The following is a 72,089-nucleotide window of genomic DNA, read 5'->3' on the forward strand; positions in this document are numbered from 1 at the left end:
ACTCTCATCCACAGCTTCTGTAGCAAACAGCCCAGGAAGCTAAATCAAAAGCTCTGTAGCAACTGAATCCAAATGGTCAGGACTTTAATTCTAGCTTCCCTAATTTTTGTCCCCATATCCAACTCCATTTCCCATAACCAGAGAAAGCCAAATATGCTTCCCAAACCAATCACAGAAAATGACCTGCTTCTATTTAACCCGCCTCCAGTTTCCCTATGCCAATAACCTTCAATCAGACCATACCTGAAACCTTCCCAGTTTTCATTATAAAGCTTTGCCATTCTCCACCTGCCTTAGAGTCTTTGCCAAATGCAAGTGATTGTAGCTGACTCACTTGCTATGTGAAGCTTTGAATAAATAGTCTCTGTTTTTTCTCTTGTGTGGGTCTTTGTTTATATTCTCAACATTTTGAAAGGCTGCACAGAGACAAAGCTTGCACTACCCATCACCATGACCGCAGTCTTCAATCAGGTGTGGGACCCACAGATGCCTCTAGTGCCTTGTTACTCATGGCTTGTCCATTACCTGCCAATGTGATAAGTCAACATTGGGTCTGCACTCTGCTCTATTTGCCTTAAGGTCTTCAGCTCTTCATTCTGCTTGGTATCTAAGTTGTTATTTTTCTTAGTCCCCATTGTTTGCCATCTTTGATGGAATTGGAATATTCTCTTTCATCATTCTTTCCTCTCTTTTGTGCTTCCATTTGATATTGTGGTGTCTAAAAGTGTTGTTTGCATAACAAGAAGAATCACAAAGTACAACATAGCTATAGGACCTACCAGCCAATGGTTAAAGCTGGCTTCATAGAGCAATGAGTTGTGATTCTCACCAGACTGGTGTCCATTCAGACACATTTTTTTTGAAGGTCATCAATAAAATTGTATGAGAGCACCTTCTGTCTTGAATTTTTGTCCTGAGCACAGGGCTATGATCCAGAGAGTGTGATCTCTCGCTCTGTTTCTTCCATCTTGTCAAGAAATCTGAGGGTGGAAAAAACACATGGTTAAGTCTGAGTTTAGAGGCTGCCAACTGTCAGTTTGAGGTCCTGAGATGTGAAGAGCAGCAGGGTAATTTTCAGCCAAACAGTGCTATCTCTGTTATGGCCATCTAAGTCTAAATTCTCTCCTCCAGGAAAAACTTATATGTACTCTTATTAAAATAATAATTTTCATGCCTATATCTCTAAATGACATTACTTCATCAAGGATGATTTGGATATTGGGTGGGAGGTCACAGACCATTTTTATTTGAGAAATACCTTAGAAAAGAAAGGGAGTATGATTTCTTAGGCATCATTTTTTTTTTTTTTGGTTGATATACAGAGTTTTCCAAAATTCTAACTCAAATGTTGCTTCCCTAAAAGATTCTTAGGGCAAAGCTAATGAACAGTTTCACAAACTTTACAATCAATAAATTAGTCTTATTTCCTTAATAAATTGTCCCTCTCCTTGTACTACAGATTCTTCTCTAAATCCATCTGTCCCTCTTCACCCTTCTCCTTATCTCTTTCCCCACCTCTATTGACTTTCCCCTCCTCTTCCCCCTGCTTCATATATCCTCCTATTTGCCAATGACTCCTCTAAGACTCCAACATGTCACTTACTTTAAAGCCCCAAACTTCTACAAGGGGAGTATGCAGGCAACTATAGAATTTTAACCTTGGGCCTGAGCTGAAGCTGTAATTAAGGATTCCCCTAAACTCAGACAACATAAACAACTATTCATAGAGTTTAGATTTCCTTCAGTTGCATGCAACCCGTGGTTACTTGACCTATATCAACATGTATATATATTGACAAGAACCTCAGATGCTAAATCCAGGATGACCATAGCTGATTAAACTGATCTGGAAGGGAACTTAGGATACCTCTTTCCACAATACATCTGAAGGTCAAAAGTACAGCAAAGACTAACAAAAACCACATTTAAAACAAACATGTCCAGTAAAAATCAATAGAGGATCATTGTGGGGAGATGATGGAGTAGAAATCACCAGGGCTCAGGCCTTCCACCAGAAAAAAAAAAAAAATTATGCAACATAGAAAGGGTCTGAAACAACTCTTTAGAAATTCCAGAGATCTGAAGTACATGGTGCAGCATCCAGGGAAGTGCAGGAGGAGGAGGCTGATAAATAATGGTAAAGAACAGCAAATTGTTCTCTCCACCGTGGCTACCTGCACCCACCTCCTACTCTGATGGCAGGCCACTGTGGAGTCTAGGCCCTGGATACCTCACTGGTGACAGAAAGGGAAGTAATAATCACCTTCCCCAAGTCCAGGGCTGGGCATTGCTACACATGGCTTTTGATTAGTGACTTCAAATCACTGGAGTCCCAGTTCTGAGGGTGGCCATTGTTTCAACCCACCCCAGACAAAGGGCATGACAGAGACTGAAAACTGCTGTGCTTCCTCAGGGCTGGGGGGGACAGTTATTTGAAGGGCTACATTTTCTGGGCAGGTCAGAAAAGCTCAGCTTTGGGGAGCCAAATAAGAAGCTCTTGGCAACTATCCTGACCCCCTCCACAGGACACATGGAGCTGGTGTGAGACCGGGCATGCATCTCTGGAGATGTTTTTGCTGGGAAAAATGTACTTGGAGAAGTCTTATCCAGTCTGACACACCTCCAACAGTTTGCCCTCCAGGCAAAAACAGCTTAAGACATCAAAAGGAGTTTAAGAAACTGCAAAGGCAGATACTGTTGGGTAAAGGTTTGCCAACTTCAAACACCCAGGAAAGGCAGATCTGTATCCTTGGAAACAGAGAGTACAACCTACCGCTTGTAAACAGGGGGACTCCAAATAACTAACAAGCAAAAGCCCAGGACAAGACACAGGCCCAAAAAAAAAAAAAACAGTGAAAAACCTGCACACTGCAACTCCTTGAGAGACATTCTTGATAGGAAAGCTGAAGTTCAAGAAAATCTCTATCTTAGCAGCAGCTGTTACAAAAATCAAGAAAAAGACATCTCAGGAAATATATCATTGAGTGAACATTTTAAAAAGTTAAAATGCATAGTATGCAACAAAGTATACAAGACAAAAAAGAAAGAAAGAAAGAAAGAAACAAGAAATGATGACCCATCCAAAGGAAGAAAATAAAATCCACAAGACACCAGTGAAGAAGACCAGAATGTGACATACTGAACAGGGGCCTCAGAAAAATGAACTTAAATTTTTTCAAATAGATGAAGAAAATATAGAGATAGAACTAAAGAATATAAGAGAAGCAATGAAACAAGTAATATAAGAATCTTAGCAAAGAGAGAACTTTAAAAGAGCAACCAAATAGAAGAACTGGAATTCAATACAGCAACAGCTGAAATGAAAAAATTCCCAGGAGTGTTTCCAGAGCAGATTGGAGCTGGCAGAGGAAAGAATCAGTGAACTCAAAGACCAGGTACTTATTAATGTTCTGGACTCCTTAAGTATCAATTGCCCAATCTCTGCCCTCTTTTTATCCCCTGATGGCCTATGCCCTCAAATTTAACTCAGAGTTTACTTATTATAGGTAGCTCATATTAGTGAGACCTTACAGCATTTGTCCTTTTGTTTCTGACTTATTTTGCTGAGCATAATGTCCTCAAAGTTCATCCATATTGTTGCATGAATCATGCCTTCATTCCATCTTCCAGCTGCACAATATTCCATCCAATGTATATATCACAGTTTGTTTATCCACGCATTAGTTGTTGAACATTTGGGCTGTTTCCATCTATTGGAAATCATGGACAATGCCACTACAAACATCGATGTGCAAATGTTTATTTGTGTCCCTGTTTTCAGTTCTTCCAAGTAAATACTTTTTAATGTGATCACTGGATCATATAGAAATTCTATATTTAGCTTTCTAAGGAATGACCAAACTACTTTCCAGAGCAGCTGCATGGGTCTATGTTTCCACCAGTAGTGAATAGGTGAACATATTTCTCCATATCCTCTTCAGCACATAGTTTTCTGTTTGTTTTTTTTTAAGAATGGTTATTTTAGTAGTTGTGAAATTTTATCTCATTATGGCTTTGATTTGCATTTTCCTAATAGCTAGTGAGCTTGAGCATCTTTGGTATGCTTCTGAGTCATTTGTACTTCCTCTTTGGAAAAGTATCAATCCATGTTTTTGGCCCACTTTTTAATTGGCTTGCTTGTCTTTTCATTGTTGAGTTGTAGGATCTGCTTACATATCTGAGTGTTAAAGCTTATTGGATATGTAGTTTCCAAATATTTACTCCCTTGAGTAGGCTGCTTTCTTACTTCTTGACAATGACTTTTTTCTTTTCTTCTTCTTCTTTTTTTTTTTTTTTTTTTTTTTTTTTTGCATGTACAGGCACGGGGAATAGAACCCGGGTTTCCAGCATGGCAGGTGAGAACTCCGCCTGCTGAGCCACCGTGGCCTGCCTCTCTTGACAATGCCTTTTGATGCACAAAAGTATTCAGTTTTGAAGAGATGTTATTTATCGATTTCTTCCTTCATTGCTTGTGCTTTGGGTATAAGGTCTAGGAAACCACCTCTTACCTCAAGATCTTTCAGACATTTCCCTACATTTTGTTGTCAGAGTTTTTTTGGTCTTAGCTCTAATGTTTCAGTCTTTGATCCATTTTGAGTAACTTATTCTACAAGTTGTGAGATAGGGGTCCTCTTTTATTCTTTTTGATATAGATATTTAGTTCTTGAACATTATACATTGAAGAGACTGTTCTATCGTACTTAAGTGGACTTGGCCACCTTGTCAGAAATCAATTTTCTGTAGATAAAAAGTTCTACTTCTGAACTCTCAATTTGATGCCACTGGTGGTAGATCTACTTTTATGCCAGTGCCATGCTATTTTGACCACTGTAGCTTTATGTGCTTCAAAGTCAGTGTGAGACCTCCAACCGCATTTTTCTTTCTCAAATTGTTTTTAGCACCCTGCCCTCCCAAATAGATTTGATTATTGGTTTTCCTATTTCTGGAAAGTAACATGTTGGGATCTTGATTGGTATTGACTTGACTCTATAAATCACTTTGTGTAGAATTGACATTTTAACTATACTTAGTCTTCCAATCCATGAAGACAGTAAGCCCTACCATTTATTTTGGTCTTCCTTGATTTCTTTGAGCAATGTTATATAGTTTTCTTTGTATAGGTCCATTGCATCCTTGGTTAAATTTATTCCTAGATATCTGATTGTTTGGGTTGCTATTGTAAATGGAACTTTTTTCTTGAATTCCTCTGTGCATTGCTCATTAATAGTGTACAGAAATCCTAATGATCTTTGCACATTAATATTGCATCCTGCCATTTTCTGAACTTATTAGCACTAGAAGCTTGATTGCAGATTTTTTAGACTTTCTACATATAAGAACATGATATCTGAAGACAGTGAAAGTTTTACTTCTTCCTTTCTTATTTGAATGCTTTTATTTCTTTTTCTCTCCTAATTGCTCTAGCTAGAACTTCCAAATCAATGTTGAATAACAATGGTGACAATGGGTATCGTTGTTTTTGTCCAGCTCTTAGAGGAAAAACATTCTCTATGGAGTATAATGCTAGCTGTAGGCTTTTCGTGTCTTTTATCATATTGAGGACGTTTTCTTCTTTTCTTATCTTTCTAAGTATTTTCATCAAGTACCCTGAATTTTGTCAAATGCCTTTTCTGCATCAATTGAGATAATCATGTGATTGTTTTTTCCCCTTCAATTTGTGGATGAGGTGTATTGCATTAGTTTATTTCCCTGTGTTGAATCACACTTGCGCAGCTGGAATAAAACCCACATCATCATGGTGCATAATTCCATTAACGCTGCTGGATTTGATTTTCAAGTATTTTGTTGAGGATTTTTGCATCTGTATTAATTAGATGATCTGTAATTTTTTTTTTCTTTTATTTTTGTCTGGCTTTGGTGTTAGAGAGATGTTTGCATCATACAATGAATTAGGTAACCTTCCCTCCACTTAAATTTTTTTGAGAATTGAATCAGTGTTGGTTGTTCATCTGTTTCTAGGAAGCTGTCCATTTCATCTAAGTTGTCTAGTTTGTTATCATACCATTGCCTACAATATCCTTATATTATCTCTTTTATTTCTGTAGCGCCAATAGTAATGCCCCCCTTCCATTTCTGATTTTATTTATTTGCACCCTCTCTCTTTTTGTCTTTGCCATTCTACCTAAGGGTCTATCCATTTTATTATGACTTTTTCAAGGAATCAACTTCTGGTTTTGTTGATTCTTTCTACAGTTTCTTTGTTCCCAATTTCGTTTATTTCTGCCTTAATGTTTGTTATTTCTTTCCTTTCATTTTCTTTGGGATTAGTTTGTTGTTCTTTTTCTAGTTCCTCCAGGTATGCAATTAAGGCCTGGACTTTTGCGTTATCATCTTTTTACATATAGGCGTTTAAGCAATAAATTTCCCTCTCAGCACTGCCTTCATAACATCCCATAACTTTGATATGTTCTGTTCTCATTTTCATCTGCTTTGAGATATTTACTGATTTCTCTTGTAATTCCTTCCTTTACCCACTGGTTGGTTAAGAGTGTTTTTATAGCCTTTATATAATTTATGGATTTTCCAGTTCTCTGCCTCTTATTGATTTCCAGCTTTATTCCATTATAATCTGAGAAAGAGTTTTGTATAATTTTAATCTTTTTAAATTTATTGAGACTTGCTTTGTGAACCAAAATACCTATCTTGGAGAGTGATCCATAAGCACTTAAGAAGAATGTGTAATTGCTACTGTGGGGTGGTGGGGTGCAATGTTCTGTAAATGTCTGTTAAGTCTGGTTCAGATATAATATTAAGCATGACTTCTATTTCCTTATTGATCTTCTGTCTAGATGTTCTATCCATCATTGAGAGTAGTGTACTGATGTCTCCAACTATTATTGTAGATGTGTCTTTCTCCTTGTAGCATTGTCAATGTTTGCCTCATGTACATTGGGGCACCCTTGCTACATGGGTAAATATTTATGATTGTTAATTCTTCTTGTTGTTAGATTGTCCCTTTTATTAGTACATAGTGTTCTTCTTTGTCTCTTTTAACAGTTTTACATAAAAGTCTAATTTGCCTGATTTAGTATAGCTACCGTCTGGTTGCTGTTTGCGTAGAACCTTTTACTTTCAACCTATTTGTGTCCTTGGAGCTAAAGGCTTTCTCTTAAAGACAGTATATAGGTAGGCTACATTTTTTCCCCCATTCTTCCAGTCTATGCCTTTTGATTGGGGAGTTTAATCCATTAACATTCAACATTATTACTGTGAAGACAGTACTTTCTTCAACTATTTTGTCATTTGGATTTTACATATTGTCTTATTTTCCTCCTCTTTTTACCCTTTCAGTTACCCTTACTGATAGTCTTCATTTTTTACACTGTCCTCTCAACTTCTCTCTCCTGTCTTTTGCTATCTGCCTGTAATACTCACTTTAGTATTTCTTGTAGAGCAGATTTCTGTTCACAAACTATCACACTTTTTCTTTATCTCTAGATATTTTAAACTCTCCCTCACTTTTGAAGGATAGTTTTGCCAGGCCAAATTCTTAGCTAGCAGTTTTTCTCTTTCAGTTTCTTCAATATATCATACCACTGCCTTGTGACCTCCATGGTTTCTGCTGAGAAATTCACATTTAGTCTTATCGAGCTTCTCTTGTATATGATGGATCAATTTTCTATTGTTGCTTTCAGAATTCTCTGTTTCCTTGGCAGTTGATCCAGGACTCGTGAAGGGAATGAAGGTCAGTATTAAGTTTCCCTGGGGAGGAGAACCACCATGGTGTCAGTCTTTTTTGTCAAGGTTCCTGATTCCGGGTTTTTCCTGCCCTGCCCAGCAGATGGCACTCTTCAGCCTGGTGCTTACAACAGGTCTAAGGTGGGACTGTGCTTTTAATTTTCAGCTGACCCTAGCCCTACTGAGGACCTGGTTGAGAGAGGCTGCAGAGAAAAAATTTGAAACTGTTCGATTCTATGAGCCCTTGAGGCCTGAATTTTCTATATAACACACATTGCCTGTGCTGGGCCTTGCCTGTCACTTTCTCTTGGGGAGGAATCACCCTTCAACCCCCTGGTCCTTACAGGCTGAAAAAGTGACAGTTATGCTCAAGCAGCCCTCCTTCGACACCTACCACTGCATCTTTGAGTCAAAGCCTGGAGGCCAGTTTTTGAAGCCTAAAATTGTTTCTGATAGTTCAGCCCCTGGGATCTAAATTCTCTAAGTGAAAGCTGCCATTTTGACTGGGCCCTTCCCCTTCTTTTCTTGTGAAAAATCAACTTTATTGAAAACGATCTCCACTACCCGAGTGGGTTCTGTGTCTCTCAATCAACCCTGCTTCTTCTCTTGCCTGGGGCAGGGCTGAAAACAAAGACTGCCAGTGGCTCTCTTTTTTTTTTTTTTTAACTTTTTTTTTTAATTGTATAGTATAATATATATATACAAAGCAAAGAAATAAAAAAGCAATAGTTTTCCAAGCACTCTTCAAAAAGTGGTTACAGGACAGATCCCAGAGTTTGTCATGGGCTACCATACGATTCTCATATTTTTCCTCCTAGCTGCTCCAGAATATACGAAACTAGAGAGCTTAAGTACTTTTTTATCATCACCATCGACTTTTTTTCCTTCTTTTTTGTGAACAGTAACAAACATAAAAAAAAAAAAAGGCTGTAAATTTCAAAGTACAGGACCACAATTAGTTGTAGAACATATTTCAAACTTTGACATGGGTTACAATTTCACAATTTTAGGTTTTTACTTCTAGCTGTTCTAAAATACTGGAGACTAAAAGAGATATCAATTTAATGATTCAGAATTCATATTAATTTGTTAAGTCCTATCTTCTATGTATAATTCCACCATCACCTTTGGTCTTTCCATACCTCTCTTTCGGGTTGTTTGGGCTGTGGCAGTTAAAAATTTTTGATATTGGAAGGGTCTGTCACTAATATGGGGTAGGGAGATGGAACTATCTGATGTTCTATAGAGGCTGGGCTAGGTTTCAGGACTTATCTGGACCAGGGACCCATCTGGAGATTATAGGTTTCTGGCAAGTTGCTCTAATGCCTGGAACCCTTGTGGAATCTTATTTATGGGCCTAGGTGTCTTTAGGATTTGCTGGGATGGTCTTGGTTGGGGGTTGGCAGGTTATGATAGGTAACAAGGTCTAACTGAAGCTTGCATAAACAGCTTCCAGAGTAGCCTCTCGTCTACCACCGATAATTTATTAATTACACTTCTTTTCCCCATTTTGGTCAGGATGTAATTGTTGATCCCATGGTGCCAGGTCTGGATTCATCCCTGGGAGTCATCTCCCATGTCGCCAGGGAAACTTTCACCCCTGAATGTCATGTCCCACATGGGGGGAGGGAAATGATTTCACTTGCAGAGTTGGGCTTAGAGAGACTGAGGCCACATCTGAGCAACAACAGAGGTCCTCCAGAAGTAACTCTTAGGCATGCCTATATGTAGGCTAAGCTTCTCTGTTACTTACATAAGTTTCACAAAAATAAGCCTCATGATTGAGGGCATGGCTTATTGATTTGGATGTTGCTAAAGTTTGACACAGTCTCAAGGGATTCTCTGATGGTTAAAGGTTTAATAGTTCCATACCCTTTCTCCCTTCCCTCAGGAAACTTTGCCAATACTTTTTAATTATCTGCTTAATATACTCTAGGATGTTTCCAGGCATTACAATAATCTATACAGGATTAAAGGAACTTTTTCTTATTCTGTGCTTCCTGTGTTTCAATTGTTCAAATGAGCTATACAGATCTGTTGAATTAGATTTTGCATTACAGAAAATTTCAGTTCCAGATCAAATAAACCTTTCTTCCATTGGTCTCAAAGAGTATGTGTGGCTCTAAAATATAGACACTGTCTTCCTTGCCCCTATATTCTGAATTATTTTAACCCCGACCTGATGACTGCACTCTTATCTCTAAATATTAGGTTACATATATAAAACAGCCTCTCAAAATCCAGAAATAATGATCACCAGTCCAGATTTAATGGGTCTGCTCTAACCGTTGGCAATCTAGCCCCTGTTTTCTATAAGCATTTTCTAAAGGTAACTATACCATTGTTGTCTTTTTGTTTCTGACTTTTTTAGTCTCACCAAATATCTCACACGTTCATTCACATCATTGTATGTCTCATGACATTGTTCCTTTGTGTAACAGCACAACATTCGCTCATAAGTATACACTGTCATTCCCCAATCTACCTCTCTGTCAGTGCATCCTTCAGCCACCTGCATTCATCGGACATCATGCAGAGGGTCCAAAGTCCACAGTCCATTAACATTCTCAATTTCAGATAATTTCATTGTTCCCAAGAGACAGAAAACCAAAATGCACACACCCACCAAATAGAAAATATAAATCTCCTCTTAACTCTCGTCTCTCACTCCATTATTTACCTCTGCTGTTGCTGTGGTAGTGCTGATGGTTTCCTTTTGAATGTAGCTCATAGCATGCAATACCATTTTTCCCCCTGTACCCTGTTGGTTACAACTTGCCTGGAAAATCTTTTTCCATCTTTTCACTTTCAATCTATTTGTATCCTTCTGTCTAAGATGAGTCTCTTATAAGTAGCATTTAACTGGATTATGTTTCTTAATCCATTCTGCCAATCTGTATCTTTTAATAGGCAAATTTAGTCCATTAGCATTCAAAGTTATTACTGACAAGGCATTTCTTGATTTCACCATCTTATCTTTTTAATTTTATTTGTCAGATCTATATGTTCTTTTCCCTCTTTCTCTTTGTAGTCTTTAGATTACCCTCAGTGGTACTTTTCAATTCTGTGCCCTCCTCCAGACTTCCCTCTCCCGTCTTTTTTTTTTTTTAGCCGGCAGAACTTTTTTTAGTATTTCTTGTAGGGCCAGTCTCTTGTTGATAAATTCTTTCAGGACTCCTTTGTCTCTGAAAACCTTAATCTCTCCCTCAGTTTTGAAGGATAATTTTGACTGGGTACAGAATTCTTAGCTGGAAGTCTTTCTCTTTCAGGATCTTGAATATATCATATCACTGCCTTCTTGCCTCCAGGGTGCTAGTTGAGTAGTCTGGACTCAGTCTTACTTGGTTTCCCTTCTAGATAGTAAATTGTTTTTCTCTTGCTACTCTCAGGAATTTCTGCTTCTCTTCAACATTTGAAAGACTGATTAATATGTTCCTTGGAGAAAGCCTATGTGTATTTAATCTGTTTGGAGTTCTTTGAGCTTCTTTGACCTGTATATTTATGTCCTTTGTGAGGGTTGGGAAGTTTTCCCTTATTACTCTTCTCTTCTCCTTCTGGGACACCAATGATACTTATATTTGTGCATTTTGCTTTGCCTATCATTTCCCTGAGTTCCCATTGGATTTTTTCCATCTTTTTTTTTTTTTGCCATTTGCTGTTTTGAGTCTTCGAAGTCAATTATCCTGTCCTCTATATCACTTATTCTTTTTTCTGTCTCTTCAAATCTGGTGTTGTGTGCCTCTAGTACATTTTTTATTTGTCAACAGAGTCTTTAATCTCTGTGATTTCCACTATTTTTTTTATTTATTCTTTCTAATACCTCTTTCTGTTCTTCTACTGTCTTCTTGATCTCCTTCATGTCATTTGCTCTCCCACTTATTTTATTAAGTAGAGTTGTATGAACCTCTTTGATTAGTTCTTCCAACATCTGTGTCTCCTCTGGAATTTTAATTTCGTCATTAGGCAGGACTCTATCTGTCTGCATTGTGATATGCTTAGGGATCTTCTGCTGTCTTCATGGCATGTAAATATCTTGATTGATTTACTTTGGGAGTTTATTTACTTTGGGAGTAGTCTAAGGCCTTGTGTTTGTTGATGGTTGTATAGCAGGGAGCAGGGCACAGGGTGGAGCACTCAGAATGGTGATTTGTTTCAGGGCAGATATGGGTGCAAGTTGGAAATGTTACACTGATGCTATGGGCATCCAGCAGCCAGGAAGGATGTAGCTGTGCAGGTTCACTGGTTTGGGGGGGCATTACCCTGATGTACACTAGTCTAGGGCATGGGACCCTTTGTGCACATGCATGGAGGTATGGCAGCAGATTGGCATTATGCCTTCATGGATTGGTGGCAGCTGACCCAACTGTGCAGGTCAGCACTTTTTCAGAGTTGGGAAGAGAGACTGAGGCTTGTGCGCGGTTCTAGGACTGCTGTAAAGTGCAGTTCCCAGAGCTGAATGACATGATTGGGGGTCCGTGCACATACATGGGTTTGGGAGTGCCGTAAATATACGCGCTGGGCTCAAGGAGGGAGCATGAGGCTGTGTGACACTATGGATGGGGGGCCGGGGCAGCCTAGCTACGGAGATTAGTGCACACAACCTTTATGCGCTGGCAACAGCCTGCAGGGAACAGGGAGGGGGAGGCAGGGCTCAGGAGGGTTACAGGAGAGGTAGGTTGGGCTGCATTTGGGGTGGGGGTGTGGGACAGGTACAGTGCACTAAAGGCTGGTGGGGTGGGGGTTCCTGGAGCACAGGGAATGAGAGAAGGTGATGGAGTTCAGGTGCATGGGGTGTGGGGTGAGTCTCCAGTCATGAGATTGCACTAGTGAGGGTAGCGCACCCAAAGTATGTGATCAAGCTTACTTCTTAGTCCTGTGTTCCCTCTGTACACTCCCGTGGGCTCTGCGTCTCCACACCTCCACACCTCCACACCAGGCTCCAGCCATCTGCCTCTCAGTTCCTCAGTCTCTGCAACCAGGGTTGCCACATGTGGTGCAGAAAGAAAGCTCTGCCAGGTCAGCTGCAGTCTTGAACTGACACCTCAGTAACTCTCCTGTCCCTTCTCTAACTTTTCCATGGAGCAGGGCTAAATCTTGAATTACTCTAGTTGACCATCTTTCCAGAAATCCCAGCTGCTTTCTTTAATGTGCTGCTTTTAAAAAGTAGCTGTCCTCAGAGCTGGGCTGTAGGACTCAGCATTCACAAGTCAAAAGCTGAAGTTGAGAGCACAGCTCTGCGTGCCCCTTTTCTAGCTGCAGTGCCATTTTTCAGCAAACTCAGCTCAGCCAACTCCAGAAGACTCTGTCTTTTCATCAGCCCTACTTCCTCCTTGCTGGGAATGGGGCTGAAATAGCAGTCTCAGTTTCATTCGTGGTTTCATTGTAAATGTAACTGTGTTTGGAGCTGGTATCCAACAGTCCAAATTTGTTATCATATCCACAATTGGTTCTTGGCTGAGCTGTCCTTTCCTTACTCCTGGGTGAGAGGGCTGCTTTTTCTCACCAGGGAGTCACTCTCATGTCATCCTGCTGTGCCAGTGGGGAAGGGAACCAGCTTCCATAGAATGGAAGTATTAGCTTACAGCTCTTTGCTGCACTTTAGCAGTCTTTCTCTTTCACTTGTTCCCGGTTGGTGTATGAGTTATATCTTGTCTCTGACATCTCCCAAGAAGTCATTTCAGACAGTTCCTGGCTATTTACTAGCTGCCTTGGAGGATAGACTAAATCCTAGAACTCCTGATGCCACCATCTGCTTCTCAGTTCTCTGTGTCCCATTTTATAATGATCATATTATCAGGTGCAAAGTACAAGGAGAGAGTTCTGAAAGCTGCAAAAGAAAAGCAATGTATTAAGTACAAGGGAGTCCCAGTAATATTGAGTGCTGATTTCTCATAAGAAACCATGGAAGCAAGAAGACAGTAAGTTGAAACATTTAAAAGGTGCTGAAAGAAATAACTGCCATCAAAGAATTATATATCCAGTAAAATTTTCTTTCAAAAATAAAGGAAAAATTAAAATATTCCCAGATAAATAAAAGCACAGGAGTTCATCACTTCTAGATCTAGCCTACAAGTAATGCTAAAGGGAGTCCTTCAGACTGAAATGAAAGGACACTAGACAGTGGTTCAAGGCAGTATAAATAAATAAAAATCTACAGTAAAGGTCAACATTTGGGTAATAAAAAATGCCAACATTATTTACTGCATTGTTTGGTATGTGAACCAGTTTGAAACTGCCAGTACCTGAAAAAAAAAAAAAAAAAAAAAACATGTTCTTTATTACTCAATATTGCTGGGTGGGATCTTTTTAATTGTTTTCATGGAGCTGTAACCCACCCAACTGTGGGTCATAACTTTTGATTAGATGTTTTTCATGAAGATGTGTCTCTACCTATTCAAAGTGGGGGTGCTTACTGGACCCCTTTAAGAGGGAACTATTTTGTAAAATGTTTTAGTACTAATAAAGCCCACATAGCCAGAAATCTTTGGAGATGCAAAAGGAAAATACTCTCAGAGCAGCCTAATGAGATGAGAAGAGAAAGCTAGCAGATATCGCCATGTGCCTTTCTGGCTGACAGAGATATTCTGGACCCTTCAGCCATTCTTGAATCAAGGTATTTTTCCCTGGATGCCTTAGTTTGGATATTTTCATGGCCTTGGAACAACAAACTTTCAATGAAATAAATTCCTCTTTTTAAAAGCCATTCCGTTTCTGGTATATTGCTTTCTGGCAGCTTTTCCAAATTAAAAGAGTATGTAACTGCACTTCTTATTTCCTACAGGTGATAAAGTGCAAATCATCAAAAATAATGATAAATCTATTATTTCAGAGTATAATATACAAATATATGATTGATAACAAGTACACAAAAAGGTGGGGGGGCACAGAAGTATGGGAAATGTATATATGTATGCTGTTTAACTTAAGTTGATATCAAACCAAATATGATTGTAATATATTTAGGATATTAAATTTTAACTCCATAGTAACCAAAAGGATAACGGATGGAAACTACACACAGATAGAAAGCAGAAGACATTCAATATGTTACAACACAAAAAAATCAAATAACTATAAAAGTAGGCATTAATGGAAGAACTGAAAGACAAAAAAAGACATAAGAAATTTAAAGGCTAAATAGAAAATGGCAGAAGAAAGTCTGGCATTATTAGTAGTAACTTTAAATGTGAATGGATTAAGCTTTCCCGTCAAAAAAGCAGAGACTGGCAGAATGGATTTTAAAAAGCAGGTCCCAACAATATGCTGTCTGCAAAAGATTCACCTTAAATTCAAAGATGCAAGTATACTGAGAGCAAAAATATGGGAAAATATACCATGCAAGTAGTAATCAAAATTGGATATTACCAATATCCAATAAAATAGACTTTAAGTCAAAAAATAATTATGTGGAACAAAGATTGTCATTATATACTGATAAATGGCACAATTCAACTAGAAGATGTATCTATTATAAACATGTGTGCATCTAACAGCAGAACCTCAAAATAAATGAAGAAGGCACTGGCAGATTTGAAGGGGTAAATTTATGTTTCTACATTAATATTAAGAAACATTAATACATCACTTTCAATAATGGATAAAATATCAAGTCAGAAGATCAATAAGGAAATACAAGACTTGAAGGATAATCTAATCCCACTAAACCAAATAGACATATATAGAAAATTTCATACTCAAAAAACATAATGCAAATTATTTTCGAGGGCACATGGATCATTCTAGGGTACACCATATGTATGTCATAATACAAGTGACAATAAATTAAAAATATTGAAACCATATAATGTATATTCTCCAACCCCAATAAAATTAAGCTAGAAATCAATAACAGGGAGAAATGGGAAATTTGCCAATATGTGAAAATTAGTCAACATATTCTTAAACAATCAATGGGATAAAGAAGAAGTCACAAGAAAAGTTAGGAAATATTTTGAGGCAAACGAAAATGAAAATACATTATACATATTAATGTCTTAATACATTAACTCATGTGTGTATGAAAATACATACATACTTATGGGATGTATCTAAGGGAGAAATTTATATTTCACATAGGAAAAACACATAGGATGTATCTAGAGGGAAATTTATAATTCTAAGCGTAAACATTAAAAAGGAAGAAAGATCACAAATTTCAGACCTAACTTCAAAACTGGAAGAACTAGAAAAAGAAGAGCAAACTAAACTTAAAGTGTGCACGAGAAACAAAAAGTAACAAATATTGGAGCAGAGATAAATGACCCCCCAAATTAGAAAAAATCAACAAAACCAAAAACTTTGAAAAGATCAATAAAATTGGCAAATCTTTAAACTGACGAAGAAAAAAGAGAGTATAAAAATAATGAAAATCAGAAATGGAAAGAGTCATTATTATCAACCCTGCTAATATAAAAAAAATGTTAAGATGAAACAAATACACATTTACAGTTTCTCTCTTGGCTGGAAGGGCATGTGGCGAGCACAGGGTCTTCTACTAGCTTTCTCTCCTGGCTTTCAGTTTCATGAAGCTCCCCAGGAGGCGTTTTCCTTCCTCATCTCCAAATGTCGCTGGCTGCGGATTCTCTGCTTCGTGGTGCTGCAGCATCCTCTGCTCTCTCTGAATCTCTTTCATTCTCCAAAATGTTTCCTCTTTTATAGGACTCCAGAAACATTTCAAGACCCACCCAAATGGATGGAAACATGTCATCACCTAATCCAGTTTAACAACCACTCTTGATTAAGTCACATCTCCAGGGAGATGATCTGATTACAGTTTCAAACATACAGTATTGAATAGGGATTATTCTACCTTTCTGAAATAGGATTTAGATTAAAACATGGCTTTTCTAGGGGACATACATCTTTTCAAGCCAGCACACCACATAAAGATAAGAAAAGAAAATAAAGCTACAGATCAATATCACTTATGATTACAGAGACTAAATCTTCAACAGAATACTGGCAAAACTATTCCATTAGCATTTGAAAAGAATTATGCACCATGATCAAGTGAGATTTATTCCTGTTATGCAAAAGAAAATCAATTAATGTATTGTACCACATTAAAATAATACAGGATAAAAAACACATGATCATCTCACTTAATGCAGAAAAAACTTTTGACAAAATCCAGCACCCTTTATGACAAAAACATTTAGAACACTAGGAATTATAGAAAACTTCCTCAACATTATAAAAGGAATATATGAATGCCTGCCCCTAAAATTTATACTTAATGGTGAAAGAATGAAAGCTTTTCCTCTAAGATCAACAACAAACCAATGATGCCCATTGTCACCACTTTTATTCAACAGTGTACTGGAAATTCTTGCCAGAGCAAGCAGAAAAGAAAAAGAAATAAAAAGGCATCCAAGTCAGAAAGGAAGAAGTAGGACTTTCCCTGTGTGCAGATGGCATGATCCTAGATGCAAAAAAAAATCAAAAATAAAAACTCCACTAAAGGTTCACAACAGAAGTATGTTTAGAGCTAACAAACAAATTCAGCAAAGTGGTGTGGCACACAATCAAAACCCCAAAATCAGTAGTGTTTCTGTACACAAGCAATGAACAACTGGAACAAGAAATCAAGAAAAAATTCCATGCACAATAGCAGGTAGAAGAATCAAATATCTGGGAATAAATGTAACCAAGATGTAAAGGATTTATGAACAGTGAACAATGAAACATTCCTAAAACAAATCAAAGAAGACATACTTAAATGGAAGGGCATTCCATCTTCATGGATTAGACGACTAAATATCATTAAGATGCCAATTTTACCCAAAGCAATTTATAGATTTAACACAATCCCAACCAAAATTCAGATATGGAAACAACAACAACATTCTTTCCAGAAAGAAAAGCCAATTATAAAATCTATGTGAAAGGTTAAGGGGCCTGAATAGCTAAAGCCATCTTGAAAAAGAAAAATGAAGTTGGAGAACTCACACTTACTGATTTTAAAGTTTTTTAAAAAGCCACAGTAATTTAAATGGCATGGTATAGTGACAAGTACAGAGATATAGATCAATCGAATTGAATTGAGAGCTCAAAAATCAACCCTCACATTTAAGGCCAAATTATTTTTGACAAGGGATTAAGAAGACTAGTCTCTTCACAAATGATGGGTGAAAACTGGAGCTCCATTTATAAAAGAAAAAGGCAGGGCAACCGACTACATGACAATACACAAACCAAATTTAAAATGGATCAAAGATCTGAATCAGAGTCAGAACTATCCAACTCTTAAAAGAAAGAATAGGAAAGCATCTTTAGGACCTTGTGTTAGTTAACAATTTCTTAGACTTTATACACAAAGCATAAGCAACAAAAGAAAAAATAGATAAATGGAACCTCATCGAAATAAAAAACTTTTCTATGTCAAAAGACTTTATCGTGAAAGTAAAAAAACAAGCTACCCAGTGGAAGAAAATATTTGGAAACCGCATATCTGATAAAGGTTTAATATCCTGAATATGCGAAGAAATCCTTCAATTTTTTTTAAACAGATATTTGTACAACTTTATTCACAGTAGCCAAAAGGTAGAAGCAACCAAACTTTCCATCAGTATAAGATTGGATAAACAAAATATTGTTGATACAAGCCATGGATTATTCAACCATAAAAAGGAATGGAGTTCTAATTCTTACTGCAACATGGATGAATCTTGGAGATTTCATGTTGAGTGAAATAAGCCAGACACAAAAAGATAAACATTGTATGACTGTATGATCTCATTTATATGAAATACACATAAGCAAACTTCATAGACAGATTACAGGTTACCAGCAGCCACGGTGGTGGGGAGAGGGTAGTAGGTGCGGCAAAAGGGGAGTTATTGCTTAATAGAGTTTCTGCTTGATATGAAAGAGCTGAGGTATGGATGCTTGTGATGGCAGCACAATACTGTGAATAGAATTAATGCTACTGAGTTGTGCACTTGAAAGTGGTAAAAATGAGAAATTTTGAGTTGTACATTTGGTACTACAAAAGCATAAAAAAAGAAAAAAGGATTAAAGTGACAAAACAGTTCTATCTTCAACTTTCCACGTCTCTTCCCAACTGGTAACTCATGTGAGATGGAGGTGTAACTGAGAAATTAGGATTTAACAAGTGACTGTGACTACTGCCTCATTATATAGATATTTCTTTCTAGTGTCGAGTATTTTAGAATAACCGAAAGGAAATACTTGAAGTCGTTGAACTGTAACCCAGTATCCCTGATCTTTAATAATGATTGTATAACTATACTGAGGAAAAAATTTCAATTGCCCGTGTGGCTACGGATCTACTTCTGGATATTTTGTTCTGTTAATCAGCACTGTCCTAGTTAACTCTATTGAAATAGTAGTGGTCAATAAGAGGGAAGGGTAAGGGGTATGGGATGTTTGGGGTTTCTTTTTTATTTTTATTTCTTTTTCTAGAGTAATGCTAATGTCCCAAAAATGATCAGGTGATGAATGCACAACTATGTGAACCAATGGTTGTATACTTTGGTTGGATTGTATAGTGTATGAATATATCTCAATAAAATCACATTTATGAAAAAAAAAAGAGGGAGATAATCAATGTTACCAGTTTCTTGAACATCTTTGGAGAGAAATTGTAAGCATAATCAGGTCTCTGAATTTGTGTCCATTCCCCACATAAATGGCAGCACATTCTACCTATAGAAGTTAGCTCTTCAGGAGGCTTCCTGAGTTGGCATACTATCTCTCCATCTTTATTGCAATTATTCAATCCGTTGTCAAAAAGTACAGGTCTATTACTGTGTAGGATGTCACTTAGTTTTGCTTGTCTGGTGTTTCCTTGTGATTAAATTAAGCATGTGCACTTTTGGCAGTAATACCACAGGAAGGATGTTTTGTCTTTCTTAGATGCTTCATGTCGGGAGGCACCTCACCTCAGTGCGTGTTATTGCTGATAAAGCAAATTTCGAGCACTTGGTTAAGGTGGAGTCTCTCAATTTTCTCCGATACAAATTTCCTTTTGTAAGTAATAAGGAATCCATGGGTAAGATTCTTTGAGACAATATATATCTTGTTCTTCAAAAAACATTCATTTCGAGAGTTTTACATCCACTGATGATTTTTGTCTGAACCAATTCTTACTGTGATGATTAAAAATGTGCTAGTTTTATTTTCACTGTCCTCAAACTCTGCTGAACTCCAGACCCAAGCTGGGTGAGGAGTGCTGTGACGTGCCTCTTGGATCAGTTTCTGCCTTCTGAAGTCTTGCTTACCATTTCCAGAATGCTCAACTTGCAATCTCAGAAGAAAAGTGCATTCCCAGGAAGAGTGAGATAGATTTGGGTCTCAGGATGATGACATCTGATACACTGAACTTGTTTCTATGACCCCTCATTCTGGCTCCAGAGAAATAAAACAGTTGCTAGTGAGGTTGGTGACATTTTGTGTAGCTTCTGTGGCTTGAACTCTCTCTTCTCAGAGACCTTGTGCCTTGTCTCTTATTTTCCCTCGGATCTCAGCAGGTTCTCTTTTTCTTTGGTCATAGAATCGAGATCTTCGGTTTTAAAACCAAATTTGGACTCTTGCCTCTAAAACCCCAATTTCTTTAGCGAGTCTTTCTCTGGAATCAATCCCAGGGTAAGGGTTTTTCTTGAAAGCCTTGATGAGAGTGCATAACTGGAAAGATGTATAGGTGGTCCGGCACCGCCTGGCTTCTCTAACTTGAATCTCTGCAGGGGCATCTGGTCTGTGGGCCTGGCTTGATTCGAAGTCCTGCTCAGGTTCTGTCCTCTGGAATGAGTGTCTAGCTCTTCGATTCTGAAACCAAATCTGGATTCTAGACTCTTCGGTGTTAATTTCTAAAGCAAGTTTTTGTTTGGCAGCATAACCTGGGTAAGGTTTTTGGTTGAAAGTGTCCATGAGGATTTTTAGCTGATCTGGTGTGAATTCGGTGCGACTGCGCCTTTGACATGCAAAGATGGTCTCGTTTGCAGAGCCTTTCTGGGTCATGTTGAAAGAGATCCTTGTTGTCTCAAACATGTGAGTAGGAGTCAGAAATCCTTCAATTTAACAAATAAAAGGACAACCCAATTAAGAATGGGCAAAAGACTTGAGTAGACAGCTCTCCACAGAAGATAAACAAGTGACCCAAAAACACATGAAAAGATTCTCAATATCATTAGCTATCAGGGAAATGAAAATCAAACCTCAATGCCATGCCTTTTCACAGCCATTAGAATGACTGCTATTAAAAAAAGAAAGGAAAACAACTAATGTTAGAGAAGATGCAGAAAAATAAGAACACATATTCATTGCTGGTGGCAGCAACTGTGGAAGAAAGTTTGTGCTTCCTTAGAAAGCTAAGTATAGAACTACCATATAACTAGGCAATCCCACTACTATATATATATATAAGAATTGATAGCAGGGACTCCAGCAGGTACTTTAACATTGATATTCATAGGTGCATTATTCACAGTTGCCAAAAGATGGAAATAACTCAAGTGCCCATGATTAAATTAATGGGTAAATTAAATGTGGTATATACATACAGTGGAATGTTGTTCAAAAACAACGAAGTCCTTATATATAAGATAACATAGTTGAATCTTGAAGACAAAATATTAAGTGAAATAAGCCAGATACAAAAGTATAAAGACTAAATGAACTCATTGACTTGAAATAATTAGAATAAACAAACTTATAGAGTCATAATCCAGAATATAGGATCCTGGGAAATGGGGCAAGGATAGGGAATGGGAAGCTAAGGCTGAAAATGCACAGTGTTCCTATTTGGGATGATGGAAATGTTTTGGTGATCATGGAGATGGGAGTACAGCATTGTGAATATGATTAATAGCACTGAAATGTATCTGTCTTTCTGCTTTATGAACATTCTGTACTATAACCATTGTATCTGTAGCTTCATTAAGACATTTTTCTTGGTGTTAGCTTTTCTCAGAACATGTCTTGGTCTTTTTTTCCCTCATTTATTTGAAAGACCTATGCAATTATCTTGTGACTGTCATTAACTGTATGAAAGCAAGATGTTTAGTATCTGACTTTTCCAAAACTAAAAGTGGGAAATGCCAGTTGAGTACCTACTATATAAAATCAGTAAGTTATGGTAGTACTTTCTCGAGATTGTTAGTCACCCCCTACACCCACCCCCCATTTTAATGACTTAGGTACAATCCAAGTCCTTTTCCTTTGTAAGCCTTTCAATTTTTTGCATTCGTGGTTGTTCTAGCTTGCTAGCTGCTGGAATGCACTATACCAGAAATGGAATGGCTTTTTAAAAGGGGAATTTAATAAGCTGCAAGTTTACAGTTCTAAGGCCAAGAAAATGTCCCAATTAAAACAAGTCTATAGAAATGTTCAACCAAAGGCACCCAGGGAAAGAAACCTTGGTTCAAGAAGGCCGATGAAGTTCAGGGTTTCTCTCTTAAGTGAAAGGGCATGTGGTGAATAGGGTCAGGGTTCCTCTCTCATCTGGAAGGGCACATGGCGAACACAGCATCATCTGCTAGCTTCTTCTCCTGGGTTCGTGTTTCATGAAACTCCCCAGGAGACATTTTCCTTCTTCATCTCCTAAGGTCACTGACTGGTGGACTCTGCTTCTTGTGGCTATGCCGTTCTGCTCTGCTCCCTCTGAATCTCCCGTTCTCCAAAATGTTTCCTCTTTTATAGGACTTCAGAAACTAATCAAGACCCACCCAAATGGGTGGAGATACATCTCCCCTAATCCAGTTTAACAACCACTCTTAGTTGGGATACATCTCCAGGGAGATTATCTAACTACAGATTCAAACATACATTATTGAATAGGGATTATTCTGCCATTATGAAATGGGATTTTGATTAAAACATGGCTTTTCTAGGGTCCATACATCCTTTCAAACCAGCGCAATGGTTGTTACCCGTGAGTGTCTATGTTGACTCATCGTGATTATCTAAAGGCAACATATCTTCAGGCCCACTGTTTGTACCCTCAAGAAACTGGTGCAGATTTCTGAATAATAATTTACAGGCCAGGTTGTTAATGAATATCAATATTGTCCTAGAACAGCTTCTAGGTGTAACTCAGAAGCTGTCTTTTGCAAAGGAGATGACTAGCATTTCAATAGAATGTCTTCTTGGAATGGCAGATTCTGTTATCTCTTCCTTATCTGCATCAAAAGACTACGGAGGAATGTAGATACATTTATATCCTACTTGTAGAGTAAACCTTCAAGTGACCAGTCAGCACTGAAAAGAAATAAATTGTATAAAAAAGAGAAAAAAGTTAGATTATATATATATAGTAAACAGAATAAAAATAGAAGAAAAGTCCATTGAACTACAGTACAGGAACAGTGAACCTTAAGTTAAACCACTGCCTATAGTTAGAAGTACAGTTATAAAAACGTACTATCCTCAATTGCAACAAATCCACACCAATGCAAGGTGTAATTATTAGAGTGGTATATGGGAATCCTGATTTTCTGAGTGATTGTACTATAAACCTAAAACTTCCCTAATAAGGAAAAATAAATCCATTGGAACATTATTCAATCCTGCAAATTGAGAAAAGATTAAACTATAGGTGATTTTTGGTATAGACTAGAAAATACCATCTGTTATGGTCAAGTTCATATAGCAACATGTCCAGTTCTTTGCTCAAACAAGTAGTGTCTTAATTGTTACTATGAAGATAATTTGTGGATTTAAATCATCAGTTTGTTGATGGCATCTATGGCCTATTACATTTACAATCAACAAGGAAGACTGCTGTCAACAATGAGAGAAGTCACATCCAATCAGTTGAAAGCCTTAAAGTGAGAACTGATGATTTCAGCAGTCAGAAAAAAAGAATTTCTACCTTCGCTTCAACCAGTTAGCTTCTCCTGGTGAAGTAATCAAAACCTTCATTGGAGTTCTTAGCTTGTAGCTGATAGGATTCAGCTTTTCCCATCCTCACTGTTGTATGTGCCAATTACTACAATAAATCTCATAATATTTCCATATATATATAGAATAAGGCACAAGATAGAACTTTGTATTAGCTTACAGGCCTGCATATCAAACATTCAGGTGGCACAACTCACAGCAGACCACCTGTTGGCATGTACCTTTGAAGATATTGTAAATACAAGGGACCCTGGAGAAATTATCCTATCTTATAAAGAAAAGTCAGGAAAAAGAAAATATCTCAATTCAAATCAATGAGGGTGCTCTGAGGAAGCAAAAAACACCCTACATCCTGCCTTCCTCTTAAACAATCTTGCTTTCCTCTTAAAAACTGGAGGTGAATTAACTATAAATATAGATGATCAAACTCATCACCTCCTGGTAGATATGGGTGCTACTCTTTATATATTTTTTAAGCACTGATTCCATTGCATAACTTCCTCAGAGTAAACATACCACTTCTGGAGGTTATTTCAAGTAGACTTTTCCTAACTTCTAGTCCTTATTTGTAATCCAGGGACCCTTGGTGGAAAAACATTCCTTCCTGCTCTGTGATGCCACCCCTGATAATTTAACATTGAGCAACTTACTTTGCAAATGGAATTCTAGTATTAAATGCACATCAGAGGATCTTTGAAGTTCATGAGGAACCCTGTATTCATAATTGCTTTGTCTGCTCAGAATATAACTTTGCCTTCTCTGCTTTATTTGATGTGCATAGATAAAAATCTTGACATGGTCCAATGCACTATTTGGGATAAATATCCCACTGATACAGGACAAGAAAGTGGATCAGAACTTATTAATTTTCAAACAGATCCTATGAAATAATTACACAGATTTCCCCAATATACCTTATAGCCAGAAGCAAACGAAGGACTCAAGCCAATGGTTGAAGACCTTATGTACAAAGGCTTTCTCATATCCTGTACTAACTCTTTTTAGCACTCTTATACTGCCAGTAAAGGAACCAAATGTATGAGGATATTTTTTGTTCAAGGCCTCAAGAGCATACACAAAACTTATTTTCCTTGCTTCTGTAAGACTAATACCAAATTGCATCCTGTCAACATTTTGGCCTGAAGCTAGGTATTTCACTTTACCTTTCTCTGTCTTTCCCAGTGTGCCTCTAGATGAAGAAGTCAGTATGCTTTTGCTTTCACCTGGGAGAACAACAATGAACGTAGAGAGTCAGCCCCCAGGGGTTCACAGAAGCACCCCCTTATTTTTCCCCAGGTCCTCAATAGAGACCTAAAATATCTAAACTTCTCTTTTGATTCATTTTTGATGCAATATAAGGATAATCTACTTTGTTCAGAGAACAAAAACAGTCTGTATTAAGGATTCTATTGATCTGCTCTCCATCTTAGTAGAAACGGGACACACAGTTTCAAAAGATAAATTACAATTTTGCAAAAACACAACTATTTAGGGCATGACCTGTTCAAGAAGGTAAAAGCATTTTTAACTGAAAACTATACAAATGAGCCCTAAACTTCTCACAAAATAAAATAGAGAGTGCTTTAAGGTCTAATTGGCTATTACAGACAATAGATAAATTTTTTTTCTGAGAATGGAATAACTATCAATTGACTAAATCCTTAGTAAGAAATTCTGTCCTTTAGCAGCACAGATGGGAACAGCTTTTGGTGCCCTGAAGAAGAATGTTTGGGAGCCTCCTTCCCTGGGCATCCTTAACAACAAAAGGCACTGTTGTTCAAGTTGTGACTAGGCAATATGGGTGAGAGCTGGTGATTAATACTCAACTTCATGGTAACCATCAAACACGTATAGCACTCATTCTGCCCATGACAAGATGATATACTGAGGCACTTCAGGGCTCCATGCTCCCAAAGAGTTTTAACCAACCAGCAAGAACTTACAGAAACATATTTCTCAAATCTCCACAAAATAGTTAAAGAACTGAAGTAACAGGGTGAGTGTTGAATCAAGAAAAAACTACTTAAAAGCAATAGCATTTTGTAGCTCCCTAACTGCCCAACACTTGCCCCTCACTGTCTCAGTATGGAACTGGAATTTGCTCCCAGTGAAGATTCCTGGTCCCTCCAGAGGGAGCAGAGTAACCCTCAGGTATATACTGTGAGCGGGTATGTCTGGCCCAATCCATCTGATGGTGGCCTGATGGAAACACCATCCTTCCATACAGAAGGCAGTTCAACAGCGATTCCTACAGAATGCTGTGGGAGAACAGTTAACTTATGCTACCTCGGGCAAGGGGTGCTGAGTATAGGACACACTGTGCACTATCCAGAACTGTGAGGAAAACTGTTTCCTAGGGAAGAGGGGATATTTGGAATAGTGTATGGAGAGGAATTGCTATGGCCACAGGTACATGCCCAAGACAAGACACATGTGTAGAAAGGATCAGTAATGTCCCTATGCTTTGGCCTAGAGTTATTGTCTAAACCCATGGAATGGTTAAGCCATAAGGAGAGCACTGGCATAAGCCAACCTTCAAAGACTTCAAAAAATTCTTTTCTTTTTTGTTAGCTTCTGACATTCAAAGAGAGCTCTGTCAAGATACTATCTTTGTACAATCCTAAGGAACAGATAACACAAAGTCTAAAGTCCAGTGATAATATGTTAAAATAAAAAATGTCTAGTTCCAACAAAAGTTTACTAAACATACAAAGAAACAGTAAGTAATGGTGCAAGAAGAGAATAAAATTCAATCATTAGGATAAGGACCAGACCTAGGACATACCAAGAACTTTTAAAAAAATGGTCCTAAATGTGCTAAAAGTGTTAAAGGAAAACATGGACAAAGATAAGGAAAATCAGGAAAATGATAGATAAACACAAAGAGAATATCAATGGAGAGATGGAAATTAGGAAAAGGAACCAGAGCTGAAGACAGCATTAATAGCAGTTAAAAATTCCTTGGAAGAGATGAATAGTTGATTACAGCTTGCATAAGAAAGAATCAGAGAACATGAAATAAGACCATTGAAATCATTCCATCTGAAGATAGAAGAATGAAGAAAAGTAAATAAAGCCTGGGTAACCCGAGGGATGCCACTGAGAATACCAATATATGCATTGGGTGAATACCAGAAAGAGAAGCCAGAAAGGGACAAAGAATATTCAAAACAATAATGGCTGAGAATTTCCTAAAGTTAATAAAATACTTGAATATCACATCCAAGATGCTCAATGAGCTCTAATCAGGAAAACCTGAAAAGAGTCATGCCACAGCATATTATTATCAAACTGTCAAATGCCACCAATAAAAAGAGATTCTGAAAGCTGCAAAAGAGAAGCAACATATCATGTACAAGAGAACGTCAAAAAGATTAAGTAACTATTTCTCATCAGAACCATGAGGTAAGAAGGCAGTGGGATGACATATTTAAAATGCTGGAAGCAAAAAAAAAAAAATTCCAACCAAGAATTCTATGTCCATTAAAATGTCTTTTAGAAATAAGGGAAAGATTAGCACACTCTCAGATAGCCAAAGACTGAGGGAGTTCATAGCCACTACAGCAGTCCTACAAAAGATGCTAAAGAAATTCCTCTATGTTGAAAGCAAAGGACAATAGACAGTGGATCAAAGCCATTTGAAGACACAGGGTCTCCAGTGAAGATAATGACATTGAGTAAATATAAATACCAGTACTACCATATTTTGGTTTATAATTCCAGTTTTTACTTCTTAGGAAACTAATAGGCAAATAGATGCAATGATAAACGATTTTGGACTCAATGTATAAACATGTAATTTTTTACAAGAACTACATAAAGGTAAAGAGGGGTATAGGATCATAACTATTGAAGTTAAATTGATATCAAAGCAAACAAGATTGTTAGAGGTACAGGATGTTAAATTGAAGCCATATGGTAACTGCAAAGAAACAGAAACCTGAGTATAGTTGCCAGGGGCAAGGGGCAGGGGGAATGAAAAATTGTTACATAATGGATGAGTGTAGGGTTTCTGTTTGGGGAAATGGGAAGGCTTTAGTAATGGAAGGTGGTGAGGGTACTGTCAATATTATATAATATTATGAATGTGATTAATCCCATTGAATGGCATGCTTGTGAGTGGTTGATAGTGGAAGGTTTATGTTGCATAAGTGTTTCCATGATAAAAACAGAATTTCTTTTAAAAGCAGCTAAGGAGATGATGACAGTCAATTGTAGTGCATGATCTTGGATGGGATCTAGCTAAGGAGAGAAAAAGCTCAAAGAGACATTAGTGATACTTAAAAAATGGAATTTAGAGTACATGTAAGAGACTATCCTCCTTCTTAGGAAATATACATGGCAGAGTTAAATGTTCAAGGTGCACGATATATACAACCTACATTCAAGTTTTCAAAAAATGGATGGTTAAATTGATAGATGATAAGTAGATAATAGATAATAAATGGATAGATGTTATATACATAGATAGATAGATAGATAGATAGATAGATAGATAGATAGATAGATAGATAGATAGATAGATAGATATAGATATAGATAGATAGATAGATAGAATGAGTGTGCTGATTTGTATATGTCATGTACCCCAGTAAATCCTTTGTTCTTTTACTCCATTCCTGTGGATGCACACCTATTGTGGGTGGGACCTGTTGCTTAGGTTGTTTCCATGGAGATTTGACCCACCCAATTCAAGGTGGGTCTTAATCCATTATTGGAGTCCATTAAGAGAGCCCATGGAGGGAGAGCTTAGACAGAAGTGCCCCGGGAGAAACAAGCAAGAACCAACAGAAGCCCAGAGACGTTTTTGGAGAGAAGGATCAGCAGACATTGTCTTGTACCTTCCCATGCGACAGAGGACCCCCTGGATGCCTGCAGCCTTTCTTAAGAGAAGGTATTTTCCTCTCGAAGCCTTAATTTGTACATTTTAATAGCCTTAGGACTGTAAATTTGTAACCTAAAAAATTTCCATTGAAAAAGCCATCCCATTTAGGGTATATTGCATTCTGGCAGCTTTAGTAAACTGAAACAATAATATTGCAAATATGGAAAAATATTAAAGTTGGTGGATCTGGGTATCTGGGAGTTTTTTGGTATGTTGGATTTCTCCATTCAGGGTTTGTATGGTTTTTGTAACTATCCTATAAGTTTAAAAGTGTTTCAAATAAAAAGTAAAGATACAACCAGAAAACACATAATTTATTTTTGCATCACCCTTGAATGGTTCAAAGGCTTATCTTCTTTGTCTTGAGGAAATAGATGCCAGAACACAACTTGTGGTTACATTTGCTGATTTCGTAGCTCAATGCTCCATGCTTTATGGCATGGTTCCTTGCAAGTACAGATATTATGATGGGCTGAAAACAATACTTTTCAGTTAGCCAATTAGTTTCTTATGAGCTTCTGTTACTTTCTTCCTCTCATATTTCTATTCACTGATGAAACATTCTGAATCCAGTTTCTCTCCAGTCCCAAGCAGAAGGAAGAGGGCCTCATGATTTTCTTACTTCAGTTGTGAATCTTTTTGTACTTTGCTCATATTTATTAGTCTCCCATGAGAATCTTAGCATAGTATTATTTATTGATGGGACATGCCTAAAAACAGAAAAAGGAGATTTTCTATGTGATGAGCTATTACTAATTCAAGATAACCTTTAGAATATAGTCCAACTACCCCAGGTAATATCAGCCCAGAGAGCATAACTTTACTAGAACTTGTAAACTACTCAAAACCAGAGAGTAAATTTATATACAGATAGAAGTTACGCCTTTGTAATAAGTAATGCTGTATATGGTTTGTCTCTTTGGAAACAAAAGTGGTTTCTCAATTCTTCTGGAATCCTCATATAATGTCCTTAAAGGACATTTTAGATATGCCCCTACTTCCTTCCTAGAGTGGATAGAAATAGAGTCAATATGGAAACTAAAGGATATGTTCTAACAGATCATTATGCCAAGTGACCAGTCTTAACCACATCTCTGACCCTAACCAAATCCTTAAAAGATAATTCCCCAGGAGGATTCAAAGAGACTGGTATGAAGTATAAAAGTATAGTTCCTGACTCTGAAAAGGAAGAATTGAAAAAAATCTGTCTCCATTACCCATATAATCTCTGGGCTCCCCCATGACCGTCATGCAGTGGCACCAGGTGATTTCAAATGGATATTAGCTAAATTTCTCCACGAAATTTTTCATCATTATGTAGACAAATTAGGTGCTATATTAAACCACTGGTGGTGAGGAAACTTTAAAAAAAGAGCTGACCCTCAAGTGTCCAGAACGCAGACTGATGGGTAAGCAGATATAAATAGGTGGAGAGATTGATAGATAAATAGATGGGCAGATAGAATGCTATGGTCAATGTGGCAAAATGTCAAAATTAGGGTATCTGGGTGTTTGTGAGAATAGGGGTATGATGGAGGTCTCTGTATGGGATTTGTATTATTATTATTGTTTTTTTATTAATTAAAACAATTAACTAACATAACATTTAGAAATCATTCCATTCTACATATGCAATCAGTAATTCTTAATATCATCACATAGATGTATGATCATCATTTCTTAGTACATTTGTATCGATTTAGGAAAAGAACTAGCAAAACAACAGAAAAAGATATAGAATGATAATATAGAGAAAAAAATAAAAATAATAATAAAAATAAAAAATAAAAAAATACATAAAAAAGAAAAAAAGGAAAAGGAAAAAAACAAAAAACACAGGCAAACAAACAAACAAACAAAAAAAACTATAGCTCAGATGCAGCTTCATTCAGTGTTTTAACATAATTACATTACAATTAGGTAGTATTGTGCTGTCCATTTTTGAGTTTTTGTATCTAGTCCTGTTGCACAGTCTGTATCCCTTCAGCTCCAATTACCCATTATCTTACCCCGTTTCTAACTCCTGCTGGTCTCTGTTACCAATGACATATTCCAAGTTTATTCTCGAATGTCCGTTCACATCAGTGGGACCATACAGTATTTGTCTTTTAGTTTATGGCTGGACTCAATCAGCATAATGTTCTCTAGGTCCATCCATGTTATTACATGCTTCATAAGTTTATCCTGTCTTAAAGCTGCATAATATTCCATCGTATGTACATACCACAGTTTGTTTAGCCACTCGTCTGTTGATGGACATTTTGGCTGTTTCCATCTCCTTGCAATTGTAAATAATGCTGCTATAAACATTGGTGTGCAAATGTCCATTTGTGTCTTTGCCCTTAAGTCCTTCGAGTAAATACCTAGCAATGGTATTGCTGGGTCGTATGGCAATTCTATATTCAGCTTTTTGAGGAACCGCCAAAGTGCCTTCCACAGTGGTTGCACCATTTGACATTCCCACCAACAGTGGATAAGTGTGCCTCTTTCTCCGCATCCTCTCCAGCACTTGTCATTTTCTGTTTTGTTGATAATGGCCATTCTGGTGGGTGTGAGATGATATCTCATTGTGGTTTTGATTTGCATTTCTCTAATGGCCAGGGACATTGAGTATCTCTTCATGTGCCTTTTGGCCATTTGTATTTCCTCTTCTGATAGGTGTCTGTTCAAGTCTTTTTCCCATTCTGTAATTGGGTTGGCTGTCTTTTTGTTGTTGAGTTGGACAATTTCTTTATAAATTCTGGATACTAGACCTTTATCTGATATGTCGTTTCCAAATATTGTCTCCCATTGTGTAGGCTATCTTTCTACTTTCTTGATGAAGTTCTTTGATGCACAAAAGTGTTTAATTTTGAGGAGCTCCCATTTATTTCTTTCTTTCTTCAGTGCTCCTGCTTTAGGTTTAAGGTCCATAAAACCACCTCCACTTGTAAGTTTCATAAGATATCTCCCTACATTTTCCTCTAACTGTTTTATGGTCTTAGACCTAATGTTTAGATCTTTGATCCATTTTGAGTTAACTTTTGTATAGGGTGTGAGATATGGGTCCTCCTTCATTCTTTTGCATATGGATATCCAATTCTCTAGGCACCATTTATTGAAGAGACTGTTCTGTCCCAGGTGAATTGGCTTGACTACCTTATCAAAGATCAAATGTCCATAGATGACAGGGTCTATATCTGAGCACTCTATTCAATTCCATTGGTCGATATATCTATCTTTATGCCAATACCATGCTGTTTTGACCACTGTGGCTTCATAATATGCCTTAAAGTCCGGCAGTGTGAGACCTCCAGCTTCGTTTTTTTTTCCTCAAGATACTTTTAGCAATTCAGGGCACCCTGCCCTTCCAGATAAATTTGTATCTGTCCTATAAGTTTGAAAATATTTGAAAAATAAAAAAGTTAAAAAAAAAAAAAGAGAGCTGAGATTATTTTCGGGCTATATGTCACCTGACAATAATGTTATCTTGGAAACACTGTATGGATGAATGGGGCATGGGTAGGCAGCAAAGTACCTTTGAATACATTCAGACTAATTTTATCAAACTCTCACTCCCCATGGGCTTTGAACAGGTTTTAGTTATCGTATGTCTATTTTCAGTACAATTGAAACATTTCCTTGACAAAAAGCTATAGCCTTCACAGTCACTAATGAGTTCTTTCATTTTATTTTTCCAACTTGGGGCATACCAACTTTAAAATGACCTAGGCACACACTTTATGGAAACCATTATAAAAATAGCTCTAAAATGCTTTTCCTTTTACTCAAAAGTGAAAATATCTTTATCACCCACAATCTTCTGAGAAGATGAAAGTATCAATGGCATCCTCAAATTAAAATTCATGAACATTTCAGAAAACTTTGAGTTTCCTTGAACAAAGTTATTCCAACTAGATTTCATGGCCAAACCAGCCCACTCTATCAGGGACATATCAGTTACCCTCTTATCAGTTAGTTACTGGAAGTCTCACAGGGTCAGGAATTTCATCATTGCTATTTGAATCTGCCTTGCTACACAGAAATATGGCAAAATATTGCAAGAGATGAAATGTACTATACCCAGTCCTATCACCAACAGGTTAAGGTTGCTTTCCCACAGCATTCTCTTATACAAACTCTTCATGATTGCCAACCTGGCCACTTCATCTATTGGCAGAGACATCAGAGAAAAACTTTCTCTTAAGCTTTACTTTTGGGAGCTTTATCATGTACTGTTAACAATAAATACAATAGTAAAACTCCAGAGAATCAATCCTAGTGTTCACATGATGCAACAAAAGAAGCAATTCAGAATTCCACAGGATTGGATGTCTACTTCAATAGGGCACCTTAAACCGAGGATTCTTAGACAACCTCTAAAAACAGCTGACCTTCAGAAGTAGACAGCTGTTCCAAGACCTTTGGAATAAGTTGATAACTTCAGATAGTGGACAGTTTCCACCCGAGATGTCAGACCAAGATACCTGTCTAATTGTCATTTTGCTTTTTACCTGCTTGCATGTAATCATTTTTTTTTCTCATTTTCTATGAACTTCTGGTTGTCCACTTAAAATGGTCTTTCTTCCTCCTTATTCTAATATACCCATTCAAATACTATTCTTAGTTGTCACAAACGTAGCCACTCCCCTCAGTCTTACTGACTATTGGATATTTCATCCATTAGCATGATAAAAATCTTTGAGCAATTCTAGTCTCATCAAACAAAACTATAGATAAATAAATACAGCTAAGAGTGTTTCCATTTGTATGGGCAAATGACCTTAAAAAAATCAACCTGTTATATTGCTAGTGTCCTTCTCTCCTAGGGAAAGGAAAACAAACTTTTTTTTTTTACCATAGTCAATTCTACATATTAAGCCAACAAACTTTGTATGGTGATAGGCAAGTTTCTTGCAACCTGAAAGAGATTAATAAATATTAAAATATGTAATCCAGCTAATGTAAGTCCTTGCTCATGAACAATTCCTTTTTCCTTGGTTTTCCATTTTACATCTACCAGATTCTACTTTTTCATCTACGATTCGTGGTCTGATTTGCCTCAGATCAACACTTCCTGTGCTTTAGGAATATTATGCCAAGATTTGTCTATATAGAGAGCCTAATTCTATAAAGCATTAAGGCTGAAATTCTGACTCAGATGTGACTGCCAATGCCAGGCCACCCTCGATTATATTGCTACTCTCCTTACGGGAATTACTAACTCAATTTTTGCAAAAAAAAAAAAAAAAAAAATAGAATAGTGTTCCCAACAACAGGAATCAAATAAATAGGAAAGACTGTGAAAAGAAACTTATCACTAACTCTGACAGAAGTTATTGATGATACCACCTCTGTTCTAAAGGCAACACAGATAAATCTCAACTCATTGACAAGAGTAGATATGGACAATCACATTGCTCTAGATTTCTTGCTTGCTAGTCATGGTGGCTTCTATGCTGTTGCTAATATTTCTTCCTGTACTTGGATAAATGATACAGGCAAGGTGGACAGGCTGCATATCACCTTAAAGAAAAAGCTTCCTGGGTTTCTGAAGTTGATCCTCTTGGCCTATATATATTTTTTTCTTTTGGCCTGTGTTGAGTAACTGGAGATCCTGATCCTGAGATATCTACAAGGAGTTCTATTAATTACTTTTTTTTTATAGTGGGTATGATGCTGGTCTATTGTATTGCACCCAGAGTCTAAATGCTTCTATGCGTCTGCTCTATTGTCAGATGATCACCATGGTGATACAACAACAAAAAGTTCAAGAAGCTTATGCAATGTAGTTGACCATGGTGACAATTGAGTAATTCCTGAATGGTAAAGATCTAGATCTCAAGCTTATTCTGAATTGGTCAAGTTATTGCAAGTGAGAGAATGACCAAAAGGGAGGACTGAGATTCTGAATGTACAAACAATGATCAGATCATATATAACAAAAGAACTCTGACAGAACCAACTCAGGAAGCCAAATAACACTTCAACAACAATCAGTCCAAAAAGCCAAATCATAACTTCTGCAAAACAGTTAAATGTTGTTCAATGATTGCTGGCATCCCTGTGTTTTGTACCCACTTTCAACTAGGAAAAACCAGAAAGTCAAATATGCTCCCCAAACAAATCATAAAAGATGCCCACTTTCAGTTAGCCCACCTCCTGCTTCCTAATTTCAATAGCCTCCTGTAAAGAACAGATGAATCTCCCTCTCCCACTCCCTCTCTCTTTACTATAAAGCATTCCTACTATTTCTCCTGCCCTGGATTCTCAGCCAAATGCAAATGATTATGGTCTAGATAGCTCTGAATATATAACCTCTGATTATTCTCATTTGGGTGGTCTTCATTTATTTCAATAACAGCTTGTAAACCATATTATATAAGCATTGTTTTTCAAAAAAAAATCTATATAAAACCAATGTCTTCTCAATAGCAAAATGATAAATTGCTTGATGTTGTGTTAGTAAGAAGAATGGTAGGCTTATCATTTGCTTGGAGTTTTCAATCTACCTACTGTAGGAGAGAACACAGAGAAGTGGCAAAAGGGTGAACTTTGGAATAGCCAGACACAGTCTCAAATCCTTCTACCTACATTAGCAGAATAGCTGTGGTGAAACTACTCAATCTTTAAATGTCATAGGTTTCTCATCAGCAATAGCAGTTATCTCAGAAGACTGGTTGAGAAGAATATATGAAGTATGTATAATTCATGGAATACAGCAAATTAATAAAAAGGCAATTTCCCTCATGGTTCTCCCCTCTCCTTCTTCCCCTAATTAGATATATTGGCGAGTATTTATATAAACCAACTGAAAAAAAAAACTTCCTTTCAAAAGCTATTTTCTTTTTCTTTTCTCCATACTCTGAAAACCATTGTCACTGGAGCAAATCTGACAAAAGGGTAGACATGCACTTACATGTCTCTATTAAAATATGTGTAGTAGAATTGGAGGACTTCTGGAGAAGATGGCGGCTTAGTAAGGCGCGCGGGTCTTAGTTCCTCCTCCAGAACAACTACTAAAGAACTAGAAACAATACAGAACAGCTCCCGGAGCCACGGCAGAGACCAGACACACAGTGTACCCCATTCTGGACTGGCTGGACCGGTTAAGAGACTCCGCTGCAGTGAGATCCCCGAGAGGCGTGTGCTTCCACAGGCCACAACAGCTGGCGGCCAGAGCCCCTCCCTCCCTCCTTCCCAGGCCGGCTGGGAGGTTTGGATCAGCGGTTCCCCAAGCCGCAGTGGCCAGCGCCCCTCCCCCACGTGCGGCTTCCCAGGCCGGCTGGGAGCTTTGGATCGGCAGTTCACCAAGCCGCGGTGGCCAGCGACCGGAGCCCCTTCCACACATGCGGCTTCCTGGGCCAGCTGGGAACCTTGGATCGGTGGTTCCCCAAGCTGCGGCGGCCCTCCCACACGCGGCTTCCCGGGCCGGCTGGGAGCTTTGGATCAAAAGTTCCCCAAGCCGCGGCGGTCGGCGCCCCTCCCCCACAGCCGACTTCCCAGAGGGAAAGGAAAGAGTCTCCAACTGTAGTAGAGACTGAGCCCAACCTAACACCAATAGTGGCATTAATGAACAACTCCTGACTACTAAAAATAGGCACTCAGCTCAGGCGAAACTGATCAAGGCGGAAGTCACCGATTGGGCTAACTGAAAAAGAGGAAAGGAGGCGAAACAGAGCCTTCTGCGGCTGTTTCTATGGAGGCTTTATTGCCTCTGGGCTCAGCGCTGGGATTACACAGGTTGCAACTGCCCCAAATGCAGAAACAGGCTGCTTTCAGGGCTCTCTACCACCTGAACCTTCCCCGTGGGAAGGGTGAAATGCAACTCAGGTGGAATCCCTCTCTCAAGGAATTCAGATCCCAGGACTTCACAATTTGAAGCCATTAAAACCTACAACCTTTCCTCTGTCTCCACCACATACCCAGCAGTGAGAGTCTTCCAAAGTTAAAGGAGCCACAACATCTTTTACTGGTAGAACTCGCAGACAGACAAGAACCACATACTGGGCAGGATAAGAAAAACAGAGCCCAGAGACTTCACAGGAAAGTCTTTCAACCTGCTGGGTCCCACACTCAGGGAAATCTGATTAAATGCCCAGATGCCAGCAAAAAATAACAAATCACACCAGGAAAATTGAAAATATGGCCCAGTCAAAGGAACAAACCAATAGCTCAAATGAGATACAGGAGCTGAGACAATTAATTCTGAATATACGAACAGAAACGGAAAACCTCTTCAAAAACCAAATCAATAAATTGAGAGAGGACATGAAGAAGGCATTGGATGAACAAAAAGAAGAAATGGAAAGTCTGAAAAAACAAATCACAGAACTTATGGGATTGAAAGACACAGTAGAAGAGATGAAAAAAACAATGGAAACCTACAATGGTAGATTTAAAGAGACAGAGGCTAGAATTAGTGAACTGGAGGATGGAACATCTGAAATCCAAAAAGAAACAGAAACTATAGGGAAAAGAATGGAAAAATTTGAGCAGGGGCTCAGGGAATTGAATGATAATATGAAGCGCACAAATATACATGTTGTGGGTATCCCAGAAGGAGAAGAGAAGGGAAAGGGAGGAGAAAAATTAATGGAAGAAATTATCACTGAAAATTTCCCAACTCTTATGAAAGACCTAAAATTACAGATCCAAGAAGTGCAGCACACCCCAAAGAGAATAGACCCAAATAGGCATTCTCCAAGACACTTACTAGTTAGAATGTCAGAGGTCAAAGAGAAAGAGAGGATCTTGAAAGCAGCAAGAGAAAAACAATCCATCGCATACAAGGGAAACCCAATAAGACTATGTGTAGATTTCTCAGCAGAAACCATGGAAGCTAGAAGACAGTGGGATGATAGAGTTAAATTACTAAAAGAGAAAAACTGCCAACCAAGAATTCTATATCCAGCAAAATTGTCCTTCAAAAATGAGGGAGAAATTAAAACATTCTCAGACAAAAAGTCACTGAGAGAATTTGTGATCAAGAGACCAGCTCTGCAAGAAATACGAAAGGGAGCACTAGAGTCAGATACAAAAAGACAGAAGAGAGAGGTGTGGAGAAGAGTGTAGAAAGAAGGAAAATCAGATATGATATATATAATACAAAAGGCAAAATGGTAGAGGGAAGTATTACCCAAACAGTAATAACACTAACTGTTAATGGACTGAATTCCCCAATAAAAGACATAGACTGGCAGAATGGATTAAAAAACAGAATCCTTCTATATGCTGTCTACAGGAAACACATCTTAGACCCAAAGATAAACATAGGTTGAAAGTGAAAGGTTGGGAAAAGATATTTCATGCAAATAACAACCAGAAAAGAGTAGGAGTAGCTATACTTGTATCCAACAAATTAGACTTCAAATGTAAAACAGTTAAAAGAGACAAAGAAGGATACTATCTACTAATAAAAGTAGCAGTTAAACAAGAAGACATAACGATCATAAATATTTATGCACCGAATCAGAATGCCCCAAAATACGTGAGGAATACATTGCAATCACTGAAAAGGGAAATAGACACATCTACCATAATAGTTGGAGACTTCAATTCGCCACTCTCATCAATGAACAGAATATCTAGACAGAGGATCAATAAAGGAACAGAGAATTTGAATATTACAATAAATGAGCTAGACTTAACAGATATTTATAGGACATTACACCCCACAACAGCAGGATACACCTTTTTCTCAAGTGCTCATGGATCATTCTCAAAGATAGACCATATGCTGGGTCACAAAGCAAGTCTTAACCAGTTTAAAACCATTGAAATCATACACAACACTTTCTCGGATTATAAAGGAATGAAGTTGGAAATCAATAATAGGTGGAGTGCCAGAAAATTCACAAATACGTGGAGGCTCAACAACACACTCTTAAACAACGAGTGAGTCAAGGAAGAAATTAAAAGAGAAATTAGTAAATATCTTGAGGCGATTGAAAATGAAAACACAACATATCAAAACCTATGGGACACAGCAAAGGCAGTGCTAAGAGGGAAATTTATTGCCCTAAATGCCTATATCAGAAAAGAAGAAAAGGCAAAAATTCAGGAACTGTCCACTTGAAAGAATTGGAGAAAGAACAGCAAACTAACCCCAAAGCAAGCAAAAGGAAAGAAATAACAAAGATTAGAGCAGAAATAAATGAAATTGAAAACATGAAAACAATAGAGAAAATCAATAAAACCGGAAGTTGGTTCTATGAGAAAATCAATAAAATTGATGGGCCCTTAGCAAGATTGACAAAAAGAAGAAGAGAGAGGGAGCAAATAAATAAGATCAGAAATGGAAGAGGAGACATAACCACTGACCTCACAGAAATAAAGGAGGTAATAACAGGATACTATGAACAACTTTATGCTAATAAATACAACAATGTAGATGAAATGGACAAGTTCCTAGAAAGGCATGAATAACCAACTTTGACTCAAGAAGAAATAGATGACCTCAACAAACCAATCACAAGTAAAGAAATTGAATCAGTCATTCAAAAGCTTCCTAAAAAGAAAAGTCCAGGACCAGATGGCTTCACATGTGAATTCTATCAAACATTCCAGAAAGAATTAGTACCAACTCTCCTCAAACTCTTCAAAAATATCGAAGTGGAGGGAAAGATACCTAATTCATTCTATGAAGCCAACATCACCCTCATACCAAAACCAGGCAAAGATATTACAAAAAAAGAAAACTACAGACCAATCTCTCTAATGATTATAGGTTCAAAAATCCTCAATAAAATTCTAGCAAATCGAAACCAGCAACACATTAAAAGAATCATACATCATGACCAGGTATGCAAGGATGGCTCAACATAAGAAAATCAATTAATGGAATACACCATATCAACAAATCAAAGCAGAAATATCACATGATCATCTCAATTGATGCAGAGAAGGCATTTGACAAGATTCAACATCCTTTCCTGTTGAAAACACTTCAAAGGATAGGACTACAAGGGAACTTCCTTAAAATGATAGAGGGAATATATGAAAAACCCACAGCTAATATCATCCTCAATGGGGAAAAATTGAAAACTTTCCCCCTAAGATCAGGAACAAGACAAGGATGTCCATTATCACCACTATTATTCAACATCATGTTGGAGGTTCTAGCCAGAGCAATTAGACAAGAAAAAGAAATACAAGGCATCAAAATTGGAAAGGAAGAAGTAAAACTATCAGTGTTTGCAGACGATATGATACTATAAGTCGAAAACCCAGAAAAATCCACAACAAAACTACTAGAGCTAGTAAATGAGTACAGCAAAGTAGCAGGTTATAAGATCAACATTCAAAAATCTGTAGCGTTTCTATACACTAGCAATGAACAAGCTGAGGGGGAAATCAAGAAACGAATTCCATTTACAATTGGAACTAAAAGAATAAAACACTTAGGAATAAATTTAACTAAAGAGAAAAAAGACCTATACAAAGAAAACTACAAAAAACTGCTAAAAGAAATCACAGAAGACCTAAATAGATGGAAGGGCACACCATGTTCATGGATTGCAAGACTAAATATAGTTAAGATGTCAATCCTACCTAAATTGATTTACAGATTCAATGTAATACCAATCAAAGTCACAACAACTTATTTTTCAGAAATAGAAAAACCAATAAGCAAATTTATCTGGAAGGGCAGGGTGCCCCGAATTGCTAAAAACATCTTGAGGAAAAAAAACGAAGCTAGAGGTCTCGCGCTGCCTGACTTTAAGGCCTATTATGAAGCCACAGTGGTCAAAACAGCATGGTATTGGCATAAAGATAGATATATCGACCAACGGAATCAAATAGAGTGCTCAGATATAGACCCTCTCATCTATGGACATTTGATCTTTGATAAGGCAGTCAAGCCAATTCACCTGGGACAGAACAGTCTCTTCAATAAATAGTGCCTAGAGAACTGGATATCCATATGCAAAAGAATGAAGGAGGACCCATATCTCACACCTTATACAAAAGTTAACTCAAAATGGATCAAAGATCTAAACATTAGGTCTAAGACCATAAAACAGTTAGAGGAAAATGTAGGGAGATATCTTATGAAACTTACAAGTGGAGGTGGTTTTATGGACCTTAAACCTAAAGCAGGAGCACTGAAGAAAGAAAGAAATAAATGGGAGCTCCTCAAAATTAAACACTTTCGTGCATCAAAGAACTTCATCAAGAAAGTAGAAAGACAGCCTACACAATGGGAGACAATATTTGGAAACGACATATCAGATAAAGTTCTAGTATCCAGAATTTATAAAGAGATTGTTCAACTCAACAACAAAAAGACAGCCAACCCAATTACAAAATGGGAAAAAGACTTGAACAGACACCTATCAGAAGAGGAAATACAAACGGCCAAAAAACACATGAAGAGATGCTCAATGTCCCTGGCCATTAGAGAAATGCAAATCAAAACCACAATGAGATATCATCTTACACCCACCAGAATGGCCATTATCAACAAAACAAAAAATGACAAGTGCTGGAGAGGATGCGGAGAAAGAGGCACACTTATCCACTGTTGGTGGGAATGTCAAATGGTGCAACCACTGTGGAAGGCACTTTGGCGGTTCCTCAAAAAACTGAATATAGAGTTGCCATACGACCCAGCAATACCATTGCTAGGTATCTACTCAAAGGACTTAAGGGCAAAGACACAAATGGACATTTGCACACCAATGTTTATAGCAGCATTTTTTAGAATTGCAAAGAGATGGAAACAGCCAAAATGTCCATCAACAGACGAGTGGCTAAACAAACTGTGGTATATACATACGATGGAATATTATGCAGCTTTAAGACAGAATAAACTTATGAAGCATGTAATAACATGGATGGACTTAGAGAACATTATGCTGAGTGAGACTAGCCAAAAACTAAAGGACAAATACTGTATGGTCCCACTGATGTGAACCGATATTCGAGAATAAACTTGGAATATGTCATTGGTAACAGAGTCCAGCAGGAGTTAGAAATAGGGTAAGAGAATGGGTAATTGGAGCTGAAGGGATACAGACTGTGCAACAGGACTAGATACAAAAACTCAAAAGTGGACAGCCCAATACTACCTAATTGTAATGTAATTATGTTAAAATACTTAATGAAGCTGCATCTGAGCTATAGTTTTTTTTGTTTGTCTGTTTTTTATATATATTTTTTGTATTTTTTATTTTTATTTTTTTCTGTATATTATCATTTTATTTCTTTTTCTGTTGTTTTGCTATTTCTTTTTCTAAATCGATGCAAATGTACTAAGAAATGATGATCATACATCTATGTGATGATATTAAGAATTACTGATTGCATATGTAGAATGGAATGATTTCTAAATGTTGTGTCAGTTAATTTTTTTTAATTAATAAAATATATATATGTATATATATATATATATATATATATATATATATATGTGTGTGTGTGTAGTAGTTAGATTCAGTTCTCAACTTGTCCAGGTGAAGTTGCCTAGTTCTGTTGGTGTGGACATGAGCCAATGGCATGTGAACCTCATCAGTTGCTCATTACATCTGCAATTGGCTAAGCGGCGTGCCTGCTGCAATGAATGATGTTTGACTTAATTGCCTGGTTCTTAAATGAAAGAGTTCAACGTAGCACAGCCTAAGCAGCTCAGCATACCTCATCTCAGCACTCGCAGCTCAGCCCAGGCCTTTGGAGGTGCAGTAAAGAATCACCCCAGGGAAAGTTGTTGGAACCCAGAGGCCTGGAGAGAAGGCCAGCAGAGATTACCCTGAGCCTTCCCACATAAGAAGGAACCTCAGATGAAAGTTAGCTGCCTTTCCTCTGAAGAACTAACAAAATAAATCCCCTTTTATTAAAAGCCAATCTGTCTCTGGTGTGTTGCATTCCGGCAGCTGGCAAACTAGAGCAGCATGGTTATTTGATTTTTTTGGTAATAAAGGTTTATATGCTAGAAAATTTGTAAATGTTTGCTTTTTAAGGGAACTATTTCTTTCCTCGATTACTTTGTACAAGGAAGAGTGTCTTCTTTATTAATTTTACAGCCCCGATATTTGTACTGTGATTGGCACAAGGCTGATGCTCAGTGTATTTTGAATTGTCACAGGTGTGGAAGGATGAATAGCTGGTCCCTTATCTCCATATAGCAATAAATGTCCAAAGTCCACTTAAAATTTGAGAAAAGTTCTAATAAATCCTATGAAACAAAGTGTTGCAGGAAGGTTTAATTCTTGAGCTTGGATAACTGGCTGAGGAGAGACTTAGATACATAACTAATCATTTAAGAAGAAAGTTTTTACATTAGCATTGCCTAATTCTAATTGTATGGATTTGAAAGTCTCTTTCTAACACTTGTGGAAACTCATTAATTTATATCTCTCTTTCACAATTGCTTTAGCTTCTGTATATGCAGCAGCTACATTTCCAACATCTGCAAGTTTAATTTCACAGATCCAATTATACTTAATTAGATTTCGGAAAAGAAAAAATATCCAATTATTTGTGTTTAATTTGTAAATGTAATTTCTATTCATTATATATATCTTTCTTAAATTTAGTTAATACTTATGTTAATAAATATGTCACAAAGTTATAAAATGGGTACTTTAAAAATGATACTGATATAATTTACATAGAATATTTTTTCATAAATAGTATGAAATATAGATAATTAGAAGTTTTTATTGACACTGTGAAAGGCAAACTTAGAAAGAAAGGGATTCATTCAAATTGTATTTACAAAATATATTTTTACTAGGGCTTTGCAAAATAAAAGTCCATGGTACCCAGTTGGATCACCAACTTTGTATTTAACTTCAGGTGAATTTTCATCCATAATTTTTTAAAGTAGCAATCTACTAAAAATTGTAATCAGAGGGGTATTTCCTTTCTAAATAAATTCTTACCATTGCAGTCTAGCAAAAATTGTTTCTGGTCTATACGGAGATTGCAGAAACAATTTCTTTAGAATATGACATTTAATTGGACTTCCAATTAATTAATATATAAAATCTATATTACTGCATCATTTTAGATTACTAAATAAGTGAGGCAGATTTAAAAATGCTTCAACAGATTAACGGAGGTATCATTGTTAGCTAGATAGTAGGTAAATGTTTCATTCTCAAAAAAGATGTGGGTTAAGCTGAGCAAGAAAAAATAGCAACATTTCAAAAAAAATCAGTAGAAAATGCTCAATTATACCAGATAAAAGATCAGTGTAAGCCTTGTTTTAAGCTGGTAACTTGGCAGGCAATGTCTTAATCATTGGGAGGGACCTGGAGCTTCCAAACGGGAATAGTAGGGATAGAATTGGAAAGGTGACTTGAAATTCAGCTTACTGTTAGCTGTTACTGCTATTTCTACATCAGTCTTTGATATTATATTGGCAATGTTATGGGAAAAACTCAAACTTAAATATATGGAAACAATGTCCACATGAATCAATTCTTTATTATGATTTAATAGTTAAAGCACCCTGGAATGCTACAAAGACACAGATGTAATTATCCTTGCCTTCAAGGAAGTTACCATTCAAAAACAAATTGCCATAAAAAAAGAAAATCCTAAGTATACTATACTCATTCCTTATTTGATATTTACAAAATTGTATGGTACAAGGCCATGGAAATGCTTAGGGGAATCAGAATTAATGCAGTTCTAAATTTTAAAGGCTGAGTGAGTGTTGAAAAGCATGTTTTTCAAAAACATTCATTTTCAAAAAAAATGAATCGTTCCTTATTTCTAACTATCCCTCTTGTTTTTGGAGGGAGGGGGCACTTTTATTTCTTTCCTTTAAATGTGAGAGTAGATTATTTTGCTCTCACATCCTGGAGGGCTGAAAATTAAATACTCTTCTTTAAGTCAGTGGAAAGATTTGGGTAGAGCAGGAATGAAGAATGGAGTCTTCAAAAGGAAAAACTGTTCAGAAAATTGGCAGCTGGAAAACACATATGGGCTTGGATGCAAAACAAAAATGGTATCAGCTCCCATTGGACTAAGTGCAAATATCAAGAAATATGAAGTTTTACCTTGTTAAAAAAAAGCAGAGCAAATGAACAAACATCTCTCAGAGAATTTTTTTTTCATAGATCTTGAAAAAAACAAAGGTAAGTTTAATAATTACTGGTAAATGCTACCTGTGTCTTAACAGGAAACAAAAATGTTAAAAGAATTTTTTGTTGAAGTAGGAAAAGTCATAGATACAAAATGAAGCATAAAAATAGTATCTTCACATAAAGCACCTTAGAATACTTTTTGCCCCTTTCCTTTTGTGAAAGCTGGAGACTGCTCAGTAATGGGCAAGCACCAGTAGTATTTAATGAGCCAATCTGAAGAGATGTGTTCTGGCTTTCACTGCAAACTTCAATCTTACTAAAACAATGCAACTGTGCATCTATCAGATGTTTGGTCCTTTGGAATCAAAGCTTGGTGCAATAAAGGTGCTGCAGCATCTACACCATAACCTTTATTTATACCCTCCTTAAAACAAATTTTCTGATTCAATAACTATTACCATGTGTTCATTGATACCTTGTTTTTTAAAAAACAATACAGTGTCATTTCTATCCCAGTGAAGCCCTGATAAAATATTCAGAAGTTGAGGATGAGTAATAAAAGGTTCATTTGACTAGAAATGAGCTCATTATGATTTGCTTCTCTTGCATGCAGCATTTTCTTCTGCCTACTGCATTTAGGGAATGCTCCTGCATTATGAAGTCAGAAACCAGTGAGTAGATCCATTAACATTTGGGGGTTTCCAGTTGTTTTTTCCAAGTCCTATGAATCACTCCATATGCATGTTTTTAAAACATTTAACAAGGTATTTTTGTGATGTTGCACACTATACCCGGAGGCAGGTTGAATGAAGACCAGGCTGAAAAGGACACGGTGATTCACAGGCAGAGCTGGGAAAACAAAAGTACCTTGATATATTTTTAAGTTGATAAAGTTAAGTAATCAATCCTACTGCCCATTCAATTGTTATTTAATTGGACAATTTCAAAAATTTCCTTTAAAACTCAGAAAGCTGCATAGATTTGGATTCTGTAATGAGCCAACATGATATTCATGAGAACTGCGTGCCATGTTATTTGTACCCAACCTGCATAATAACCAATACCAGTGCCACGCAACATCTGTCAACAGTCAAGGTTTAATGAGGTAGTTATCAACTTCTTACTCCAGCATTCCTCTTTTTTTTTTTTTTTTGGTCTCATTTAATATACATAAATATCTGCCAGAAATGCTGACAATTGTCTATAAATACTGCCTCAGGTTTTCCTAGGCTCAATCAAGGTAGCTTTAGCTGGACCGCTTCGCATTAGGTGGGATTTTGATCTGCCTTCCTGCAGCAATTTTGGAGAACTTGTCTTCTGATGGAAATGGTGTGTGCAGGTCTCAGATGCTCATTGGACATTTAGTTCATTGTCATTTTAAGTCTCACATTGCTCATTTCATATTTTATACATTTATTTACTCCGTCATTTTATATGAGATTGGAGGGTAACTTGAATAAAAACATGCAAAATAGAATTGTGACTTAATAGAAATATAACTAGCAAGTGTAAAATTGAAGTAAAATTAAAAAGAACAGGAAAAAAATAAGATAGAATTGTGGTAGGGAAGGAGAGAGTATTGGCTGAACACAGGGTGTCGGCAATTATTAGCTGCTCATGTCTGGCTTTGAATGGCAGCTTCCCTGCTTACAGCTGTGGACACAGCAAACCACTTCCTTGTCTCATCTCTGATTGAATAATCTTATGCTTTATTCAGTATAAAGCTTCTCATTCAGATAAAAATATTTAATGAGATGATTTTGTTAAATTGCTTAGTATCATGCCTGACATAAGGTAAGTATATAGTGAATGATAGCACTTACTAATAAATTAACATTAAGAACACAAACGTATCAACATTTTTACTATAAAAGACTCAAATTTGCGTTTGAGTTCCCTAGAAACGAAAGCAGAAAGGATGATATGATTAAATGTGTAATCACCATATTCATAAAAGAGAAAGGCCATTGATTCCTTGGAGGAAAACCAGCTTTTGCATTTATAATTTCTCCCAAATATTTCTCATGTGAGACTTTCTATAGAACACTTTGCATTATATGGTAAAAATGTTAACAAACGCAGTGTGGAATATTTTGAATGCTTGTATCTTATAATATGCTTTGAGAAAATTCAAAAGGCAGGAATTGAAACTACAGATGTTGGGGATTGAGTTGTGTCTTCCAAGAAGGGTATATTCAAATTCTAATTTTCAGCATCTGTGAATGTGACTTTATTTGAAAATAGGGTCTTTGCAGCTTCAATTAATTAGGCTAAGGTTATACTGGCCATTTGATGGGCCCTAAATCTGATATTACCATGTCCTTATAAGAAGAGGGAAATATGGACACACAGACATAGAGGAAAGATGGCCGTGTGAGGGCAGACAGTTATGTTGCCAAAAGGTAAGACATAACTGAGGCTTCCAGTACCTGCAAGATGCAAGTAGGATCTTCCCTCCCCTGGAGGCTTCAGAGGGACCATGGCGCTGCTAACCCCTAAATTTCAAACTTTTAACTCTACAACTATGAGAAAATAAATTGCTGTTGTTTTAAGCCACTCAGGTTGGAGTATTTTCTTAGCAGCCTAGGAAACTAATATGATAAATAATTGATGAGTTAAGATAATTTTACCATACTATAACATTTCTTCCTTCACAAATGCTTACTTTTTAGTAAGCATTTTAAAACTCTTCTATAAAGAGTTATAAAAGCAGATGTACATGTCCAGGAAAGTAGATAGCTTGTTATCTACTACCTTACCTAATGGACCACCATAAGAGCCCAGAGTACACATTCTTACAAATACACTAACTGAAATAGTTTGCAGGGAAGAGAGAGAGGGATCCAGTGGTGTCCAGCATGATCTCAGAGCATGCCTGCTCATAAAGCTCCCTAGGAAAGACAGCCAGGGACCAGCTGTCATTTGAAGCCTTTTTGTGTAGGTAAATTTAATCTTTCACCCAAATTTTACACTTTATATGGTTTTCTGAATTCCAAAGCCTACTCATGATTGACCGTTCTAGGAGAGGTGTAGGCTGTGTCAGTGTAAGGAGGCACAAGTTATTGGAAATTTCATATTGAAAAGCAAATTGCCTCCCACCATTTTTTGGCTCTCCGCATGATGCTGCAATGTTTCCCAGAAACACAACGTCCTGCTGGCTTGAGACCCTCTCAGCTCGCAGCCAGCCTTAGCTATGGAGCTCATAGTCCTGTTCTCCATTCCCCATTTCTTTCTTGCATATCTAGAAGCCCAGTCATGCCACTCTTGCATTAAAAAGTTTCTTGAAAATTTGATCACATTTTTTCCATTTCATTAAAAAACGAAGTTATTCGTTATGTTTTACTCATAACCTGACAAAAAATAAATTTTAGAAAATGCTACTGCTTCCCTTGCAGGTAGTTTTTATGGATATTGTGGAAGGTGAAAAAAAAGGCCTTTCATTCTCTCACTCAGGGTGAATTTCTCAGCCTAACAGGCAGGCAGGGCTAACCCAAATCACTCCCAAGGTGAGAATTCTACATACCTCTATGTAACTGTAAAATGGGGGTAATAAATACTATTTTAAGGAATTTTGAGGTCAGTAGCTACATGTGTGTGTGAATTTTTTTAGCAAAAGTTTTAAATAAATGGTGGTGACAGAGTTGAACTTTACTTGAACTCTGTGCCCCCAGAAAATGAGTGAAGAAACCCGCCATCCTTTCATTCTCTAAAGTCACTCCCTATTTTTCTGTGTTCTGAGAAACTGTTACTTACGAAGGATCACCTTGTCTTAGAATTTTCCAAAATAAGACCCACCTCCATCCTTCCTCAGTGAGTCCCCTATTTCCTAAAACTCACACTTTCCCCCTCTCCTTTGAGATATTCCTCATTAATAAACATTCTCCTTATTACAACACCCTTAGTAAAATCATCTCCATATTCATCTGATGCATTATGTCTTTGACAGCAGCTATTATTTCCCTCTTTTACAAAAGTTAGCACAAACTTTTTCCCTTATAATTTCATATGACAGAATTAAGTAGTTTTTAATGAACCAATTCCTTAGGAATATTGTTTCATAAATATTTGAAAAAGAAAACACATCATTTAAAAAAAATTCTGAGCAAGATAGAGCAATATCTTGGAAATGCACCTAAATGAGAATAAATTTAAATTTATTCTCATCAATTTACTAAGGCAAGGCAAAAAAACATTAAAAGACATTGAGCCAGTCCATTGCCCAGTGCTGACTGCTGCCTTCATTTCACCTGGAAAAAAAAAAGCTGCATCCCTTGATGGACATTCTATAGTACAACCATATCATGGAATTCATGCTTTGGACTGGTACATTGATTAGTCACCACACTATACAAGCTACGTGATTCTTATTATCAAGTGACCACTCCAAATGAGAACATATTTTTCAAATGAGATAAACTTATGCAAAGCAGGGAAGTTCAAAGGAAGTTTGCTATTCATTCTCAAAGGTAGATTTTTCTGACTCAATTTTAATTATCTCCTTTGATCATCATAAGAAATTCAGAAGAATTTTCTCTGGTTTTACAAATTTTGTAATTATTTAAAATAGAGTGGGATTGCTCAAGTACAGTGGTCCCTGAAACGTGACATTCCAAAAATTAGCCTGTCTTGCCAAAAGTGAAAGAAGCCAGTTATGAAAAGCTACATACTCTACGAGTTACTCATATGAAAGTCCAAAGCAGGAAAATCTATAAGGACAGAAAGTAAATTAGTGATTTCTTAGGGTTAAGGGGTCAGACAATGGGGGAATGGGGAGTGATAGGAATGGAGTTTCTTTTTGAGATGATGAAAATGTTCCTAAATTGACTGTTGTCATGGTTGTAGTATCTGTGAATTTACGAAAAAAACATCATATTGGACACTTTAAATGGATGAATTGTATGGTTTGTGAATTCTATTCCTGTAAATCTGTTTAAAAAACAGGAAACAAAACAAAAGAAAAAAACAAAACAACCACAAAAAATTAGTCAGGCTATGTGCTCCACGGAAGGACTCTGCATTCATATAAGCAGTGAAAAATTTTCTACTCTGTCTACCCTGGGTAACCCACACTGCACTTTCTCCTATTATAGATTCTGAGAAGTCTTGTGATAAAGAATTGCATTTAATTTTATTTCATCATAATCAATTTAGTTTGGGAAATTCTACAGTAATATCGTAAGTGGTTAAAGAAATTTAACACAGATATATTATTTAGCATGATGACCTATTATAAGCGCATGCAGGAAAACAAAGAAACCTCTCAATAACCTCACAGCCAGGTCTCACAGAGAAATATTTTGTTAACTCATGATTTGTAGTCATTGAGTTTTCAGCAGAAGGCATAGTTATTTTTCTTCTCTGATGCCATTTTGGAAACCCTATTGTCCAGTTGGAGCTGTAGAAGTGGGAGCAGTAGAATTCGAGAGGAAGATCTCAGGTTGAATATCCTCAAAAGAGAGCTAACTGGATTGATTGGTTTACAAGCCAGTATGAGTGGCACCACTCCAAGACACTTCAGTGACGCATGGCCAGCCTATCAATTTATGTATCATAGGTCACCATGCTTTGTTCCATATGACTGTTTACATTGCCCACAGCTGATAGGTCCAAGATTGGTAATTAGCTTAAAGTTGTATGCCTTGTTTATTATATGTTAAATTGTTATATGTGCAAGGATAGCTTTATGGTCCATCTATTCTTTATTAGATAAGCTGTCTTCCTTTCAGTGTTACAAATGAGTTGAGAATGATCGAGTAATTTTAATCATTGACGGAAATTCCAAAACAATTCTGTGAGCGAAGTAATAGAGATCTCTCATTAGAACTTCTGAGGGGTTCAGTAAATTGTCTTCAGTCTTTTCAGTGTCAGAGATTCAAATTCTGTTTGGTTCAATGTCCAAGCCAAAGTTTCTTTGATTTGTCTCTATCTTTCTTCCTTACTTATTTTACAGAACTTGAAGGTAGAGTCAAGAATCACTGACATACAATCCCTGCCCATGATAATTTGGGGTTTCTGTTTCAAAGAGCAGTTTTCCACAGTGCAATAGATGTTCTCATATCCCTTTGGTTTTTTGTTGTTGTTTTTTTTTCTCTCAGATATAAAACATTGGAATTTATGTAAAACTCAGTGCTATATTCACTGAATTTGGCTTAATATACATAAGCAGGGAATAGTTGTTAAGAAATTCATTGATGCCTATCTTATTTTAGTTTTGCTGTAAAGTTTATTCATCCATTCAATTTGCTCAGATCCGGTTTCTCCTCTAGAATTGCCCTTAATGGAAATAATGACTGATGCAGAGGCCCTGGTAGGAAAATAAGGTGATGGTGCTATTTAGAACCATTTTATTCCTTCTGCACAGCAAGAAAACTAGTTCCACACAAGCTTAAGGTCTTTGTCAGCTTCTGAAGTAAAATTGCAACCCTAATGAATGTATGTGTTGGTTGTAATACTTTCAGGGAAATTTTTCTTTCCCTACCTTTCCTCTGTAATGTAAACATGTTCTGTCATCATTGTTAGCATTTATGCGTTTTTCCAAGAGTCACATAAAGGAGTCCACTCTTCACTTTTCTGGCAGTGTTTTAGCTCCCAACTTTTCTCATGAATAAATGGTTTAGCACATAATTAACATTTAGTACTTTGTAAGGGAAAGGTGGGACCTAAACCCTATCACCAAAGTTGTCTCATGCTATTCATTTTTTTTTTTTTTTGCAGGCTTTGCTATTCAAAGTTGCCCAGGTTTTATATATATATATAGTTAAGGTCTGGGACCCTGACTATTCCAGCCTCTCCAACTGCGGAAACACCAGGGATAAACAGAGAAAAATAGAGTCACAGCACTAAAAAAATCTGAGAAATATTTTGCTTTAGATAAAGAAAGTGATAAAAGGCTAATTCCTAGGAACTAGTGGTAGAGCTCAACCTCTGAGGGATAATTTGGTGACCTAGAATAAAACAGAGAACCTTAGGAGGAACAGAAAAAGTATTTTTGCGCCCCAGGAAAAGGGATTAATTTGGGAGAAGGCAGGAAGGAATAAAGTTTATTTATTTATTTAGTTAGTTAGTTAGTTTTATTCTTGAGCCTGAATATGCAATTTAACAGCTGACAGGCAGAGAACTCCTATCGGTCTGTGTAATTTACAGGTCTGTCCACCCATGGAGAGGAGCCATTTGTGTTGGTCCTTGGTTCTGTAATAGATATTTGTATCTTTCAGGTGGTACCTGTCTTTGTTTCACTTTTGTCTAGCCTAACCGATGGTTAGTCCACAGAATTGGATTTCCTTTTCGGTTTGAGCTGTGTTGACACCTCCTGATATCCTAGTCCCCACCAGGCCTGACAGAGATGCATGCTGTTTTCCATGTTCACTCCTCTGTGACCTGGGGTATGGGCCCCTCTCTCTTCCTCAAGATATTCTTTTTATTTTCCCCTCATAATGTGCCTACTTTAACGACGAGCTAGATGATCCACAACCACCTTTTTTTCCTGCTCTCCTCTGATGCCCATTTTCTTTTTCTCTCTTAGCTGATTTTATGATTGCATGACACCACATTGTGAAGTCTGATTTTACTTCCTTTGGGTGTCATAAATCCAGGACCGTGCGATTTTGCCAAATACTTGGTAAACATTTTTAATCTTTAAGTGCTGGCCTTTCTTTGGCTTTGGAAAGTTCTCTTATTTTTTTGCCAACTTTTTTTCTGTTCCATTAAAGATCATTCTCCTCACTTTCACTCCTAATTGTGTGTTCACCTAGGCTTGCCATCTGAATAGTTGTGTCATCGTATTCTTCATTTCTGCCTTTCCTCTCAATTAATGACTTCACTTAAAACTAAGGTAATTTTATTCAATTTATCATTAATTTCCTCCATTGCAGATTTAATCAATAATAATACTTTTCATTTTTATGAATTATTTTAGGATTCCAGAGATTCAAATCTATCTATATGTCTCTATTCTATACCAAGCAACCATCATGTCTCATATTTATTGCTTGAATGTTTCCTAACACACATTCCATGTCCCTTTTCCACCTCTGCCAACACGTTCACCAGAGTTACCAGAACAATTTCTTAAAAACAGGTATTTGATCATGTCATTTTCTTGCAGATAATTCTTCAACTGTGTTCCATTAATCTTAGGATAAAATTTGAAATCCGTATCGTAATTTGTAGACCCTGGATGAGCTAGTCCTGTCAACTTCTCTAGTCCATCTACTGTTTTATCCTGTCTCATTTTTCCCTCATGCTATTCTGGCCTCTTGGAGCTTTAAACATGGAATTTTTTTTTTTTCTCATTTCCAATTTGCTTTCCATTTGGTTTTTCTTCTCCTTTTTATATTCCCCAAGTCTTTGCCTGGCTAGTTCATACTATTTTTCCCTTTCGTAGTTGAAACGTCACTTACTCCTGAAAGCCTTCCTTAATTCCTCAAATTAGGTCAGAAGCCTCTTTTTATCTTTGTTCCTTGTACTACAGGTTCACCTCCATAGCTCTGTGAACCCTTGCAATTGATTTTAATTAATTGTGACTATGTAAATATCTTACCATCTAAAATACAAGCTCTGTCATGGGCAGGAAGTATGCTTTTTTTCATGACAGTGTCCTCAGCATCTAGTTCAGCACCAGCAATGTTGCAGCTGAACAATAAATATTTGTTGAACAAATGACGTTCTTCACCTCTTCCCTTTTCACATCAGCCTGTTATGGTTTCATAGATGTATCTTATAAATGTTGTTAAAAATACAATAAGACATTTAAAAAAAATTTACACTCCACATTACTCTATTTTAAAGGATCATTTGCTCTGATTTCTTTGGAACATATTTTAATCTTTGTAAAGATACAGTGATTTTTTTCCCTATATATTGGGCAAGTATTAGTCATTGATAAGGATGAATAAATTGGAATGAAAATTTGATTCTTTGGGTGAGGATATCTATATGATCTCTTCAGCATCCACTTGGGTTGAAAATATTCACTTTGAAAATGTAAAGATATGGGAATCTGGGAAGAACACGGAGAAAATCAGAGTTGGAGCTTGAAAGATTGCCCTGCATTGAAAAATTTCTGCTTCTTGGTTCCTGAAACTATCTGGAGCTCTGATTTTGGCCTGACATGGCTGCTTTCGTCAGAATCTAGTCCCTGCTGGGTCCCTTTTATAATCAGAGCAGGAGACATTCTGCTCAGTATGGCTTCCTACAGGCATCAGTGGGTTTTAAGTGAGTCATATGATTGTCCCACAGCTGGCAACATCTCTAAACGTACCTTGTCTATTAAGGATGTGGATAGGGTTCCAATATTGTCTCTTTTAGTTTTTTTCTTATGAAGACTATTCTTAGACAAACAAAAAGCAACTGCTTTTTCTTAAATCTCATCTTCTTAGACTTAGCTGAACTTTCTTTCTGACATGGATGCCACTTTTCTTTTACTATGCATGTTTCTCATGAATGCAGATCTTTTCATGGAAGTTTTTGAGAGTAAAAATACTTCCCAAAGCAGCTTGTGATCATTTTGCCCTTCTCTCTGGACATCCTCTCTCACATCTTTTAAAATATGATTTCCTAATAGCTTATTGGCAGTTATGAAACACAGAAGCTTCATTGTTCTTATATCTGACAAACACCAAAGGTAAAGCTAAGAGAGTAGAGATGCTATGAGTGTCTCCAGACCTTTTGTTAGACCAGTAACCCCAGCTTTTCTCTTCTCTTCCCTCCAGCAAGGGCAAAAGCAATGAAGATTCAAAGACAGGGTAATAGCATGAGGAGGTAAATCAGCTGGGCTTCTAGAGTAGATCTTCAGCCTTGGTTGTGCAGTAGTGTCCTGTGCCTTGATTCCATTCTGCATATTTCCAGAGAAGTTCTACGATGTATTTCTGTAGATAGCATCTTCTCTACCCTAAGGACCCTGCTAGATTCCTTACACTCTTTACCATAAATCGATATAAATGTATTAGGTTCATCTCTGTCTGTCTCCTGTTAGGAGTGGAGCAATTGGTGGTGGCTCACCTGGACAAGTACACACCTTCAGAACCTGAGAAACATTTGTACATTGGTGATTTTCTTTTACAGATTTGAACTACCATTTAGCTCATATTCTTACATTGTGATGGAGAAGACATTTTATGAACGAGCTTAACATTTGAGGAATCCCCCAAAAGGATAGACTATGCTATGTAATCATTTACTTAATATGTCAAATGGGTGCAAGCTGAAGCTGTGGATTTGCTCCTTTCTTCAGTTTGAAGGTATAGGTCTAGAGATAGAAGTTTGTATCAGAAAACTATATTTCTCAACCAAAGAAAATGGGTTTGATGCTTTTTTCTTGCAGGATAATTATTTTAAGCAGTTTTTTACAATTGTGTTTTTCATGGAAGCCAAACCAATACTGCTTTTGCATTAATCATCTCTTCCACTGAAATTCATAATTATCTATTAGAAAGTGCAATATTCTCTATTTCTGAGAACACAAAGGAAATATTTGTTGCTTTTGATCAAAATACTTTCTCAAATCAAACTCTAAGTATATATAGGCTTGATTTTTAAAATTCAATTGCTTTCTTATTTTTGTGTGTGTGATGGTAAATGATGAGTAAATTTTGGTTAAATGCAACTTTAAATTTGAGAATGCATTTTGGGAGATGTTGTAATGGGGGAAAATGTACTAAATGTGGCACTAATAGTTGCATTCATTCAACTTTTTAATAGTAAAAAATGATGGCTATTGAATAATACTTAAGGTAAACATTTTCATGACTGATTATCACTTGGCAATGAAATTGCGAAGTTTTAGAAAAAGATGTGAGTACCTGTATTTGTATTATCAAATGAAGCTGAATAATTCAGATTTTAAAGAATAGGAAAGAACCAACTGCTTTTTCCCCTTTATATTGTGATTTTCATTTATGTCATAGATTCTTGGACAAGATGGGTCACAGGTTGGGGGTTTTCTTTTTGGTCATTGTCATTGTGATGGTCTCATCTTTTGGAGAGTTGTCACTGGAGAGCATGCACCAGCAAGACCTCAGCTATTTCATTCTCCAGCTAGCAATTATTTGTTTCTTACTATGTGCCAGATCCTATTCTAGGGAACTTTACTTTATATCCATTAATTTAATAACAGAAATTGTATAATATATGAGTTAGATGCTATTGCCATGCCAGTTTCACAGATGAGAAAGTGATGCATTGAGAGGTTAAGTGATATGCCATAAGAACCCAGGGTTTGGCCCTGCCCCCTCCTCCATTTTGAGAGCAAGTGGCATAGTCGCCTACATGGCTGGGAAACATGTCAATGACCAAAGAATGCAAAGCCCTCTTCCCCTAATAACCAAATCTCATAAGAGTCTGCTGAAACTCCATTGTAGCCAAATTTCCTCATACTATTAAACTTCATGAGCCTTTCCCTGGGCATGCCTCTCTCTCTCTCTCTCTTTCTCTCTTGATATTGTGGAGAGTGCAAAGTCTTTCATCTCCCAACTGGTCAACAGTGGGGATGTCTTCCTCCTGTCCATAAGCCCCTAATTAAACTCAGGGGTAATCGTCTATTTAACATGACTTTTGGTCTCAAGGTTGTGGTGGAATGGAACACTGGTCCATAGAAACTACCAAGAGTTGGACAAACTAATAGATTAATAGGCAGTCCTCCAGAAGGCCAGATCTGCCCAATATTTCTGACACCTAGTTCAGGGGAATATATTCAAACTGTAAAGGCCGAAGGAGCAGTCCCCAAGACTGCCCCCACTTCACATCAGTGGCAAGTTCAAGACTCCCATCACTTCAAAAATGGCTACAAGTTTGGGGGTCCCCATGGCTACTCTAAGGTTTGATAAGTAATTAGAATGATTCACAGAACTCAGGAAAGTGCCATACTTATGATTACTTGGGTTTTGTTATGTAAACTCAGGTGATTGATTGATTGTTCACATCACTGAACTCAATCTCCAGCTGCTCATATTCTTTCTAGATGGGGCTGACGTGATGTGAACCGAAAAGCCCACCATGAGTCACCTCTTTAGTATAAACTGCAAGGTGTAGTCCAAAGAGCTCACTATAATAACAAAGATATTTCTATCACTCAGGAAATTCCAAGAGTTTAGAGGATACCTCAGCCCCACCCACAGGAGCTGAAGGCAAAGATCAGACCTCTCTTTGGGTGAGGTCAAATTCCTTATTGCTTAGTCACAGAGCTAGTAATCCTGAGAATCTGCCTTCAAGAATAGAACAGAGCATGGGGTGTTCTTCAGTATTTCTAAAATATCATGAGACTTTTTTCTTTACATACTTGACACGTCGTAAGAACTTTCTTTAGAGAATAATGGAATATCACCCCTCAGTGATTCAAATGAAAAATGCAATAGTTCAACTGGTGTCATCATGGGCTCTCATCCTAGGTGTAAAATGATCCTTTGCAGTGAGAGGAAAAACCACCAGGTCATGTCCAAGGTCATTAAACAATGGGCTTCTCAACTCTTTATTTAGATTTTTGAAAAAGATCAAACCAAGGAGAGAAAACTTGCAATCCGATGGTTGAGAAATTATAAATTGTATCCCCATTTTAATTCCTCTTATTTTTCCCACCTAAGGCAGAGAAACAAGTAAATCCACCCCAAAATAGCCAGTTTCAGGCATCTGTGTGTGCACCTAGGTTGTTTTCCTCTAGCCTGGGAATCCTTGGCTAGTAGCTCTTTTCTGTTTCTGGCAGAAAAGCTCAATGTTAAATGACATTGAACCCCAGGTCACATACACAATTGGCCCAAACTTTGTATTTAATCAATTGTCTTAGCCATTTTATGGTTTCTATTTAATTGTTTATTCGTGGGCTGAGCTAATACCTTGCAGCTAAGCAAAATTTTTATGGCTGTGTATATAATTTCTGAACAAATAGGGTGTATAATGTAAGTGAAAGTGCTGACATGGTGCTTTCTGTAATGGCATGAGTGGCCTCAGTATTACAAAGTACACTTTTATTGCATCCTTCCACTAGGCCATTTATATGAAGCATGGATTGAAATATAATTTTGAAGTGTAATGTTACTAGTTGAATCTAGTAGCTAAAATATGAAAGCCATAAAATGAATAAACAGACGAATGTAAATGATCCAGAAACAGAAAACAACCTACTCATTGAGGCCTCTAATAATTGAAACATGGCTATCCAAGTTTTGTGAGTGTGTTCTTAAAGCAGGAGTTTAGAATTAGGAAAATTTTTTTCCACTTAATTCCAATCCAGATCATCTTGGATCTGAAATATTGAGATAGTTGGGGATAAGATACTTTAGGCTTGAATTTCAAAATCCTCATCTTTTTTTTTTTTTAACCCCTTTTCTTTTTAATAAAGACTCATTTTGTGTTTATGTGTATAGGAGCACTATTTCATAGGAGCCTAAATTTAGGGAAGATCATAACTCATATCCACTGTTTCTGTAACTTAACCTAAGTGACTTTTTTTTTTCCCATAGACTGGGAAGTACAAGAAGCAAACGAAGAGAGAGATAAAGAATTTCTTTGTTTGATAGCATTTTCTAAATATTGACAAAGCAGTTAGAGTAGCTTCTGGGCATTCGGTGGCTCAGGATAATTGATTTTGAAATTCAACATGTAGTGAATCCAGCAAATACTGAATTGATATTCTAGAGGGGAAAGAGAAGATAAGTTAATAAGTGTCTTGTCTGACATCTACTTCCCCTTTTCCTCTTACCCTTTTTTTCTGCTTCCATCCCCACCTCTAACCTTAGAGAACGCAAAAGTGAGAATTAGTTGGAGAGAGAAGATTATATTGAAGATATCAGAATGAATTACCTAGTGAGTGAGAGAATGGATAAGTGGAAGAAAGAGGACAAGGAGCTCAAATGGGAAAAAGGTAGTTTGCAGCTATTTAAACACCTTATGTATTAGCTCAGTCCTCCAGGGGACATTAGCTTCTGTAAGTATTTTTTTTTTTTGCATGAGCAGGCACCGGGAATCAAACCCTGTCTCTGGCATGGCAGGTAAGAACTCTGCCCGCTGAGACACTGTAACCCGCCCTGCAAGAATTTTAGGAATACATTCTAAGGAGTGCAAGTTTTGGTTATTAGCATTATTCCTCTTTTTGATTTCTTCTTCCATGCCACATTTCTCCCCATCTTTTGCCCTTTTTGGGATATCTGAAGTCTCTCATTCTATCTATCTCTGCATATCTCCCCACCCCACAGCTTACATTTTCTCTACCCAATCAAATTTTGGAGGAATGATGATATCTCAGCTAAATGCTGCTCTGATTAATGTGATTCACACTAAGGGTTTATGAATGATTTTTGCATTAAAAAATATTGACCCACATGATTCCTAAGTGAAAAGATGTTTCAGTGGTGAATGTTTCACATTCTTGGACTATTCTACCTACCTCCTCCTACCCATTCCATTTAATCAATAGATCTAGCCTAGGCAAACTAGTGATAGCCTAGCATGAAAGTAGAACTCTCACCTAACCTCAAATACCAGCTCCACAAATGACTCTCTTTGTGGCCTTGAACAAGTTATCACACCTTGATAAGCTTCGAAGTCTTTATTCTGCAAAGAATTGGTAACAATTCCTCATACAACTGATATGAGAAGTAAATGAGATATCTACAAAGCAAATCTAGCAGAGTTCTTTGCACACTGCAGACATTTGATAAATATACAATTCACTAATTAACCAATATTAATTTAATAGAATTATAAAAGTTGAGATTGGAATTTAAAGGATAAGTGAGCTCATCTTTCTTATTTTCGATGAGGAAATGGAGGCTCAGAGAAGTCAAGTGTCTTACCCAAAGTCATTAAATAATTAGAACTGTGATTAGGATCTATGGCTGAGATATGATTTAATGCTCTTTAAGTAATTTCATACAGCTGCCCCTCAGAGCCCTGCATTGTTCTGATTTTTTTGCTGCCTCTCTATCCACACAAATACTATTTTAGGCCACAATCACCCCCAGCTCAGGGAAGAGAAACATTCTTGGTCTTTGTCTCTTTGCTTCATTATTTCATAGTCTTGATTTATGATAGTAAGTGGCCAGCTGCTCACTGGGTATTTTTTTCATCTCCTGTCCTGTTCCTATTGATAAGTAGTTCCATAACCTCTACTTTAGATCTGCCACATTTGATTCTCTTCCTATATTGCTTATTTCCCCCTAGACGATTGGTTCCTACTTCTGCCTTCTCTCATATTTTCTGACACCAGATTTAGTTGAAATGACACTCCTAGTCTACAATGATATATTTTCTAAGTTTAGGATTTAAAATGTACATATGTATTTCACACTATCTTAAATCACTTCCATTGCACCATTAAAATGTTTTAAAATGGTATTACAGATTTTATTTTCTCTCACAGGAAGGTACTGACTACCAAATTTTTATACTTTACTCATAAAAGGGTAAAAAAGTTCTGTATTGTGCTGCAAACAAGGAATTAATGTTAATCAAAATCATCAAATTTAAATAGCTCAGTTTCTGGATTCCATTCTTGAATTGTTCTACCTATTTCCTTTTTCTTCTATAGTTCTTCTCTATGTCCATACTGCTGGACAAAATCCCATATAATAATACACCATTATTTAACTATTTATAGGTTATGAACTATTTCAAAGATCTATGAAAGTATCTATTTCTTTTTTTACTTTAAATAAACACAACTTTAGAAATAGAACTGAAACTTTACCTAAGCCCTCCTGCCTTTTCTTATTCCAGGAACAATCATTAACTCCAAGTTTGCTCTTATAATCCTAATCAATGTTTTTATAATATAAATACATACCGATATACATGTTAAGCATAAATAGCATTGCTGTGTGTTTCAGACAAAGTACATACCCTATTACAGTTTTCTTCCATGCAACCTTCTGTTTTCCTTTTTAACATTTATTTTTTGAATTGAGTGTTGAAGCATGGATTTCTAGTCCATGAATTTTAAGTGCTATAAAGAGTTCCATTGCATGAGCATGTTGTAGTTTTATCACATCCCTATTCTGGCCATAATCAGTAATGCCAAATGAACAATCTCATACATCCCTCTTTTTGTGCTCATGCAAGATTGCCTCTCTAAGATAAATGCCTAAAGAAGCAATTGCTTGTCTATTAAACATGACTATCTGAGATTTAACTACATATTGACAGGTAATTTTTCAAAATGGTTTACATATCCACCGACAGTATCAATGAATTCCCATTTGATCATCCTCCTTGACAACTCTGTGAAATACTGGTTTTTAATTTTAATTTGCTTTTAAAATTTGTTTTAATTTGGCATCAGTTACTTTTCCTAGATATCATAGGTGTTTCAAACCTAAAATAATGTTATCCAATACAATGAAGACACCCGATTCTCAAATCTTAGTTTCCAAATTCAATTCCCTACTAAAATGAACCAGAACTCCTTGGTGAAATAACAGATTGAATGGCTGGTTGAGACAAAGTACAAGATAAGCTTGAGCCATCTTATTGTCCTGCAAGTGCTGAAAATAAGAAGGCAACTGTATTTTTTTGTTAAATGCTGCTGGAATGCAATATACTAAAATGGAACAGCTTTTAAAAAGGGAACTTACTAAATTACAAGTTTATAATTCTAAAGCTATAAAAATGTCCAAGTTCAGGCATCCAGGAAAAGATACCTTGAGTCTAGAAAGGCCAGTGGATCCAGAACACCCCTGTTAACTGAGAATGCATGTGGTTGGCATTTGTTGGCATCTTGGCTTCTGGTTTCAAACAGCTTCCCCAGAGGCATTCAATTTCTGCATCTTCAAACATTTGGGTTTGGTGTTGGCTCTTTCAGCTCTGTCAGCTCAGAAGCTTTTTAAAAAATGGTTCCCTTTTAAAAGACTCCAGTAAGTGACTCACCTTGACTGGGTGGAGACCTATATCCATGGAAACCACCTGTTTCAGTTTGCATGCTGCCAGAATGCAATATACCAGAACTAGAATTGTTTTTTAAAAAGGGAATTTAATAAGTTACAAGTTTACAGTTCTAAGCCTATAAAAAATATCCAAACTAAGGCATCCAGGAAAAAGATACCTTAATTCAAGAAAGGCTGATGGGTCAGGAACACCTGTGTCACCAGAGAAATCATGTGTCTGACATCTGCTGGTCCGTTGCTCCTGGGCTCCATTGCTTTCAGTCTCTGTTCCAGTGGGGGTTCCTTGCTTTACTTCTCCAGGGCTGGCTTTCATCTTTTGGTTCCCCTTGGCTCTCTCCAGGTTCTGGCTTATTTAACATCTCATGATGATATCTGCTGGGATCCAAGCATCTCCAAACATCTGTGTCTCTGTTCTCCAAGGGTTGACATTTATGTAAGCTAGGCTCTGAAGTTTCTGTTGGCTCTGTTGTTTCTGTAATTTCTCTCCAATATATTTCCCATTTTAAAGGATTCCAGTAAACTTATCAAAACCCATGTGGAATGGGTGCAATCATATCTCCGTCTAATCAAAAAATCACACCCACAAATGGACATGTCACATCTCCATGGAGCTAATCTAATAAAAAGTTTCTACTTACAATATTGAATCAAGATTAAAAGCAATGCTGCCCTCACAAGATTGGATCAGTTTTAAAACCTGGATTTTCTGGGGTACATAATACTTTCAGACTGGCATATCACCTAATCAAAATGTCTCACCTGCAATTGGGTGAGACATCTCCATGGAAACAATTTAATCAAAAAGATCTCTCCCCACAATATTGAATGAGGATTAAAGAACATGGCTTTTCTGGGCTACACAACAGTTTCAGAGTGAAACAGCAACAGAAATGACATGAGAGTCAGATGTGACTTACTTTGGCCAAACCTGGAACAATCTAAGCATCAAAAAATGAGTAATGGCAGTGACAGATTATTTTCTACACTGATACCAAAAACAAATAACAAATATATGAGAAAGGTAGAAGGAACAATAGTTAGAAAATCACATTTTGTAAAAATTGATACAGTCCTATATCATGGATATATGCTATAAAGGGATTAAACATTGTTAGGACTGGTTCATATTAAAGGAGACAAAAGAGAAATGATTATGAAATGTAATAAGTGGAACAAGATTGAATCCTAGATCAAATGAAAAATACTGCTATACAGGATACTATTAGGACAGTCAGTAAAATTTGAATGTGGGCTGCATTATTACATATGAGTGATGTAGCAATGTTAAATTTCCCAAATTAGCTCTGTAGTTATGAGACAGAAGTATTTAGGGGTAAAGAATCATGATCTCTGCAACTTACTTACTGCCAAATGTTTCAGTCCCCAAAAGAATAAGAATTAAAACATATATATTATTTTGTTGTTAGATATATATGTATCTTAATCATTCTTGGCCCTATTCTTTCCATAATAATTCTATAATATTTCCATTAAATATCTATTTGATATTTTAACTAAATTGCATTTAATTAAAAGTTTAAACTGGAAAAAGATTACAACTTTTGTTGGTCATGATATATCTTATTTTAATTGTCTTTTGTAGCCTCCAATAAAGTTGTATACATTTTTTAGATTTGATTTTAGGTATGCTATAGGTTAGATGGTTTTATGTAGGTGATGTCTTCCTAAAACTTAGACTTTGTAATTGTTTATGATAGTATATGGGAATTCAGTTGATTTTTCTCTATCCATCTTGCTGAAGTCTCTAATTCAAATAGCATATCTGTTGATTCTCTAAATATTCCTAGATAAACATATCATCTCTAAGTATTATCACATTTTTCACATTTGTGTTTTGGTCCTCTGGTAGTTTTTAATGTTTTTTCTTATTTTATTTTACTAGTTGGGAGTTATGGCTCGGTGTTGATTAGAAAATGGGAACAGGTATCCTTATCTTGTCCCTGAATCTAAAGGTATTGTTTTCAGGGTTCACTAATTAAGATTATGGCTGTTTTTATTGAACAGGTGAAGTTCGATTTCATTATTACTTTTCTTAGAACGTACTTTTATTATTATGAATTGTTTTTGAATTTTAACAAATATATTTTATTTTATAGATAATGGAATGATAGCATTGTATTTTTCTCCTTTCATCTGTTAATATAGTGAATAAACTTAATACAATGTTCTAATATTAAAGCATCTTTGCATATCTGGAATAAGTCTTCTTTGTCTCGATGAATGTTTTTATACATTCTGAAATCAAGTTGACAATATTTCATTCGAACATTTTTAATTCATATTCATAAGCAAAACTGGCTTGCCAGTTTCCTAACTTAAACTGTTCCTATCTTGTTTATTAATGAGTATATTAATTCATACCCTTTGCTCTTTTTCCAGACTCTGTAAAATTTGTAGATTGTATGGGCCTGACATTCTTTAAAATAAATTTCATGCATAGCATAATTACACAAATTACATAAATTTCATGTAAATTAAAGTTTACGAAAGTTATTTAGGATAAGAATTGTTTAGGGATTGCTGTTATTACTCCTCCTGTTTTACAGTTTGTTCTAGTTTGCTAGCTGCCAGAATGCAACAAACCAGAGACGGATTGGCTTTTAATAGAAGGGGATTTATTTTGTTGGTTCTTCAGAGGAAAGGCAGCTAACTTTCATCTGAGGTTCTTTCTTACGTGGAAGGCACAAGATGGTTTCTGCTGGTCTTCTCTCCAGGCCCCTGGGTTCCAACAACTTTCCCCAGGGTAACAGATGTATTAGGGTTCTCTAGAGAAACAGAATCAACAGGGAACATTTGCAAATATAAAATTTATGAAAGTGTATCACGTGACCATAGGAACGCAGAGGCCAAAATCCACAGGGCAGGCTGCGAAGCCGATGACTCCAATGGATGGCCTGGATGAACTCCACAGGAGAGGCTCACCAGCCAAAGCAGGAATGGAACCTGTCTCCTCTGAGTCCTCCTTAAAAGGCTTCCCATGATTACATTTAGCATCACTAATTGCAGAAGACACTCCCCTTTGGCTGATTACAAATGGAATCAACTGTGGATGTAGCTGACATGATCATGACCTAGTCCTATGAAATGTCTTCATTGCAACAGACAGGCCAGCACTTGCCCAATCAGATAAACAGGTACCACAACTTGGCCAAGTTGACACCTGTCCCTAACCATGACACAGTTGGAGACACTAGGTGTAGACATTGAAATGCTTTGTTTATGGTCATGTGGCATATACATGGAGAAGGAATGAGGAATAGAGTCATGGTCTTCTTACTAAGGCACCATCTTCTTTCCCATATATATATATATATATGGGAAGAAAAAAAAATATATGTATATATATATATATATATATTTTTTTTTACATGGGCAGGCACCAGGAATCGAACCCGGGTCCTCTGGCATGGCAGGCAAGCATTCTTGCTTGCTGACCCACCATGGCCCGCCCCATATATATATATTTAATCTGTTGGAACACACTTGATTAAGCAGATGCTGAAGCCTTTGAGATTGATTTTATTCTATTTTCAGGTCCTGATACGAGCATTCTGTCATCGCTAAGGCCACAAGTGACCAAAAGTGTCAGCAAGTGATACCCACTGATAGATGTTCTCCAAGGAGGACAATTATGCAAACACATAAATTCAAAGAACATTTGGAACCTCTTAGAAGGCGCAGCTAATATTTGGATCATCTTGCAGTGTTTCTGTACATTTTTCTTTAGGGAAGAGTAGTAATATCCTAGGAACCAAAGGGATTTGGACTCCTTCCGAGGTCTTAATTTGACTGACATTGTGGTCCTCTTGACAAACAATCAGGTGGTGACTTGTATTTTCTGCAGAATTCAGAGTTTCACTCGCTCCTGCCAGTTGACAAAAGCTCTCTTGAGAGTGCAAATGCAAATATTCTCACTTCACTAGACAGAGCTTAATCTGCAGCCCTGATGTGTGGATTCTGCAGCATAAAAAAGGACTTACTAAATCTATCTTTTGCTATGACTCTAGGGAAGCCATCACCTGCCATTCTGCCCAGTAGAGCATGTTGCAGCACCTGCTTTATATTGTACCTTGTCATAAAATATCCTCTTTGGTAGGGTATCAAACAGCCAAATATTCTCATTTCATCCGCATGCTGCTGTGTGTGTCTGTGTGCAAATGTGTGTGTGTTTGTGTACGTGCATGTGTTATACACCGAATTAAGCCAAAATTCTGCTGTACCAATAATATATTGTCTATGTCCACTTTTCTGTTTAATGAAAGACAACTGTAGAGAAAGAACAAAGTCCAATAAATCGACAATAATCTACTTCCAAATTTTGAACAGACACTTCTCTTCCATTAAGAAAATTGAAGGGAAGTAAGATAAACCCTAAGGTAAATATTTATCTACAACAGAATTTTTCAAACTGAGAAAATTTAATCAGTGTCATTTTCTTTTGAAGCTAGAAAATAGTCTTTATTCCAAACAGTCATGCCCCAGCTGAAAATCAGGTTTTATAATAAGGAAGAAGTTACAGGGCATTGGGGTAGACAACTAGAAGTTTTTAAAATGCAAATAGGCCAGATTAATTTGTAAATAATGACAGGAAAGTCACTGTGTTAGTTTTCTATTGCTGCATGGCATATTACCACAAACCTAGGGGCTTAACACCTATTTATCTCCAGTTTCTATAGGTCAGACATTCAACAAAGCATGACCAAGTTTTCTGTCCAGATTTCACAAGGCCAAAAGCAAGGTGTTGGTATGCTGGTTTGAAAGGAAGTATGCCCCCTAAAAAAGCCATGTTTTAATCAAAATATCATTTCATAAAGATAGAATAATCTCTATGCAATACTGTATGTTTGAAACTGTAATCAGATCATCTCCTTGAATGATGTGATTTAGTCAAGAGTGGTTGTTAGACTGGATTAAGGGATGACATGTCTCCACCCATTTGGGTGGGTCTTGACTGGTTTATTGGAGTCCTATAAAAGAGGAAACATTTAGGAGAATGAGAGATTCAGAGAGAGCAGAGCAGAACGACACAGCCACGAGAAGCTGAAGTCCACCAGCCAGTGACCCTGGAGATGAAGAAGGGAAAGTCCTCCCAGGGAGCTGCATGAAACAGGAAGCCAGGAGAATCTAGCAGATGACACCATGGTTGCCATATGCCCTTCCAGATGAGAGAGGAACCCTGAGCCTGTTTGCCATGTGCCCTTCCAGCTGAGATAAAAACGTTGAATGTCGCTGGCCTTCTTGAACCGAGGTATTTTTCCCCGGATGCCTTAAATTGTACATTTCTATAGACTTGTCTAATTGGGACATCTCCTCAGCCTTATAACTATAAACTAGCAACTCATTAAATTACCCCTTTTAAAAGCCATTCCATTTCTGGTGTATTGCATTCCGGCAGCTAGCAAACTAGAACAGTTGGAAAACAGTGCTAAGTTCCTCACAGATGGGAGGAGTTTCATTTTATTTTACTTTAAATTTCTAATATCCTTATAATGTTTTTTTTGCTGTTTCCCATTTTCAGAAATATAAGAAATCTAGCATTTTTAGCAAAATGCAAAAAATATGGAATACCTACAGTTCTAGTTTGCAGGCTGCTGGAATATGATGTACCAGAAACAGAATGACTTTTTAAAAAGAAATATATTAAGTTGCAAGTTTGCATGTTCTAAGATCATAAAAATGTCCAAATTAAAGCAAGACTATAGAAATGTCCAATCTAAGGCATCCAGTGAAAGACACCTTGCTTCAAGAAGGCCAATGCCATTCAGGGTTCCTCTCTTAACTGAAAAGTCATGTGACGAACATCACAACGTCTGCTAGTCTTCTCTCCAGGCTTCTTGCTTCATGAAGCTCCCCCAGGGGTGCTTTCCTTCTTCATCTCCAAAAGTCTTTGACTGCATAGGCTCTCAAGCTTTTTCCAAAACGGTTCCCTCTTAAAGGGCTTCCTTAAGCAACCCCACCTTGAATGGGTAGAGACGTATCTCCCATGATAACCTTCCAATCAAAAGTTACCACTCACAATTTGGTGAGTCACATCTCCATGGAAATAATCCAAAAAGTCCTGCTCAGCAGTTTTGAATGAGGATTAAAGGACATGGCTTTTCTAGGGTACACATGATTCAAACCAGCACATCTGCATTTTCATATACGTTGGAACATTATTTGTGAACAGCGTGTGAAAACAGTATTGGTGCCGTCAATTTCTAGGTGAAAACTTTAAGTTAGGAGAGTTTAATTAGTGCACCCAAGATCATTAGAACTTCTTTCTATCTGTAGCAGACATTGGTAATTACCAGTCCAAACCCCTACTTCCTACAGCCTTTTTGTGGTAGACTTCAGATTTTCTCTGGTGCCTCTTTTCCCCAATGCTACCTACCAAGTGCTAAGAGAAAACAATCCTATTTCTACCTCATAGGTAATTTGAATCTTCTATGCCTCTCATAAGTACCTCGCTCCCCTTTGCCTATGTTTGGTTTAGTTTTGGAGATAAGGCACACTCTGGTCAATGAGGTATGAAGAGAGAGCTGCTGGGAAGGCATTCTGGAAAGGTTTCCTACTCTTAAAAAGAGACCCACCAAGTAGCTTTGCCCTTTTCTACAGCTGCAGGTAGTCCTCTCTGCTTGAAAAACTGCTGTGACTGCTGTTTTGTATCCTTGAAAGGAGTTAGTTTGAAAGCAAGACCAATTCTCTGAGAATGGCTAAGCAGAAAGGTAGAGCATTTCTGGTCTCTGAAGGATGGCATCAAGTTGCTGAATTAACCAAACTTGGAGCCACTCCACCTTAGGCCCTTGTGCTTTGAGGGAAAATTCATTTACTTTGAAATATTTGAGCTGCAGCCAAAGTCATCCTAACTGATGAACAATCCAGAGTGTCTGACTCAAAAGCCAGCAACAGTTCTTCACATAAATACTACTATATGTAGCTCCCATGACTCTCCATTTTTCATAAAATAATTGTGAATAATTATAGCTGTCGATTAGAATTAACATCATCCTATAGAATAGGGTTTGCCAATTCAAAAACCTACCAGGGCCAGTCTGTTCCCAAGTGAGTAAGGTAAATTGTAGAAACCCGGCAAGCACAAACCTACATTAAAGAAAAGATGCAGAAACTAACCACCAGATATCGAGCATTTTAAATAAGAAAAAATTCTTTCATATTTTTGAAGAGAAGCCTCTCTAAGAAACAGTTTTTTTTTTCGGTGCTCTCTTGATTATTAAGTTTTGGCTACAAACTAATATTATAAACATTCAAGCCCAAAAAAAAACATGTGTAGGAGGCATAGTTGGTCCTTCTGCTATACATATGCAACCACTACTTTAAAGTACAGAATAGTTATTAGATTTATAATATCATCATATCATATGTAAAATAAATCATATGATTTTCAAAAAAGAAAAAAAAGTCAAGCCCAGCAATGCCAAGCAATGCCAGGGAGATGGTTCTTTATCACTATTCTAACCAGAAATAACACATAATGGACTTAGGACAAGAGAAATGATTTGTATCAATGCAGGTTATTTAATTTTGACACATCTTTGCATCTCCAGAAATTTTAAAATTTAGTTTTCAAAAAAATATGGTGTTTTTAATGGAAAGTTTGCTCTGATGACTCCAAAATGTTCCAAAGAATTTTTTTTTTAAGTTTTAGGATTATAAGAACCTATGTTGAGATTTTGAAATTCACTTAGCACTAGATTGAACTGTCACAGGCTTACCCAAGTTTTTAAAGTCCAGCCAGAACTTACAAATGAATGAATTCAGAAAAAGTTTCAGAATTTTATGACCCCAATTTGACATGTCTTGGCCCAGAAGAATGTCCGTGGAAAAAAATGCTTTGATTTGTCTTTTTTTTTTAAAACTTTTTAAACCTTTCTTTAAAAAAATTATTAACAAGATGCATGACTATTCTAAGATATTGATATAGTAGAAAAAAACCCATAAAATATCAGAGTGCACATTCACAAAATTATCATTTTCCCTAATTTTTATCTTATTTAGGATCATATTATACAATTCTATATTTTGTTTTCTTAGTTTAACATTATTGAATCTAGATTTCACATTTGAAGCCCCTCAATTTTTGCTCCTTTTTTTAGGTAATAACATATTTTCTTTCTCCCTTCAGAGAAGCCTTTAGGAATTTTATAAATTTATGTTTGCAGTTCAAAAGTTGTGCCAGCATATATCCTGCATTAGTTTTGCCTGGAACTCAGTCAACACATTTAATTTGTGAAAATAGTTCTGTTTGTCATCTCATGAACATTTCTTATAAACATTCTGCTTCTGTCACAATTGTTTTGGGTATTTTAGATCAAACTTGTTACTTAAGTTAAATCTCAATTCTTTTACTGCTCAGAGCACAGAGATTTTTTTTTTAAAGCAACTTCAGGATTTTTACTTGCCTTTTGAGATCTTTTCATGTTTTTCTTAATTGAAACTATTACTATTTCAAAATCTTCGTTCTCTCCCTTATGCTATAATATCTTTTTTTCTATATAATATCTTTTTTATAAGTTCAGTTATGCCTCTTTTTTTATACTTTATATAACCTCATGAAGAAATGTCTCTTGTGAAATGTTTTCTAAAAGGCAAGTGAACTGGTTTGCTAGCTGCCGGAATGCTACACACCAGAGATGGATTGGCTTTTAGTAAAAGGGGATTTATTTTGTTAGTTCTTCAGAGGAAAGGCAGCTAACTTTCCACTAAGGTTCTTTCTTACATGGAAGGCACAGGATGGTCTCTGCTGGTCTTCTCTCCAGGCCTCTAGGTTCCAACAGCTTTTCCCGGGGTGACTTCTTTCTGCATCTCCAAAGGCCTGGGCTGTGCTGCGAGTGCTGAGATGAGGTATGCTGAGCTGCTTGGGCTGTGCTGCATTGCGGTCTCTCATTTAAGCACCAGCCAATTAAGTCAAACATCACTCATTGCAGCAGGCACGCCTCCTAGCTGACTGCAGACGTAATCAGCAACAGATGAGGTTCACGTACTATTGGCTCATGTCCACAGCAACAGAAATAAGTGCCTTCACCTGGCCAAGTTGACAACTGAATGTAACTACCACAGCAAGGTAAAGAAATTACTGTTAAGCCCTATCAGTTCCCAACCACCATCACCAAAAACAACTCTCAGGTACTCACATTCACGCTGCCTCCTTACATACTTAGGACACGCTTCCTCAGGTAGGTGAGAACATCTGGATACAATGTAACTCTCCCCATCCTTGACCATCTCTTATCATGTTGCAGGCTAGAAGATATTATAGCTGATTAAGCAGAAGTTTAAGAGCTTAAACTTTACAGTTTATCATAGTGGCTTGATTACACTTTCACATAACAATTAAAAAGAAGAAATTAAAAAGTTATAAACAACAATAAAAAGTTATACAAAAGATGGACCAAGAGAAGGATAAATGAGATAACAGTGGGCAAAGGATATCAACCAATTCTGGAAAGATAGAAACGGACAGTAGAGTGGTAATGCAACTAGTGGAGCAGGCTAAGCTCTAATGACTCCTACAAAGTGATAATGATGAGAAAAAAATCTATTTACCTAGGGAGACTCTGAGACCACTGAAGGCCAGGATGAGTCTTGGGATGGTGAAATATGGAAAAAGGTTGGAAGATTCTCTCCCACCAACACACAACTAGAATTTTAAACCACCCCAACCCCTGGGGAAGAGACCAAAGTTTTTCTCAAGGGAAATTAAACTATGGGATTTCTTTATTGTGGGGCCTCAGACACAGAGAAGGGTAGGATGAGAACATGGGCTCACATGGGAGGATAATGTGTGAAAGTTTGTATATGAGCCATGTGGTCTTCAGATTTCCTCTCAGTCCAGTTCCCAGAAGGGATAGCAATTGGGTGTTTGGAAGATTTTTCTTTGAAGCTCAAAGACCTCAAAGAAGAGACCTCCAAACACTGAAACGTGTACAGTCATATGTGTTGCCTTTCATACTGCAGGGAGGACCATTAGGCCTTGTATTAATTAGGGTTCTCTAGAGAAACAGAATCAACAGGGAACACTTGCAAATATAAAATTTATAAAAGTGTCTCATGTGACCGCAGGAACGCAGAGTCCAAAATCCACAGGGCAGGCTGCGAAGCCGATGACTCCGATGGATGCGATGGATGGTCTGGATGAACTCCACAGGAGAGGCTCACCAGCCAAAGCAGGAATGGGGCCTATCTCTTCTGAGTCCTCCTTAAAAGGCTTCCCGTGATTAGACTTAGCATCACTAACTGCAGAGGACACTCCCCTTTGGCTGATTACAAATAGAATCAGCTGTGGATGCAGCTGATGTGATTATGATCTAATCCTATGAAATGTCCTCATCGCAACAGACAGGCCAGCGCTTGCCCAATCAGATAAGCAGGTACCACAACTTGGCCAAGTTGACACATGTCCCTAACCATGACAGTCCACCCCTTGTCAAGTTGGCACCCACATATATATATCACCTTAAGCCATACTTAATTTCCAAATGAAAACAAATAAGCACACATTTTTTTCTTTTACCTGACAATACTCAACTGTCCTGCATATAACTGGAAACACATTAAATCTTCAGAATAGGGTTTAAATCCTTGGGCAATATTCATTCTTAAACTTGATATCTTACAACTTAAATAGTATAACATGAACAAAACAGCATTACAGAACTCGTTTCTGTAACTGATCACATGGTCGAAGTTCATATTTATCACTACCTTCTTCCACTGCCCGTTCCATGTTCCCTTTACCCTCAG

At 37.0% G+C, this 72,089-nt stretch overlaps 1 pseudogene; it reads right to left on the reverse strand.

Moving 5' to 3' along the window:
- Positions 1-20,142: 20,142 nt before the first annotated feature.
- LOC143665147 (double homeobox protein A-like) lies at positions 20,143-52,687 on the reverse strand (annotated as a pseudogene).
- Positions 52,688-72,089: the final 19,402 nt, after the last annotated feature.

This window comes from Tamandua tetradactyla, chromosome 21 (assembly GCF_023851605.1).
Source record: "Tamandua tetradactyla isolate mTamTet1 chromosome 21, mTamTet1.pri, whole genome shotgun sequence".
Taxonomy (NCBI): domain Eukaryota; kingdom Metazoa; phylum Chordata; class Mammalia; order Pilosa; family Myrmecophagidae; genus Tamandua; species Tamandua tetradactyla.